The sequence below is a fragment of the Apium graveolens genome, chromosome 3 (assembly GCF_009905375.1).
Source record: "Apium graveolens cultivar Ventura chromosome 3, ASM990537v1, whole genome shotgun sequence".
NCBI lineage: Eukaryota > Viridiplantae > Streptophyta > Magnoliopsida > Apiales > Apiaceae > Apium > Apium graveolens.
The window spans coordinates 151,528,699-151,600,787 of NC_133649.1; the positions used below are offsets into that span (position 1 = coordinate 151,528,699).

At 37.5% G+C, this 72,089-nt stretch overlaps 3 protein-coding genes across 3 annotated transcripts; all 3 read right to left on the bottom strand.

Moving 5' to 3' along the window:
* Positions 1–20,336: 20,336 nt before the first annotated feature.
* On the bottom strand, positions 20,337–20,876 carry LOC141714640 (uncharacterized). Its single transcript, XM_074518148.1, has one exon. The coding sequence runs from the start codon at positions 20,874–20,876 to the stop codon at positions 20,337–20,339; it is 540 nt and encodes a 179-aa protein (XP_074374249.1).
* Positions 20,877–22,662: 1,786 nt separating this feature from the next.
* Positions 22,663–23,073, bottom strand: LOC141714641 (uncharacterized). The gene has a single exon (XM_074518149.1). The coding sequence runs from the start codon at positions 23,071–23,073 to the stop codon at positions 22,663–22,665; it is 411 nt and encodes a 136-aa protein (XP_074374250.1).
* Positions 23,074–23,146: 73 nt separating this feature from the next.
* Positions 23,147–24,124, bottom strand: LOC141714642 (uncharacterized). Its single transcript, XM_074518150.1, has 2 exons — positions 23,747–24,124; positions 23,147–23,659 (listed from the first exon to the last, which is right to left on the bottom strand). Exons 1-2 carry the CDS (start codon positions 24,122–24,124, stop codon positions 23,147–23,149), a joined length of 891 nt encoding a protein of 296 aa, XP_074374251.1.
* Positions 24,125–72,089: the final 47,965 nt, after the last annotated feature.

Genomic DNA, 72,089 nt, shown 5'->3' on the forward strand with positions numbered 1-72,089 from the left:
AAATCATCCTTTATGTGTGTAACCTTTCCTTGTGCATTAAGAATTGTTTATGTTTGAGGTGGTGACACTACATCGGATACCCTGGCCGACAGGCAAATTTCAATAGACGCACCCTGTTGAGAGAATGAATCTAGTAACTGTTTTTGTGCCTTTTCAGCCATTACATCTTTTTGAGAAGATGTATGGGAGCTAGCAGTTGTCTCGGTTTAAACACTACTCAACTATGTAGGAGACAGAGCTACTGGGTTGACTTCAGAACCTTCCTTATGTGGTGCACTAAGGCACTATCTCCCTCACGCTCACTCATACTTCATTTTAGTGGTAAGAGAGTGTTGGTTGGTTCTGTTTCTGTGTTTGTCTTTACAGTCTGGGATAGATGTTGTGGGTTTTCAACCTCATGACTGTCAATGAAAGAAAGCCATTGGAGACTGAACCTGTATCACAGAACATATGGCAATATAGAGATAAAATGTACTTAAGATCTTTAAGGAATGAAAATTATACATTTAATCTTTTGAGAGAAATGATGTACACTAGTGATTTCAAAAGATTTTAATGAAATAAGAAATCACTAATGTAGAAAGAAGTTTGATTTTCTCCTAAAACTCACTGCACATATAAAACAATATGTTTGTGCCTAGTAATAAGAGAGTTATTAATATGACGACTCTACTAGTTCATATTAAACTGTAACTTCAGTTAGAGTGTGATACCATGTTCTTGACGATTGCTAGAGTAGTACACTAGTTCATACCAACCTGAAGTGAGATTGTGAAGAAGAGATTGCATAGTCCAATAGATCTGCAGCTGCAAAATCCATGAACTGTGGTGCACTGACTTCCTCTTTTGACTCACCAACCAGGAGTACACTTGTACACATCTTACTAGAGTCCAATTCCAAGTGTAATGTGCATCAGGTGCGTGATATGTCGTAATATTCTCAAGTCTCGTCACTGATGCTATATGTTAGATACTACTTCCTGATAATAACCTAGCACAATATACAAATTTTCAATGATAACATTACCAGCTTACAAACAACCATATCCCTCAGATAAACCTTTGCTGTTATCTCCAAAGGTAACCAGTGGGCCAGCTTTCTCAACCACATTTGATAGCAGGGCTCTATCTCCGGTCATATGTCTTGATGATCCACTGTCAAGAATCCACACTACCGGTTCCACCTGTTTAATGCCCTGCACTACAAATGGATTAGACCTTCTTCGGAACCCAAACTTGGTTGGGCCCGTCATACTTGTAGAATTGACCTTTGTCAGGCAAAACAACATTCTTAATTTTCATGGTCTCAACTTTCTCAATGACTGAACATTTGACCTTGTAAACAACCTTAACAAATTTTTGTTTAGGCTTAGGCACAAATGTCTCCTTTCTAGCCTTAGAAGGACTAGCAGTCTTAGACCTATCATGCTTCCTATTATTCACATGCTGACGAGGAGTAGTCTTATCACTAGAAACATGCTTACCATTAAAATAAGCATACATCAAATTAAAAGCACAAGACATACAATTAGCAACACCACATGCTTTATGAGAGGGATTAAAAACAGGCAAATTATGCATGGTAGACATGGCATTTTTGTTATCCAACTCATGTGTGTCTGAGTTAGTCTTAGTTGCTTTCACAACTTTGACTGGAACTTTTGACACACTTGACTTGGAAACAACCTTCTCATTAGCAAGATCTTCAGCAACTGATCTTTTATAGAGGGGTTCATCAACACCCTTAAGCACATGTGGTACTTCCCTACCTTTAGCACAGACATGAGGAGGGGAGGTTATGCCTAATTCTCCAATAGCAGCATTGTAATCATAACCTATTCCAGATGTTTGATTAACAGCTTGCTTATTGTAGAACTCTTTTGCCTTCGAACAAGAATTGAAGTAGGCTTTAACCTTCGTCTCAAGACCGGTGATCTTGTCTTTGAGAATAGTTTTGAGTTGTCTATAACAGTTAACTCTATTCTCTAGAAAAGATACTTGTTCTTTTAACTTGTCTTGATTAATGTGCACAAGTCTTAATTCATTGACCTCTTTCTCAAGGTCTTTGATCTGTTGACTTAACAGTTCATTATCGCGATGAGCACAATCTAAGGAGCCTCCTAGATGATAAACTAATTCAGCATCAGTGAATTTTACCTCTTTTCTTGACGATGAAGCTTTTCCATCAATAGCCATAAGAGCAAGATTTTCATCTTCTTCATCTTCACTATCAGTATCATCCCAGCTTCTTCCCTTTTCCAGATAAGCCCTTTCAGAGTTACTCTTCTGATTTGAATCATAAGAGTTCTTCCTTACTTGCTTTGACTTCCTACATTCTGTGGCAAAGTGTCCCAACTCATTGTAGTTATAGCATCTAATGGTGTTCCGATCAACCATCCCTATTTTGTATCCACCACCATTGGTGTTGGAGGATGAAGATCCACCTTTCTGGAATCTGTTATAGTTGGACTTGTACTTGAACTTGGGATTTCTCTTGAATCTGACATTGGAGAATCTCTTGACAATTTGGGCCATTGACTCATCTTCCAATTGCTCCAGCTCTTCCAAGGAATAAAAATCATCACTGGATTGATTTGTAGTAGGAGGATCATATTCTGCTACTAACACATTTTCCTCAGCCTTGGAAAACTGTACCATTCTCTCAGACTGTTGAGATTGTTGTTGTTGTTGACCTTCAGCTACAAGAGCAGTAGATGTGCTAACCATTCTATCTTTCCCGTAGACTTCCTTCTGCTGAATCTGCTCCAACTCATAGGTTTTTAACACACCATAGAGTCTTTCCAAAGAAATCTCACTCAGATCTCTAGCTTCTCTTATGGCAGTGATTCTATGTTCAAGATGAGTTGGCAGTGTTAAAAGGAACTTTTTGTTGACCTCCCTGATTGAATAATATTTTCCATTTATGTTCAGGTTGTTGATCAATGCATTGTACCTCTCAAATACTTCAGTAATTCCTTCTCCTGGATTGGATTTAAAATGTTCATACTCAGAGGTTAGGATCTCTAACTTGTTCTCCCTAACTTCCTCTGTACCTTCATTAATCACCTCAATAGTTTCCAAGATGTGTTTGGAATTTTTACAGTTCATCACATGTCTGTTCATCAAGGGATCGAGGGAATCAACTAAAATTAACTGAAGGCTGGCATCCAAGGAGGCTTCTTCTTTTTCAGCAGGAGAAAAATCCTCAGGCTCTTTTGGATAGGTTCTAGCTTTGGTAATCACAACATCATCTACTATCACCTCTGGTTCAATAACCATCGGAGTTTTTGGACCCTTCTTTAACAAGTTCAGATATTTGGGATTTGCAACTTGTAAAAACAAGAGCATCTTCTTCTTCCACATGATATAATTTTCTTTATCAAATATTGGAATTTTAACGGTTCCAACTTTTTGTGAAGTCATTATGAATTTTTGAATAAATAAAAATTCAAGGAGTTGAAAAATCACAAAAGTCTAGGATCTTGATTTGTTCATTAATCAGAAGGCTTTGATACCAATTGTTGGGTCCCAATGTGTTTGTAGAAGGGGGGTTTAAATACAAACAATATCGAATAATCGAATTTAGTGCGGAATAAAAAAATTGAAATAAAATTCAAGTTAAATAAAAATATTATTAAACTTGAAAGGTGTTACAACAACGGTATCGATTACAAGGGATTAATCTCAAATTAATTATCACAAATCTAGAATAAATTCGACATGAACTTTTTCTATTTTTGCAATAAAAAGATTCAAATGCTAAACGCAATTTGAGATTAAGTTCTAGGGATTTTGATCCGCTAGATAGTTACACAAGAACAAGAGAATGATTTCTAGTTGTTTGGATTTAACTTTAATAACTAGAAATGTGATCTTGAATTTAGCAGATGAAAAATAAAATGTTTTCTGCGGCTGCTTTTCTTTTGTTCTTGAGTTGTTGGATGATAAAGAATGACTTATGCTGCTCCTCTCTTTATAATTCAATTAACAAACCTACTTGAACTGGCAAGACAATCCATTAAGCTAGCAAGACAATCCATTGAGCTAGCAAGACAATCCATTGAGCTAGCAAGACAATCCATTGAGCTAACAAGACTTTCGGTGAGACTATTGAATGAACTAGCAAGACTATCAGAATGAACTGGCAAGACAATCCTCCTCCCAGTGTAACTTTCGGTGAGACTATTGAAAATGGCCTGGCATGACAATCGGTATGACAATCCATACTGTCATGCTAGTTCATTTTCAATTATCTTGCTGATTTAAAACAGATTTTAATCCAATTAAAATTCTGAAAATTCTTAATATTAATTCAGAATTAATTAATCAATTAATTCAATTAATCAATAAATTAATCTTTGCAGATATAATTTATTTTCTTAATTAAATTATATGACTTAATTAATTAATAGAGAATTAATACTAATCTTGAGCAGCAACCATTCTTCTGAAAATCTTCTGAAAATCACTGAGAATTATGAATCAATTCCAGCACTTCAATGTTGACACTCGATGTACTGTCTGGTTCATGAGTGACTAACTTCCGTGACGTTTCTTCATGTCTTGACTTTGACACCTTGATTTTCTTCAGATTAAATCCTTGTAATTCTCTGATACCCTGACGAGATCTCTGTCACTTGATTAAATCCACAATCTTAATTTGTATCACTGAGGCTTGATCAATTTCTTGAGCTTCTTCCAGTGAATTAATTCCTCAAGTCTGTAGATGAACATTGTTTCTGAATCCTTTGACAGATGTTACTTTGTGAGATCTCTTTGACGGTAGATCCACTATTTACTTGTTACATTCTTATTTGAGTTGAGTTAAATTCTCGAATAAACAAATAGGCTATGACATATGCCTTTCAGAATGTCATGGAAATATTAGACATCAGCACTGGGTTGAAATTGTGAATAAAATGGTTGGAGTTGATTAAGGACTATGATTGTTCGATTAATTATCACCCAGGTAAGGCCAATGTAGTGGCTGATGCTCTAAGTAGAAATGAGAAATTAAATATGGCCAGTATCACGGATGAATTAGCCCGGGATTTAGAAAAGATGGAAATTGAAATTCGAGTATCAGGTGAAGATCGGGAAAAACTATACGAGATTACTTTCCAGCCAGCGTTAATGGAAAAGATTAAAAGGTGTCAAGAAGGAGTTATGGAACGAGAATTAGAAGATTTGATAGGAGAAGAATTATGTACTCAAAAGGACAACCACGGTTTATATAAGTTTTCCTCTCGCATTTGGATTCCTAATGTAGCAGAACTGAAGAATGAAATATTGCACGAAGCGCACAATTTTAGGTTTTCTATTCACCCTGGTAGCACGAAGATGTACCAAAATTTAAAGAAGCACTTCTGGTGGCCAGGAATGAAGAAGGAGATTGCGGATTGGGTTAGTAAGTGTCACGTGTGTCAGAGGGTAAAAGCAGAGCACCAAATACCCAGTGGATTGTTGCAGCCTCTGGAAATTCCACAGTGGAAATTGGAAGAAATTGTAATGGATTTCGTGGTGGGCTTGCCGAGGACAAGATCGAATCATGATGCCATTTGGGTGATCATTGATAGATTGACCAAATCAGCGCATTTCCTTCCGATTAATGAAAAGTATTCTCTGGAAAAGCTAGTTAAAATATATTTAGATGAGATAGTTGCCAAGCATGGGGTACTTGTGTCTATAGTATCAGATCGAGATCCAAGATTTAATTCGAGGTTTTGGACAAAGTTTCAAGAGTGTTTAGGAACTAAGTTAAATATGAGCACCGCTTATCATCCTCAAACTGATGGCCAAAGTGAAAGAACGATTGAAACGATCAAAGATATGTTAAGGGTATGTGCTCTGGATTTCAAGGGAAGTTGGGATGATCATTTACCGTTAATAGAATTTTCTTATAATAACAGCTACCATGCCAGCATTGGAATGCCACCCTATGAAGCTTTATATGGACGAAAGTGTAGATCACCTCTATATTGGGATGAAGTAGGAGAAAAGAAAGTGTTAGGGCCTGAATTAGTATAGCAGACCAAGGAAGCAGTGGGGTTAATTCGAAAAAGATTGGAAGCCGCTCAGAATAGACAGAAAAAGAATGCATATTTGCATCGAAAGGATATATGTTTTGAAATAGGATCATTGGTATTACTAAAAGTTTCGCCATGGAAGGGATTGGTTCGATTCGGTCAGAAAGGTAAACTGAGTCCGAGATAATAGGACCATTCGAAGTTTTGAAGCAAATAGGAAAAGTTGCATACGAGATAGCTCTACCCCCGCAGTGGCAGCATATCCATAATGTATTTCATGTGTCCATGCTGAAGCGGTACATTCCTGCCTTGAATCAAGTAATTGAATATGAACCGATCGAGCTTCAATCAGATTTATCCTATGTGGAGCAGCCAATCCAGATATTAGACCGTAAGGAGCGTGTACTTAGGAATAAATCTATCCCTATAGTTAAAGTACTTTGGAGAAACCCTAGGGTAGAAGAGTCTACCTGGGAACTAGAATCAGATATGCTTGAGAAATATCCTCACTTATTTAATTAGTAGAGATTCTGAGGACATAATCTTTTTAAGGGGGGAAGGATATAACGACTCGTATATTTCTGTAATATTTAAATATGTAATTATTGCGTAGATAATTAACAAAAAAGTTTATATTAATTATGGTCCCTGTGTTTATTTATTATTGTTTATGTGTGATTGCTGGATTGCGTGGTGTATTTTTATGATTAACTGGTGCACAATGTTATTTTTGTTTCACTTTTAAAAAGTGATTTTATGACGATTCTATTTTCAAAATTATTTGGGTTGTCTCCAAAATTGTTTTTATAATTTTATAATCTTGCTAATTATTTTTGGGATTTTACAAAATTTACAAATCAATATTCTGCTAATTATTTATTCTTAAATGATTTTCTGAATCCATTTAAACTGTAAAATCCATATTTAATTCTTGGATTCTTCAAAAATTATGAAACTCATATTTTATTATGTTTACAATATTCTGAGAATTTTAGAATTATTTTGGTAATTTTCGATATTAATTTTACACGCGTGTTGTTTCGTTTTTTCATTTAATGCGGGTATAAGTTGTGTGTGTAAAGTGCTTTAAAAATTATGAAAATTTTACTTTTATTTTTATTAACTTCCGAATATTTCGAGAATTCTAGTATAAATTTTGTAATTTTTTCGAGATATTTTAGCACGTAGTTGGTACGTTATTCTAGTCAGGAACGAACCAAAATTTTTGCAAAAGCTGGGCTAGGGACACGTGTCAAGTTATTGTTTCTCCTGTTGATACGTGGCTACAGTTGGGGTAATCAAAAAAAAGAAACCCCCCCTTTTCCCCTGTTCTTGACCCCGTTCGTCTCTCTCTCGGAATCTCTCCGACTCTCTCTCAAATCTCTTCCTCCCTCTCTCTGTACTACTTTCTTTCCATCTCTCTTTCTTCTCTCTTTCCTCCCCTTCTTCGTTTTCTTTTTCTTCCGCCGTTGTTCTGCGGATTCCGGCCGCCGCCTTCGGTTTCCAGTGGGTTCCGTTTGTGTTCGTCCTTATATATATATACACAGCTTTATTTGTATGTGCATGTGTATTTTTATGTGTGTGTGAGTGTGTGTGTGCATAATATATGTGTGTGTGTGTATGTGGCGCGTGCGGTGGCGCGTGCGGTGGTGTGTGCGCGTGTTGGGCAGTGTTGTGCTGTGTTGGTTTGGTTGTATATCTGGCTCCTGTTGATCGATTACTGATTTGCAAATTTTGATTGTCTGCAGAATTTTCGTTGAGTGATTTCGTGATATTAAATTCAATTGGTGCGGAAAATTATTTTTAAAGAATTGGTGAAATTTATTCGGACACCCGTATATTTTTGGGCATCAATAAATTTTGCCGCCGCGCGCGATGAATTTTTACGAGCGCGTGGTGGACGGTGATGACCCTGTTCTAAGTCCTAAATATTTTAATAAATAAAATTTGTATAAATTATTTTCGGGACTAAAAATTTAGTTATGTGACGATTTGAATTGATTTTTGTTGGGATTTGTCGTCGATTGATGTTTCGACGGGTAGGCCTATAAACAGAGGAGTCGCTGTCCAATTTTTTCTAAAAATTACCTTAAATTACGAATCGAGTATATATATCTCGTTTAATACAAATTGGCCCTGATTGTTATGTGCACTATTATTGCGTATATATTATTATTATTATTAATATGCTTACGGGTCGAGAATTATATCGTTGGGTAATTAGTTAGTGAGGAAAAGTCAAGCATAATTTGTCGTTTAACTTAGGTTGTTTCGATTTCGTAGGTTCGAGTCGAAGGACCCAGTAGTTGAAGTCAATTAGAGTTAAGCCAGAGTTAGTGCAAAGCTTCGCAAGGCAAGTACCCCTGAACTAATCTTTTACAGTTCAGTATATATGAATAGTTGTTGATTTAAATTATATACTGGAATAGAACGTTTTAAGTTACGTATTCCCCGTATTTAAATATGTTTTACTGAACGAGGTTTTGAGGAAAAAGTAACTTCTGAAAATGCCTATTTCTAGATTGTGATTAAAATTATAAAGGGATTTTTTTAGAATATGTGCTGTAATCGTTTAAAAAGAGGTAGGTGTAAATGATTTTGGAAACTGGATAAAAATAAATCAGATATTGGATGGTCAGTGGCGTAAGAGGTTCGTTATTAGGTAACGGCCCAGCATGGTTGCGTAAGAGGCTAAGTCAGATGCGCGCACTGGTAGGTCGCTTAGTCCAGCATGATAGAGACCTAGCTAGTCTCTAAGTTTCGGAATGAAATTTGTGGTGGGATAGACTGATCAGCTCTCCCTAGAATTCATCCACTTTTATATCTGATAATGGTTTAATGGTTCCCGTAACGGTACAAATGGTTTACGGTCCCCGTAACGGGGCAGGTGATTTATGGGTCCAACAATTGACAGTGGTTTTGGAAAGAAAATAGCATGCTAAAAATTTGACTCTGGTATTTTTACACAGCACACTACAGATGATGTTATTTTGCAAAGCATGCTAGTTCGGATATCCAGTTTATACCTGTTTTACGGATTTTCATATACTAATTCGATATCTGTTCCTATACTGTTTTATACATCCTGTTTACTGGTTATTCATATAGAGGTACTATTGAGCAATGGATTGCTCACCCTTGCAGCTTGTTTTGTATTTATTTATTACAGATGTCTAGAAGACCAGGTCAGCGTAGAGTGTTAGCCTCCGGTCCCGGCTCCTCTGAGGTAGTTTGTATCAGACCCTGAGGTCTGATGAGTTGCTGTAATAAGTGAGGATGTCTGGTTTTGAATAAGTTAGTGTTATGTTGTAACCTAAATAATACTTGAACCTGTCTCGGCTCCTGGTTTGGGGTCGTGTGTTCTAATAAAATATATTTAGTAGTTTTTGTTATAGTTTATCATAATTTTTGGTGACATCAGCCCCTGACCCCGGGGTTGAGGCCGTTACAGTTGTGATGTGATGCTTTATCGAAATAATGAAGAGTCTGGTGAGATGCCACCTAATCATGTGTTGTGTTCCATTTAGTATGAAAGACTGGCCATCTTGAGTACGAATATGGTTGTCTCATTCTTCTCTCATTATTCTTCCTTCAATTTACCGATTTACAAATTCTCCCAATCGTTTGTTGCATTATTATTCCTTATCCAGTTTTTCAATTAAAATCATATTCACAAACTCTCCTTTTATGCAAAGTCTACTCCTCGACGACTGCAAAAGAAATGGAATAGTTCCGTGTAGCAGGTAAAACTCACATGTCGAATGTAGGTATGATTGCAAGCCGATAAATGGTGGACATCTGCGAACAAGGAAAAATGGATACATCGATAATGTGGTCGTGGAAAAGACATCAAGTCAGATAGTTGTTCTTGTTATGAGAATCTCATCAGTACGGTAGATTGCGTTAACGCGATGCACTGTAAAGTAGAAGATTGCGACGAGAAATGAATCGTTAGTGAACCGTAATAAATAAATTAATTACAAAATAAGGAAGTAAAGCTGTGTGCATCAGACAAAGCAAGTGAGTGTCAGGACGACAATCGAAGATCAAGGGAATTCAGAACAATGATTCAGACATGAAATTAATACATGAAGCATCCCTTCGTCACGGGAAGATATTTGTCGTGAAGATTCAAGATAGAAGAAATCTTGATTGCAACCAAATTTCGAACGTGTTCTTCAAGAAATTGTGAGGTTCTCTAACTTGAGTAAATAAGTTATAGTGAATTTAATACCCATAATCGGACCAATGACGAAATTTCGATATGGGAACATAAGTGGAGATAAAGGAATGGTGACTCGACTGTGAAACCTTTTAAGAAATAATGATCTAATGATTGAGTTTCTACCAGATTGTGATGATAATAATGGAAACCATGTGTGGTTATTAAAATATGAATAGATTAATTAATGAAATTGAGTGTGTATCGTCAAAGATAGAGGATTGGTGTGATTAGTTGAAGGATGTGGAATCATTCTTAAAAGTAACTATATACACTTAGTAATGGAAAGAAATAAGTTGAAGAGAATCGCGAAATAAAGTCTTTGATAAACAACATGATAATTTTAAGTTCATTAATAATATTCTGTAATATTCTAAAAGAACTGAGAAAGGTATGGTTATATTAATCATTGTTGGTTTAAGACCCTATTCCAATTAAAAAGACATATGCTATATCAGAAGTACATATGATTATCAGCATGGTGTATTCTGATATGTTGAATTGATGAATTTGGTTGATGGAAGTGGATGGATATGATTGTGGATGCTTTGATTATTGATGGTGTCGGATTGAGCCCGACCGGTAGTTGATGGTATAGGGGAAGTGCTACCCAAATTTTCAGAAATTACTCTACTTTTAATAATCAAGAGGTATACTTTCATATGTTATTTAGATTCTCAATGATACTCCAAATGATTGCGATCTCGGTTTTTGGAAAAGGTTGTTATGACCAAACCGACTTTATGTAATTGGTCTTTGATTTCATTTAACTAGCCCTCACTTGGTTTAATTGCTCAGTTAAAAGAGTTAATTGATTAATTTTACCAACTAATGGTTAGTTAAATGGAGATCGATTCCTATTAGATTGAGTCAAGCTCTTACATGATTTTCAGATCCGGAATCACAATAATTAGGAATTTGGAGGAAGTAATGGCATTAACATAAATTGGAAGTTTAGTAGAATTAGCGAGATGTTACTGCAAGTTGGTGCGAGGTTGTATCTAGAAGAATATGACCTTTGCAATAAATATGAAAAATAGGAAGTTATGGGTATATGCTAGTGGAAAGAATGTTTGCAAGAACTGAAGATCCAAGATAGAGCAAAGGAATGTCACCATCTGTAATAATATTCCATGACGGACGTGAATATATATCCATATCGAATGACGATTAATGGAAGATACTGTGAAATACTGGGAAACTCACAAATCCAAGTATCCGATGTAAGGCAGAGGTTAAGAAAATAGCTACCAATGAATTTTGATAATTCTGTTAATAAGAATTTCAGTATTATAAATAAAAGCCTTCATTCCAGTGCTAACTTCAGAGATGGCTTATTAAATAATGTACATATTAGTATTATCAAGAAAAAGAAATTCCTTATGGTTTAAAGAGATAATGAATAATGAGAATAAAGAAACTAATTAAGAAAAGAAGTGGAATCAAAAGGATGATAAAGAAATTTTATAAAATAGTTCAGGATATAAGCAAGTTATGAACGTCAGTTGTGCCAGAACTGATAGGAGAATGAAGTGAAATGCCGATAATTGAAGATAGGAATTTCATTCAAAGAATGCGTGTAAACAGGGAAGATTAAATAAAGGTATTAGTGGTGAATTGTTAAAGAAGAATGTTACAATGAATCTCATATCGGAATTCTCCATAATTAAAATGTGGCCCGAAGGTTTTAACAAATGATTTACCAATGTTACCTCGAAACATACGGTGAAAATTCTCATTGGTTACTACACAGAGTCGATCTGGTGTCAATAGCCGATAAGTGGATTTTATATCTACTTGGAATGCTTCATTTGAGGCTTAAGTTGGTGTTTTGGACTCAGGTTGTTCGTATTTTGATGTGTTTTTGTGTTTTTGCATCTCAGACACTAGTTGAAGGAAGAATGGAGCTTTTATTGAATATATGCTGAAAAGAGATCATAATTGGAAGCCTAGGCCATTCTCAAGTTGTAGAGAATCTCGTTAGCTTTGCGTGGACTGCTTATTCATCAAATTTAGACGAGTGGAGCAAAAGTTAAAGCAAAAAGAAGAAAATTAAGAATTCCAGATACAGAAGCACGGCACGCCCTCGCTGGGAAGCGGGGCGGCCACGCTGAAACAACAGAAGCACGGCGTGCCCGCGCTGGGAAGCGGGGCGGCCGTGCTAGAACCACGAAAACAGAGCGCGCCCGCGCTCGAAAAGCGCGCGGCCGCGCCAAGTCATTTTCACAGAATCCTGATTCTAGTCTGATTTTGAGTGTTTGAAGGCCCATGTCATCCAAAAGCCTATATATACTCCAAATAAGATGTTTCCAATAAGAAGGAGGCATGGGAGAGCAATAAGAAGACCTAGAGAGCACGAGAAGGCTATGGAGAAGAATACTTTTATTTTCTTTAATATAGTTGATACTTGGATGCTCGTTTTCGATTTGTTCTTGAAACCTAGCACTCATATTGTTTATTATCATGCTTTCATTGGAACCCATGGTGACGATGAGTTCGATTATGAACTAATCATTATCGTGGGATTCTAACGGATTTATTTATGGATTTCAATAGTTAATTTGTTTCAATATCTTGGTGTGTGGTGATTGATTGATAACCTAGTATTGGTTGTGCTTATTCATCTTATGTGCGTAGCTAACATATAAGATAGCGTGTTAATCTCTATTAAAGCGAAAGTGAATATAGAGATTTAGAACTTGCCATGCTAGCATAGGTTCATGTGTTATTGTTATGCATGATTCGTAGGTAATTTTAACCATCTTACTTGCCCTATGTAATCACGATAGATAACTTGCGTATTAAACCGTTATGTTTTCAATACTTATAGACATATAAGGACTAAGCATAATTGGTGTCTATTCAACTAATATCTCTATTGTGGATGCTTGATAGTAGGGTATTCGTACAACGAAAGTTGGCGTTTACTAGTTTCGTGTTATCTGATTAGTGTCATCACCATTGCATGCTAAGGTTAAGAATAAAAAGGCTGTTGAATGAAGTATTTAATGAAGTTAGGATCCCATGTTTGTCATATATAGTAATTCAACCTCAATTCTCTTAGCTAATGTTATTTAGTATAATCTCTTAGTTTAATCAAAACCCAGTTTGTTATTTGTCTTAGCATTGAGCGATAACCATACATTGTTGCATAGGTGCATAAAATGAACTTAACCTAAACCAGTCTCTGTGGGAACGAATCTGATTTATATATTATACTACTTGTGAACGCGTATACTTGCGTGAATTTTAGCTCATTTTTTCGCCCTAACAATAGCCCAGTATCGTATGGTCCAGTAGAGATGAAGTAATGAGTTAAGGAAACTTCAGGAAAACTAGAATGAAGGAATAATGAGATAAGGAGTGTTTCACGTTATGCACAAATGTGGTCATAGAAAAGAAGAATGGAGGATTAAATGAACATAATGTATAAGGAGTATTTGGATAGTGTAATTGCATTTATTGATAACATCCTCGCCCATTCAAGGACTAAGGAAGACCAAGTTGAACGCCTGAAGATATGCCTACGAAGGGTTGAAAGTAGCCACTGCATTCTCAACTTCAAAGGTATGAATTCTGGTTATAATTGATTATGAGCTACGATTGTTTGGTTAACTACCAAAAAAGAAATGTCCATTTAAGGACAGATGTCTTGAGTAGAAAAGAAAGAGTGAATATCATTAGAATTACTGGGGAATGAGTAAAGGAATTTGTAAAGTTAGAAATTGAAGATCAGGTTTGACTCAGTTTCTGGTTTATACTTACTTTGTTGTTAGATATCAAAGGTGGTATTAATATAGATGATTGATGTTGACTTCAGTATGGAATGTTGTGAGCATCAAAGTTCATATTATGTCTAATTTGATATGACAACAAAATGAGTATTATTACCAAGAGTTCGGTTTTGAATAAAGTTATGATTCATCCCATTCCAACTTAATATATTTTTTTTCATATAGTAAAAGATTCTCACGGTGAATAAATCTGATAGTGATTTAAAAGAAATTGGGATATACTATTAAGTGGTAAGTTAAATGCAATTGTTGAAATTTTACCTTTAAGTTTAAACTTTTGAATAGATGTAGGACATTTCGAAGCATAAGACGCCATGAACTCAGTATATCGGGCGCAGATTAGTGAAAAGTATAAGAGATCGATTAAAGATTCTCAAATATGATTGGAAAACGATCATAGGTCAGGCTAATCGAACAGAAAGAGACATGGAAAGTAGAATAGAACAGCCAGTGAAAATGGGAGGCATTCATGACCACAAATTATTAGAATTAGAAAGAAAAGAAGGTTAGTATAAATTAAGTTAGTCCTTTGAGACAATGAGATAGATAGAACGCTTGTGAATGAGTTGGTCTTGTTGTCACATGTATAACGAGTTCATAAGACGTTCGTGTGTGTATGACCAGGAAGAGTAATTTAGCTCCATATGTACGGAATGGAGATTTGAATTAGGTTGCATAAGCAACTGATAGATGTTGATATTGGCAAAAGACTGTTGAGTAGTGGTGAAAATGATGAGTTCTGAGAAATTTTAAGTAAGATACTCGAAAATATCATGATCAGTTCCTTAGCATGATTCTGAGGACATAATCCTTTTAAGGGGAAAATGATGTAACGTCCGGGAAATATTATGTAATTATTTTTATCAATAAATAATTATTATATGATTTTTATATGAATTTTGGTGAATTATTTGATGATTGATATTAATATTTGGGTGTTGATATCTGATAAAATTAGGATATTTTAATTTTTAATTATCCAAAATAAGATATAGATAATTTTGGTATTTTCTAGGAATTTTTGGAGTGTTATGTTATTTTATAAGAATTTAAAGAATTAATAATGATTATTTTTACGAAATTATAAAATTACTTTTTAGAAGCAGAAATTGTTCCAATTCAACCGTTTTTGCGTTTTTACAACTCGAAACTCTTCCGAAAACTCCTTCCTAACCTAATCTGATAATTCTAAACACTTTTCATGTTTTGACTTTTTTGATCCAGGATACGGTTTGACCTGTACGAGTCCCGACTAGATATGCACAAAAACTCGGGCCCGAAAATCTGGCCCGACCCGATCCGGTCAAAGCCCGGTCAAGCCCGCCCCGATCAAAGCGCGACCCGATCCCGGCCCGGGCTTCGGGCCTCGACGGGCCTTATATTTTAGGCAAAGCCCGGCTCGACCCGGTTAAAAGCCCGAGCTTCGGCCGACCCGATTAAAAACCCGAAAAAGCCCGGTTATAATCTGATTATTCTAGTATATTTTCTTATATATTTATAAATTTATATTTACTATAAATATAACTAATACTTTAAACACATATATATTTACATATTTGTGATTAATAATATTATTTATATACTTTGTTGCATAAATAATGAAAGAAGATATAATAAGTACACTATATATATTTGGATATCATTATTATCATAACAATGATAAAACATATTATTCTATAAACATGTTTATTTTTTGCCAAACTTAAATGTTTTCAACGAAGTAATGTTTTCATAAAATATTCCATGTAAACTAATACATTTTTACGATGATCTAGTTGCTAACACATGTATTCTTCGGAATCTCTAATAATACTCTATCCGATTTAAATTAGAAAAAAGCCCGGCCCGATTTGATCCGGCCCGAAAAAAGCCCGGTTAGTCCCGCCTCGAGGGCCCAAACGGGCTCTGACATTTTTGGAAAGCCCGGCCCGGTCAAAGTCAAAGCCCGAAAAGCCCGGCCCGGTCAAAGCCCGGGATTTTTAAGGCCCGGTCAAAGCCCGGCCCAGTGGGCCTTTTGTGCTTCTCTAGTCCCGGCGTGAAATTTTCGATATGCTAATCATTTTTATAGACCGATAAAACCCGTATTCTCGAAAGACGGGATAATATTACTTTATTTATGTATAAAGTGTTTTATAAGAGGCCCCGTTTTGATAATTATCCAACTCTGGTATTAGAATTGTATCGTTATATATTACTTAGCGGCTAAGTAACCTATTTTCGGATCCGATATATAAATGTAATTATCGAAATATTATATAAATAAAATATGTGATGAGTCTGTTAGCTGTGTGTTATCTTATTGTTAATTTTGGGTAATTGTTGGATACGAACCTTATTTATGTAATTAATTAGTGAACTGTATGGTATTATTTTGTTTTTAAAATGATTTTATTGAATATTTATTCTTATAAATGCTAAAATCATCTCAAAAATTATTTTGGTTGCTTTATAATTTTATTTATTATTTTTAGGAGTTTATAAAATTTAGAAAGTAATATTTTATTGATTATTTATCTTTAAATGATTTTCTGATTTCATTTAATTGTAAAATCAGTATTTAATTCTAGAATGCTTCAAAAATCATGAAAACTTTATTTTATTAAATTTTAAATATTTCGAGAATTTCAAAATTATTCCTGCAATTTTCTAGCTTTTATTAACCTGCACGTTTATTCGTTAAATCGTAAAAATGCGGGTATGATACCCGATTCAAAAATGATTTAGAAATTATGAAAATTTTATTTTATTAGATTTTAATTATTCTAAAATTTTAAAGAGTTGTTTGGAAATGTATTTGACTTATATTTAAACGCATGTTTTGAACTTTCGAGTAGGATCGAGCCTTTGAAAATCGTAAAACACGGGTAAAACCCTCGTTAATTTTCAGAATAAGCTTAACAGATAAATAAACCTCATCCTTATCTCTCCAACTCGTCTCTCTCACGCTCCTCCCCCTCTCTCCTGCTCGATCTCCCCTTTCTCTCTTTTTACTTCTTCCTCCTCCATTCCCCATCCCGTTGTTTTTCTTTCTTTCCCGACTTCCATTTCGGTGTTCTGCCATCGCTGTTCTCTGGTTTCCAGCCGCCGCCTTACTTTTCCAGTGAGTTGCCGCCTCTTTGGGCTGGTAGCTCCGGTCCTTGTATATATATACACCTATATCTATATGTGTGTATGTGTTTACAGTGTTCGTGTGTGTGCGTTTTGTGTGTGAGTGTTCGTGTGTGTGCATTTTGTGTGTGTGTGATTCGTGTGTGTGCGCGTGCTGCGCGTGGTGGTGTGTGTTGTGCGGACTGATGTTCTGTGGTTTGTGTGCTTCCGTGCTCCTGCAGTTTCAATTGCTGTCTGTTGTTTTTATAATTCAAAATTCTTGAATTGTTCAGGGAATATTTGATTGATTTAATGAAATAAATATTGTGCAAAAAAAAAAAAAAATATATTAAAGATAATCGATGGAGTTCGAGTCGGAAACCTGAATTAATCGGGTACCCGCGAATTTTACCGCCGTCGGCAATGAGTCTCGGCGAGCCGACGGTGGACTGTGATGACATGGTTCTGAGTCCTAATATTTTTAAAATAAATAATTTAGTTGTAAAGTTATTTCCAAAACGAAAATATTTAATTAAAATGTAAAAGTTGTATCGAGAATCGAGATGCATAATTGAATTTGTATTGGGAAGTGTGAAATTGCGATTGTTGTTGTTGTGATTGGATGATTGTTATAATTTGATGTCGAATTGTTTCGATGGGTAGGCCGAGAAACAAAGGAAACGCTGCCCGATTTTCGGGAAAATAATTCTAAAAATACGAGAAGGTAACCCACAATTATCGGAGACATCGAACGATAATATATATAATTATAATATACGAAACCTAATTATGGGACGTGACAAGATATATTTTATAAATACTCGATCACCCTATTTTCCAAAATGACGAATGTACATATTTTCCCAAAAAAAACAAATACCGAACCGAGTTCGAAGATATGAACCATAATTTCTATGTGTATTTCAATAACATATATATATATATATATACGAGTTGAGTTATGAAATCGCATGGGTATAATTGATAATGATATTAGGTCAAGCTAGGCGAATATCTGAACTGAGGTATTTCAACCCTGTAGGTCCTAGTCGAAAGACCCGAGGATTGACATCGGACTAAGAATGATCTAGTGGTTAGTCGTCAGCGAAGTTCCAATCGAAGGGCCTGAGTGTTGGAATCGTATCCAAAATGGGATAGTAGTTTGATGATAAAGCCGAACGTTCAAGTCGAACAAAAGTCAACCAGTAATAGCGATTAAAGCTTATTAAGGCAAGTATTCCTTACTTTTCTCGCAAAATATCGCAAATATTTCTTCATTCCTATTCTAAGTTCAGAATAGTTAACTGTTTTATATTTCGCTGCAATTACTCTCAATTATGCAAGGTCCTTTCATTATTATTCCTATAATTCGACTACTCTCTGGAGCAAATACCCATTCTTTCGGGTTATTTGCGAACCCTGAATTGGGATATTTTGAAATCAAAATGATTTGATATCAAAATACTCTACGGGATGGATGGTTATTGTGAGGGCCAGTGATGAGCTGGATCCTGTGGGCCGGGGATGGACCGGACCCTTGGGCGATAGTGCCTAGGTACCTGAATGGATCTATATGGTTGGGTATAGATCTACACTATATTCTGACTGATCAGCAGGGTATATGTGTGAACTAGTGTCCATTCTAATTTATTGTTGATCGCCATTAATGGCATTCTCTCTCGAAAAGTTTTATGATTCCAAAACCGGAAAAAACCCTGATTCTGGAGAAGAATCTGGGAATCACTTGTCATATTTGGATTTATAATTACAGGTTGGTAACAGTCAAGGTCTATTCGCTCAACTCCCTCAAATAAATAGAATCATTTAAAATTGTTTAATGCTTTTATCCAGAAATTTTCCTTTAATATTAATGCTTGAAACTCAAATTATATACTTCCTGGGCATTTTTGGCTCACTGCTGCTTTGTAAATTCTTATTTCTTTCAGAAATAGATAAGGATAAAAGTGAATAGCTTTTGATAGACAGCAGAAGTTAGAGAGATCTCCGCTGCGAGAGGATGAAGATGTTAGAAAAATAAGACAAGGGCATTAGTACAAAGGTATTTAAACTTGTATTCTAGTTGTTGTGATTTGTAGAAGGTTAGATTTTTCTTTCATACCATAACCTGCAAACGATCCAGATTTTTTAGGGGTTATTTGTATATTATTTCAAATTATGTAAAAATTGTTGAGTGATACCAAATCTTGACCCCGGATTTGGGTTATTACACTCATCCCAATATTTTCCTGACCTTATAAGGCCCTTCACAGTTATTGGCTAGCTTTCCTCTATCCCCGACTCCTGACGCCTCAATCTTCCTTAAGACCAAGTCTCCTTGCTGAAAGAACCTTTCCTTTACCCTTCTATTATAATAGAGGGAGGTTCTTCATTGATGTTGTGCATTGCAGGCGTTGGCCTTATCTCTGACCTCGTCAATAAGGTCGAGAGCGAGCCTCATGCTTTCTTCATTAGTTTCTGGTTCATAAGCTTCAACCCAAGGCGATCCATGGGTGATTTTTAGGGGCACCAGAGCTTTGGCTCTGTAAGCCATTATGAATGGGGTAGCTTCAGTTGTCACTTTGCAGGTGGTATAATACACTCATAGTATCGACAACAACTCATCCAGCCAAGTATTCCTCAAGCGTTCGACCCGTTTTCTGATGTCCATAAAGGATGATTCTGTTAACAACTTCCACCTTCCCGTTTGATTATGGGTGTGCAATCGAGGTGAATCGAAGCTCTATGCTGTTATCGGCACAATATTCTCTGAAATTTGTATTATCAAATTGTGGCCCATTATCCGTGACAAGGATACATGGGATACCAAATTGGCATATCACATTTTCCCAGAAGAATTGGGTAATTTTCTTGGTGGTTATCTTGGCTAGTGCCTTAGCCTCAATCCACTTTGGGAAGTAGTCTATGGCTACCACAATGAACTTCCTATATCCCAATACCACATTGCAAACGAGATAGGTGTGATGATGGATGAAAGCCTCTCTAGGGGTTGTCGTACTATCGGAGTATGCCTCTGACACCTATCGCATATTATTTACATAGGCTTTTCCTCGACTAATATAGTGAGCTAGTAAAACCCCAATCGAGTTATCGTGTGAGTGAAGGCCCTGCCCACAAGTGTTGTCCAAAAATTCCCTCATGGGCTTTCTTAAGTGCCTCTTCTGCTTCAAGAGGTCTCAAGCACTTCAATTATGGAATAACAAAGGACCTTTTATACAGAAGGCCTTCAATCAATAAGTATCTCAATGCTCTTACCGACAACTTGCGTGCCTCCTGAGCATCATCGGGGAGCCATCCAGTCTCAAGGTGAATTTTGCTCAGATCTATCCAACAACTTTCCGCACCAATTAGTGCTATAAAATTTATGACATGTATAGTAGGGGTCTTTAGGACCTGGAAGTAGATACTCATTGGGTATTTCTCGATTTCAGACAAGGCGAACTTAGATAGGGCATCGACCATAATGTTCTCCTTTCTCAAAACATATTCAGCGTACCATTCATCAAACTGAGTCAGTATTCCCTTCAAGACTCTTAGGTAGTTTTCCATAATATTATCTTTGGCCTCAAACTCTCCATTGACTTGAGCAACTACAAGTCTTGAATCTCCACAGATCTTAAGGTTTTTGGCCCTCACGACTCTAGCCAAGCCTAAACCGGCTATCAACGCTTCATATTCAGCTTCATTATTAGTAGTTGGGAATTTCAATTTCAAAGCATACTCAATCATGAACCCTTCGGGGCTTTGCAAGACTAGGCCTACACCACTAGAATTTGTTTTGGACGCTCCGTCAAAATGGAAACCCAATACTCTTTTAGATTTGCACCTTCATCTTTCTCTCCTCCTTCTGGGGTTACTATCTGTTGCCCCCCGACTTCTTGGTTGCTAATGGTGCATTCGACCATGAAGTCTGCTAAGGCCTGAGCCTTGATGGCTGTACGAGGTTTGTACTTGATATCAAATTCTCCTAACTCAATCGCCCACTTGATGAGCCTTCCACTGGCCTTCGGGCTATGAAGAATGTTCCTTAAAGGTTGATCTTCGATCTTGTGAGCCTGGAAATATGGTCTCAACTTCCTCGAGGTTGTGATCAGGGAAAGCGCAAACTTCTCAATAATGGAATAGTTCAACTTCGCTCTGTGGGGCACTTTACTCATATAGTAAACGGGCTACGGGAGTTTTTGTTCTTTCTTTATCAATACAGCACTCACGGCTTGTTCAGAGACCGCGAGGTATAAGTAAAGGATGTCCTCTGGACTAGGTTTGGACAATAGCGGGGCCTCAATCATGTACTTCTTCAGCTGTTCAAAGGCCTCTTGGCTCTCAGCTGTCCACTCAAAATTCTTCACCTTCTTCATGGTTTTGAAAAAGGGCAAAAATTTGTCTCCAGACTTAGAGATGTACCTCCCTAGAGCTGCGATTCTTCCGGTCAGCTTTTGAACATCCTTGAAGGAGCGTGGTAGCTCCATGTCTAAGATGGCTTTGATCTTATCGGGGTTGGCCTCGATTCATTTCTTTGAGACTATGTGACCTAAAAATTTCCCAGACCCTACACCAAAAGCACACTTGGCGGGGTTCAACATCATCTTGTGGTGCCTTAACACTTCGAATGCCTCTCTGAGGTGATTAATATGATCGGCCTTGGCTCGGATTTTGACTAACATGTCATTAACATAGACCTCCATGGTCTTCCCAATTAGATGGGCAAATTTCTTCTTTACCAATATCCGGTACGTAGCTCCTGCATTCTTAAGTCCAAAGGTCATAACAATCAAACAAAAGACACCAAAGTCAATTATAAAAGATATCTTAGGGGTTGTCATCTTTGTGCATTTTGGTCTGATTATAACCACTGAAGCCATCCATGAAACTCAGCATCTCCTGTCCAGCGGTGGCATCGATCAGAGTATCAATCCTTAGTAGGGGTAGCAGTCTTTAGGACAAGCATCATTCAAGTCAGTGAAGTTGATGCACATTCTCCACTTTCCATTAGCTTTTTTTACCATTACGGGGTTGGCCAACCACTCAGGGATTGCACTTCCTCAATGAATTCAGCTTTTAGAAGCTTCTCGACCTCTTGTTTAATGGCTTCCAACCTATTAGAGACATAAATTCTCTTTTTCTGTTTCACGACCTTCCGAGTTGGATCAACGTTCAACTTATGAGTTATGAGGTTGGGGTCAATCCCAGGCATATCAGCTACCATCCAAGAAAACACATCACTGTTCTTTTGTAAGAAAGTTATCAATTGGCCCTTCAGGGGCTTGTCCAAAGTTGCTCCAATATACCTGACCTTCTTCGGGTCTAAGGAGTCTATGGGAATTGGGATTAAGTTCTCTGCTGGCTTTCCTCGAAGTTCTTCATTCTCATGGACATTCATGTCTTCTATGGGGGGACCTGCCCCCAGTTCCATCGGGCCTAAGTGCTGCAATATAGCCACTACGGACCATTTTCTGATCCTCTCTTGCTTTACCGACACCGTTTTTAGTTGGGAACTTTAGTACTATATGGTAGGTTAAAGGAACAGCCTTAACGTGTAGAGTCCTATTCTACCCATGATAGCGTTATAAGTAAATGCTGCCTTAACAACCTGAAAGTTTAACATCTGCGTGGCCTCCCCCGGCTCTTCCTTAATTGTCACGGGAAGTTGTATTGCTCCTTCGACTTGACATTCCACTTGATTAAACCCGTAGATGGTTGCGTTGGGTGGAGTCAATTGGTAATTATTGTAGACTATCTTTAGGAATGTGTCATGGAAAAGAATATCCACTAAATCTCCATTATCCACTAGGACCCTCATGACAGGATAATTTCTAATAATTGGTGTAATGACTAAAGAATCTTCCTCAGGAACAAGGTTTGGGTCACCGAACTCAAGCATCATCTCCGACTTAGAACGTTTAGATGGTTCTCTAACTATACTCATTACCTCCTTCGCATAAGCTTTTCGGAGTTCCTTGTAGTCCCAGCTGATGTAGGACCTCCTGAGATCATGTTGATTACTGGCCCCTAAGGGGCTGTGGGTTATGATCCTTGTCGTTACCTCTTCGATTGTCATCTCTTCGATCATTATCTTCTTTTTGGCCTCTAGCCTTTTCACCCTTGGTGAAGTGTCCGAAATTTCCTCTTCGGATTAAATACACAATCTCATCCTTGAGTTGCCTACAATCATCAATATCATGACCAATATCTTTATGGTACCTACAATATCGACCCTTGTCTCTTTTCTTGGGGTCTCCCCTTAGTGGATTCGGCCATTTGAACTCTTTGTCCTTCTCAATTTCCATAAGGATTTGGCTCCTTGGAGCGTTCAACCTTGCATATTCAGTGAACCTCGGTGTTTGATTCTTCTTAGAAGAGGAGTCAAAGCCTTTTCCAGTTCGAGGATACTTATCACTAGCATCATACTCCTGATCCGTCTTCCGCTTCTTGTTGCTAGCAGGCTCATTATTCACCACCGTCTTCTTCACACTCTCCTCCACCTTGATATACTTTCCGGCTCTATCCTGGAGCTACAACATGCGTTTAGGAGGGCGTTTGGCCAGGGACATCTTGAAGAACTTATCTCTAGTCCCTTGCTATAGGGCTATCATTGCAACCTTGTCGTCAAGATCTGGGATCTTCAGGGCCTCCTTTGTGAATCGGTTCTGGTAGTATCTAAGGGACTCCTTAGCTCCTTGGACTAAGCCCATGAGAGAAGCTGAGCTTTTCTCGTGTACCCTGCCACTAATAAATTGCTTGATAAAATCTTGGCTCAAATCCTTGAAGGATCCAACCGAGTTTGGGGGTAGACAACTGTACCACCTTTGAGCCATACCCGACAGGGTTTGAGGAAAAGCCCAACACTTGATAGCGTCGTTCACGGGATGTAACAATAGGTAGTTAGGGAATGTCCTGGAATGGTTATCTGGGTTTCCAATACCATCATATGCTTTGATGGTGGGCATCTTGAACTTCCTCGAAATGTGGGAATTCATTATCTCTTCAGTGAACGGGGGTTTGGATCATCAGGATCTCGTAGAGGCATCTAAATCACTTGGATCAGCCCTTGGGTCAGCAGCCCTTCTTAGTGTGGTCTTTATCAACAATAGTTGTAACTTGTGAAGTTTTTTGCATTATTGTAGTCACAGTCAAATCTTCAACTCTTCTTTCATTTTCTCCTTTTTTTAACCTTCTGTCCCCCCTTATTACCTCCATCAGTATTTTCATCATCAGTACTTGTCAATGACAGCTATTTGCATTTAGATTTAATAATTTCTCCCCCTTTTTGGCATCATCATCAACCAATAGAGAAAGAATCAGCTCCATTAAATTATGTACTTTTGTAAGTTGAGTAGACATTTAATCTTGTATAGCTTCCAATCTAGGTTGACTGGATTCAATTGCAGTTTGTCTCACAACTATTGGTAAAATTTGTTTATTAATTTCCTGATGAGTAGTCAATTTTAAAGCAATCAAAGATTCTTTAATTTGATTGATTTGAATAGGAGTTGCTTCATAACCTGTGTGTAAGGATCTGACAACTAAATTTGATGCTTTCAGATGATTCAGCATATCAGGATTTGTAATCTTATGTTCAGCTGTTTCCAGATGTGCAATAACTTGTGTTCTAGAAATATGATATGTATTATCTTTCCGATGAGCATTCCATAGATTATCAGAATAATCATTTTCTTTCGTAGCATCTAACTCTTTTAGTTTCTGTTGTCTCGCATGCATATGAATATCTTCAGGGAAGAAAAGATCATCCTCAGGATCTATAATATTATTAGAAACATTAGCTTCTTCACCATCATTAGATTCTTCAACAGCAACTGGATTTTGCACTAATTGCTGAACTTTATCACCAGCTTCAGCATGTAGAATAGAATTAGAAACTTGTGCAGTATATGATCCAGTAGCTTCAGAAGCTTCCACACCTTCAGCAGTTAACTCCACATCTTCAAGTATTGTAGATAAATGAATTAGAGCTTCGAGATTTACTTCCAGAACCTCAGTTCCTGTAACATGATGTGGTGATTCAGAAATGGATGAACCTTTATAAATGGACTGTTATGCTACTACATCTTCAGCAACAACAGGGATTTCCTCAGGTGATGGTAAAGTAGAGTAAATTGACTGTTTTCAACAAAAACAGGGATTGTACTATGTGGTGGAATAGAAGAATGAATGGACTGCAAGAAAGTATCAGTACTTAGACTTGCAGGAAGATTAATAGCCCTTGGTGTATCAGAGTGTTCTTCATGTTTTACAGACTGTTGTTCAACATCTGTTTCTTTAGCACTCTGAGTACCTGCAATCATATAGCAAATAAACCTTAATCTCTTTATTCTTTTAAAGTAGTATCACTACTCCTCACACCATACATCTCATGACTTTTAATAGTCAGAGCTTCCTCACAAGGATTACTAAGTCCTATCTCTCATCTACCTCTCCTTTTTCCACGAAGGATCCGACCTCTCTTAAATTCTGTTTTTCTCTCAATCTTTTCACACATCTCACAGAAAAAGGCTCAGAAAGATTATCCTACAGAAATAAGAGGTGGTTAAAGAAGGGTGATCTGTGGTCATACAACTAGAGGTAGTCCTTGAATAAGGTCTATGAGTAATCATGCCGACATGATTTATATCATGAAAAATATAATAAATGCTGAAAGAACTAGACCAATATTTAGAATAAATGTTGATAAAGTAATAACAGTATTTATACCTTGTGAATACACAATTTACCTCATAATTGATACTGTGGTTATGACTATTGTTGTTCATCAATAACCATTTGAATTGGAGAGGATTTGATCAGCTTACTGTCATGTACCATGATCTCAAACCTTGTTCTTCTTGCAAAGAACTAACACCTGAATATGTTTATTGAAAGCTATCACAGATTCTTCAGTAAAAACTGATGAAACCTCTGTGTCACTGTTAGTATCATTAAGATCTACCTCAACAAGTAGTCTCTAACCAACTAAATATTATCTCTGAGTGGTGAGCACAATTCAAGAATTATGTCACTTGATTTTTGGTAACATTTGAGAAAAGAATATAAGTGTTTCAGTTGTGAGAAGAAATTTAAGATTTTAAGATATTCAGTGTTAAGAAATGAGTGTGAACAACTTTCTTGATGAGAAAAAGAAAGTTTCAAAGATTTTGAATAGAATGTAACACTCAAAGATAATAATCCTTACTGACTAAGAATTAAGTCTTCCATAAATTTCTTCTTTAACAACAGTTACCTCCTACAATTATGCTTAATCTGTACTGAAATGATCATATGAACTTATACAGAGATTTGTTTATTCACATGCATTATTAAAAACATTTGAAGTTTAGCATGTAGTACTGATTTGGATATAACATGTAAACGCATTCAAGCACACACAAGAAAGTAAACAAGTAATCACTTAAGATAGCAAAGAAGATAGAATATTTCATTAATCATCAAGAAAAAAGAGTACTAGACTTTTATAGAAATTTATAAATAAAACCCTAAACAATCTAACTATTTTGACTTATTCTTCTTTTCTTCTTCCAACTTCTTCATCGTCCTCCGATGAAAGATCCGGGACATAGAACCTGCAAGAGAAATGATATTCTCTTGTAATGCCAGCCATACGAGGCATTGTTGTTCTTCCTCGAGACGCCATTGTGCAGCCACATCAGCTCGTCTCATTTCTTCAAAGCGGACGTCTAGTCTAAAGAGATGAAGAGACTGAGTGTCATCTGAGTTCAGTCGATCAAGAATCGATTGTGGGATCTCAGAGAGAGGATAATCTTGGCCATGGAAAACTACCCTAAGTCGACCAATATCAAAATACAATCTTCCATATTCAGGAATTGCTACTGGACAGTAAACTCCATGTGAAAGAGAATAGACAGTGGCCATAGATTCTGAATGAAGAAATCGAATATGTTTGGAATTTTGTGAGTGAAGGGTCAGTGAGAAGTTTTGAGAGTGGAGGGTTATATTTATAGAAAAAAGTTAGAAATTGAAGAGACTCTTTGATTAATCATGTAATAATTAACCATAATGCAAAGACACGATTACGCATATCTAGGTAAGCAAAAAGTAATCTCTCTCTTCAGATTCCTATTCCCAATGTAAACACTCAAGTATTACAAGATACTTGCATCAGTAACTAACCCATTTAAGAAATTAAAAGATATTCCAATATCTCACTGTATAATTAAAAATACTGCTTAATAATTTATTTCGAACAAGTTCAAAATAATCAATGAAGTATAACAATCAATCAAGTTTTGATCATTATCAGTATTTTAATTATAACTATCAGGACATATCAACTACTGACATAAACTATTAGTCAAAGCAAGTTTAACTAATAACAGAATATGTAAGTAAAATTAGTAGTTCAACATGCAGTCATTTCGCATAATTTGCATGTTATTATGGCATCAACATTTAGCATAAGAATCAGTATCTAATAAGTACTGACAAAAAATAAGATACCATGCTTCAATAATATCAGCATACTTAATTATCAGAGTTTGTGAATTGTCATGAAATCATTCCCAATTTATTTGCCAATCTTGTGAAAGTAGCTTCACAGAGAGGCTTGGTGAATATATCTGCTACTTGCTGATCTGTTGGAACAAAGACCAGTTCCACTGTACCAGCTTCCACATGTTCCCTTATGAAATGGTATCTGATACTGATGTGCTTAGTCATTGAATAATGCACTGGATTTCCTGTCATTGCAATAGCACTTTAATTATCACAATATATAGGAATAGAAAATAGTCTAACCCATAATCCAATAATTGATTCTTCATCTGTAGAATCTGAGCACAATAACCTCCTGTAGCAATGTATTCTGCTTCTGCAGTTGATGTGGAAATTGACTTTTGTTTCTTACTATACCAAGAAACCAATCTGCCACCAAGGAATTGGCAGCTTGCAGAAGTAGGTTTCCTGTCTATTTTGCATCCTGCAAAATCAGCATCTGAATATCCAATTAGCTTAAAGTCTGGATCTCTAGGATACCATAATCCCAGATTCATGGTGCTTTTGAGATACTTAAAAATTCTTTTTACAGTTTATAGATGAGGTTCTCTAGGGTCATCTTGGAACCTTGCACAGAGACATGTAGCATACATGATATCAGGTCTACTAGCAGTCAGATATAGGAGTGAGCCAATCATACCTCTATAGTTAGTTATATCTACTGAAGAACCAGTATTTAAATCTAACTTGGTTGCAGTGGCCATAGGATTTGATGTAATTGAGCAGTCTTGCATTCCAAATCTTTTGTGTAGATTCCTGGTGTATTTGGATTGATTTATGAAGATTCCTTCATCCGTCTGTTTAAATTGTAACCCAAGAAAGTAACTCAATTCTCCCATCATACTCATTCGATACCTGGACTACATTAGCTTTGAAAATCTCTCACAAAGTTTATCATTAGTAGATCCGAAAATGATATCATCAATATATATCTGTACTAATAACAAGTCCTTACCATGGTATTTATAAAAGAGAGTTTTATCAATTGTACCTCTTATAAAACCACACTCTAGCAGAAATAGAGCAAGTGTTTCATACCAGGCCCTTGGAGCTTGCTTCAGTCCATAGAATGCTTTATCCAGTAAGTAGACATGATCTGGATACCTTAGATCAATGAACTCTGGAGGTTGTTCAACATAAACTTCCTCTTAGAGTTCTTCATTTAAGAATGCACTCTTCACATCCATTTGGAACACCTTAAACTTCTTGTAAGCAGCATAGACAAGAAAGATTCTTATTGTCTCTAGCCTTGCAACGGGAGCGAATGTCTCATCATAATCAATGCCTTCTTGTTGTGAGTAACCCTTTGCAACCAGTATTGCTTTATTCCTTATAACAATTCCCCCACTGTCATTTTTGTTTCTGAACACCCACTTTGTACCAATTACAGATCTATTCTTTGGTCTTTGGCACAAGAGTTCAGAATTTGTTTCTTTCAAATTCATTGAGCTCTTCTTGCATTGCTGTGACCCAGTCAGCATCTTGTAGAGCTTCTTAACCTTCTTAGGTTCAGTTTGAGATAGAAAAGAATGGTAGAGAGATTCATTCTTAGTGGCTTTTCTTATTCTTACACCACTGTCAGGATTTCCAATGATTAAGTCAGGTGTGTGTGTGTCTTAGACCATTTTCTTGCAAATGGAAGTTGACTCCTTCAAGACGAACCTCCCCTTGATCCATGAACTCTCTGTTATTTCTTTTATTAGTACCACTATTTTTTCTTGATGCTCCCCCTGAATTAGTGTTCCCATTGTTATCAATATTTGACTAATTAGAATTTAAGAAGGATGAGTCTAATGATCTTTCTACTGATGTCTCTTGAGATGAATCACTTGTTGTAGTCTCTGGATTTTAGTTATGTTATTCCCCCTCAACATATGCTTCAATGTCAGAAGTATTTCCACTATTCTGTGGAACCTCAGAGCTTTAAGTGATATCAAGACTTACTATATCAGAGTCAGGATTTAAAAGTTTAGCATAAGGTACTTCATTTTCAAATCTCAATTTGTCATGGTCATCTGCATCTTCTAGACCTGTTATCTTCTTGTCATCAAAAGATACATATATAGATTCCATGACTGTTCTTGTTCTCAGATTGTAAACTCTAAAGGCTTTTGTAGTTAATGGATAACCCACAAATATTCTTTCATCAGCTTTTAGATCAAACTTGGTCAGCTGCTCCAGATGAGTTTTGAGAGAAAAACACTTCCAACCAAAAATATGAAAGAACTTCAAATTTGGCTTCTTTCCCTTCACTATCTCAAATATTGTTTTTCCATGCTTGTTGATCAATGTTGCATTTTGTGTAAATCAAGCCAGTTTGCATAGCCTCAGCCCAGAAGTAGTTAGGAAATCTTGCTTTCTCTAGCATGGTTCTTGCAGCTTCTATCGGAGTTCTATTCTTTCTTTCAACAACTCCATTTTGTTGTGGAGTTCCAGGAGCAGAAAAATCTTGTTTTATCCTCTTGAGTTTGCAGAACTCTTTCATAGAGCTGTTCTTTAATTCAGTTCCATTATCACTTCTGATGATCTTCACTTTGTATGTTGATCCTTTTTCCAGCTCCCTCACATGATCAAGAAGAATGGATGGAGATTCATCCTTGGTGTACAGAAAATACACTCATGTGTATCTTGTATATTCATCAACAATTACGAGTGCATACCTCTTCTTGGCAATTAATATAACATTAAGTGGACCAAAGAGATTAACATGAAGTAGATGATATGGTTCAAGAATTGAGGATTCAGTTTTACTCTTGAAAGAAGTTTTCCTTTGCTTGGCTTTCTAGCATGAGTCACATAAGCCATCAGGAGTAAAAACTGTATCGGGCAATCCTCTAACAAGATCTTTCCTCACAAGTTCATTGATATTGTTGAAGTTGAGGTTAGAAAGTCTTTTATGCCAGTTCCAGTTATCTTCCACAGATGCTTTACTCAGTAGACAAACTTTTGAATTATCAATACTTGTGGAGACCCTGGCTTCATATAAACTACTATGTCTCACACCAGTCAATGTGATCTTGCCATCAGACTTACTGACAATTTCACAGTGCTCCTCATAGAAGTTGATATGGTAACCTCTATCACAGATTTGACTCACACTAATCAGATTATGCTTGAGTCCTGCAACTAGAGCTACATTTTCAATGTTGACATTTCCAACTTTTATTTTTCCATATCCCAAGATTTTTCCTAAGTTGCCATCTCCATAAGGAACGCTTGGGCCAGCCATCTCCTCAAAATCTGATAGCAGGGATTTATAATCAGTCATATGTCCTGAGCATCCACTGTCCAAGACTAGAGCATTCCTCCTGTCACCCCGCAATTAGTAATTTGAATCAGTTAGTGTTTTTAAGGACCCAGACTTCTTGGATCCTTTGACCTTTTTAAGTTTGTTAACATATGCAGCAGAAGACTTTTTATCAGAGTTTATGTTAACATCCTTACTATCAATATTTATACATGCAGAAACAAATTTTGCTTTAATTAAAGAGGGTTCCAGTTTATAATAATCATAATACAAACTGTGATACTCTTTACATGTATAAATAGAATGCCAAACACTTCCATAATGAAAACAAGGACTCTTTGGTTTATATCTGACTGTTTTATTTCTAAACTCTGATATGGAAGAAACAATATTTATCTTTTTATTCTTCTTGCAAGAGTTAGCAAGATGATTAGTGCTACCACAATTTAAACAGGTCTTTCTAGGTGCATTAGGTGGGGTTACATAATTTTTATTCTTATTAACACCTACCTTGCCCTTCCTTTTTTCCTAGACCTTTTCCTCTTGTATTTCATGTGTAGATCCTTCAGCTTTTGCTTAAGCTATTTCTGAGTTATTGAACCAATATTTACTGAATTTATGTGAACTTGTTCACTCTTTTCAGTAATTAAGTTTGATCTAGGTGCTGAGGTAGTACCTTCCTCATAAATTGACTTAACAGTATTATCCCTAGGATTAAACTTAATGGTCTTTATTTGAACCTTGTTCATTTTGACCTTGCTATCAGTTTTGGTTTTGTTATCTCAGTTTCTTTTCCACTTTTCTTATCAGAATTAGATCTTGCTGAATATCCTAATCCTAATCTCCAATAACCATTCTCTAGAATTTACTGAGTTGATTTTCCTGAGTTAGTCCAAAGTTTAATGATTTTTCTTTCTTTTTCTAGCTCCTTTTCTAGATAAGCATGTTTTTCTAGAAGTTTTTCCTTAACATAAACAACATTATCTCCTTCTTTTTGAATTTCTAGTATGGAAAGCAACTCAGTTTCTAGGTGATCATTCATTTTCTTTAACACATGTTTTCACTCTTGATTCTATTATTCTCTAAGGTTTGTTCCCTAAAACTAACATGCAGAGACTTAAGAAATAATCTTAACTCATATATATCATCATTATCAAAAGCAAGAGTAGTCTAATGTACCTTTAATTCTGCATTGTCAGTCTCAACATCAGCTTTTGCCATGAGAGCATAATTGACTCCATCATTTGAATCTGATGAATCATCCCTGTTTCTCTTCCTTGAGATCAAGGCTTGTTTCTTCTCAGCTCTGGGTTTTCTACAGTCAGCTGCAAAGTGTCCAATTTGTAACATCTATCTTTTAACTTGTCAAGTTTTCCAGATCTTGATTCCTTCCCATCAGTATTTCTCCTGTTGTTCCTCTTATCAAAGTTTAAGGAACTGGAGCCTTTTTTGGAAAATCTTCTCCCTTTCCTGAAGTTCTTGTAGACCATCTTCTTGAAGCTTTTAACCAGTAGGGCAACCATTTGTTCTATATCTTCATTGTTGTTTTGATCACTGTCAGTATCTGATTCAGTATCAGTATTTGAGTCCTCATCAAAATTTGATGATTCAGTATCTGACTTTGCAATCATGGCTTTCCCTTTTGAGTAGCTTTTCATTCTAGCTTTTCTCCTTTGGCTTCTCTTCAACCTTGAGTGCAACTGGTCTAGCTTTTGATCCTTTCCTCTTGCTTCTTTGCTCCATCTCTAGTTCATGAGTTTTTAGAACTCCATAGATCTCATCTAGAGGTGTGATGTCAAGTTGATAGTTATCCCTATTCATGTGACTTTATAGTCCCACTTTTTAGGGAGAGCAAGTAGGAACTTCAGGTTTGAGTCATCCAAATCATATTCTTTGTTGACAAGGGATAAGCCATTTAGCAACTTCTGAAATCTGTCATAGATCTCAATTAAGGACTCATTGTCCCTTGAGTCAAAGTGTTCATATTCCTAAGTAAGTACTTTCCTCCTATTCTTCTTGATAACAGTTGTATCTTGACACTTTGACACTTTACTTCTAAAGCATCCCATATCTCTTTTATTGTCTTACATCCAATTACTATATTGGACATAACACTATCAAGACTGCTGTACAAGATGTGTCTGACCTTAACATCCTTCATGATAGATGAGATATCTTCAGGAGAGTAGTCCTTCATGTCTTTGTCTATCATCCTCTCTGGTTCTCCTGCAAACGAAACAACTACCTTCATTAGTCTATGAGAACCATCATAGATCCTGCTTACGTATTCAGGATCCGTGGCTTCCAAGCACATGACCATCCTGACTTTCCAGATTGGATATTCATGTATCTTCAGGATAGGCACCTTGATTACTTCATATCTACTCATATTTCTGCTTATCTGTGATGTGGCTGGGGGTGGTGGCTTCGGATTCAGATCCTCTGTTTCTTCTTCTTTGTCTGACATGATTGATTAATTCTCAGATCTTAAACTGTTTATACGTTAACAGCAAGCTCTGACACCAATTGTTAGGCCATTAATCAACTGTAGAAGGGGGGGGGGGTGAATACAGTTAATACAATCAATTCAACAAAGCTTCAACAGAATCGACGGTTTTTATATTAACTAATAAAAACTTATTACAAATGTATTCTCTCGAAAGGATAAACAAATATCCTCGAGAGCTGCTAGGTTATGCGAAAGATATAACAATGTCGCAATGCTTATAACATGAACCTAATCTGTGCTTTATACAGAGTACATCTACCAATGTATATAAAAATCATATTCTATTAACAACAAGGAAACCTATACAATCGCTTCTGAGATAAAGTCCTTCACCGGCTTGAGTTCATGTTTCCTTTTCCTTCTCAAAGATCAACTGATGTGATAAATACTGATTTCCTCATCCGTTCACATCATCATCCGTTCATATCTTTATCCGTTGATTATCAACATCCGTCGATCTCATCATCATCCGTCAATGTAATCATCATCATCCGTCGATGTAATCATCATCATCCGTCGATGTAAGTTCTGATAAAAACTTCTGATAGTTTCTGCTTGATATTATCGATTGCTCCTAACAATATTTAATCCTATTGTCAAAGTTTATTCATGTAAAGTACAGTAGAATGTAAAATTGTCAGAATTTAACACTCCATTCAAATATAATTAAGGCATGTAGAACCGATATCAATGTTTAATACACATATTAGTATTTAAGTAATACTAATTCTATTAAATAAATACCAAACTATGATCAATTATGCCTGTCACAGAGAGTAACTTATTCATCAGCATTTGAGAAAAATCTTGAGATCATTCCCAACTCATTCACCAGTCTTGTAAAAGTGGCTTCATAAAGTGATTTGGTAAATATATCTGCTAATTGCTGATCTGTAGGCACAAAGTGCAATTCCACTGTGCCCTCCATCACACGTTCACTTATGTATGATACCTTATACAGATGTGCTTGGTCATTGAGGGTTGTACTGGATATACTGTTATTGCAAAGCACTTTGATTATCATAATATATTGGAATCTTTAAATATTACCCATAATCCAGTAATTGATTCTTCATCGAAAATATCTGTGCACAACAGCTTCCTATAACAATGTACTCAGCTTCTATAGTAGAAGTGGAAATTGACTTTTGTTTCTTGCTAAACCAAGAAACTAATACGCCTCCAAGAAATTGGCAGCTTCCATAAGTGCTTTTCCTGTCTATTTTACATTCTGAAAAATCAGCATATGAGTGTCCTAACACCTTAAAGTCTGAATCTCTTGGATACCACAAACAAAGATTCATGGTGCCCTTAAGATATTTAAAAATCCTTTTCACAACTATAAGATGTGGTTTCCTTGGATCAACTTGGAACCTTGCACACATACAGGTAGCATACATGATATATGACCTACTAACAGTCAAATATAGGATTGAGCCATTGATACCTCTGTAGTTAGTTATATCTGAAGGGTTTTGAGGTATAAAACACAACGGAAACTGTAATTAAAAATATGGAAAACCAGAATTTTTGAAACCCACCGCATGATTCATGTCAAAAATAGAAATTCAATTTGTAGATTCGATTATTTACCTTAAGAAGCTTTACAAATTGGTTGACTAATGGAGATCCAAAGCTTGTTCAATCACCATGCATCCCGCTCTCGCGATCTGCGCTCTATCGGTATCCATACGATTGCTTGAACGCAAGGATTGAATGTGTACTAGCACAAAAATCGTTTCTTCTTACTCTCTCTCCATCTTCTCTCTTGGTGGCTAGGGTTTTAGAAAAAATCTTGCAACCAAAACCAGCCACACAAGAGATATTATATAGAGGGTATAAAAATGAATTATAACTCTTAACTAATTAGGAGTTATTATTAATTCAGAATTCCTATTTGTTTTATAATTAAGTCTCACTTAATTATTTAACAAATAAATTTCAAAATTAATATTAGTAAATTTGAATATCATCATTTATCTAATTAATTATGTCAAACTTAATTAGTATTATAAATCATCTGAACTACTTTAATTTAATTTAAATCCAGTTTAAATTAAAATAATCCTTAAAGCATTCTTTGTGTGTGACCCTATAGGTTATTACTATGTTGGCAACGAATTTTAAATCTAATTTAAAATTGTAAACAATGAGCGGCATGTAATAATACATCATTGCTACCTATGTAATAATAATTAAATCGACGATCGATTAAACCTTTCGTGAATAATATATAATGTAATACAATCCCTTTAATACATATTATAGATTAAACTAGAGTCATGTTATGTGTCATCCTCATCATAGTTTAATCCATGTTTTCTTGATCAGTGAGTAGACTATCACAACAAATCAATATTTGAGTGCGACCACGCATTTCATAGTCTAGCTCACACAAGAGGCCAATAATATCACTCCTAAAATTAGGAGTGTTAACTCATTTCTAGATTATTTATATTTCTGATACGATTCATAATATACCCAAAATACAATTTTGTCATTACTTGACAAATGTAACTTTTAATGTAGTCAAAGTACATTAATTCTCATATAAAAATATTATGATTTCAAGTCTAAGGACCATTACATCATTATCATAGTGAGAATTACTTATGATATAACAGACATGTAAAATCTCACATTGGGTCTGTCCAGCACCATGTACATTTACATCTGCCTGTGTTTTTGACTTTAGTATCACTACACCTATGATCAATGAGATGTGATCATCAGTCAACAAACACACTAGTCTTAATGCATTATTATTGTTCCTTAATAATAATACTCGACTAGGGACCTTTAGGACTATTAATACTATTCTCAAAATCTCATTTCTAAGTCACGTACTTAGAGATATAGAATTCATATCATATTCCAAGGACATTTATTAATCTAACATTTATATCGCAGTAAATTAAGACATAATAAATTATAAAGGGAATAATCGAGAGAACATAAATATTAATAACCAAATATTTTAAAACTAAACATTATAGTGTTGTCTTTAGGGCACAAACACTAACAATATCTATTGATGAACCAGTATTTAAATCTAAATTAGTTGCAGTAGCCATGGGAGTTGTTGTAGTTGAGCTATCTTGCATTCCAAACCTTTTTTGCAAATTTATGGTATATTTAGCTTGATTAATAAAGATACCTTCTCCAGTCTGCTTTTCTTGTAATCCCAAAAAATAACTCAATTATCTCATCATACTCATCTGATATCTGGACTGCATTAGCTTAGCAAAACTCTCACAGAGTTTATCATTAGTGGAGCTAAAAGTGATATCATCGACATATTTCTGAACTAATAACAAGTCCTTATCATGATTCTTATAAAATAAGAATATATCAATAGTACCTCTTGAAACCACTATCCAGTACAAACTGTGCAAGTATTTTATACCAGGCTCTTGGAGCTTGCTTTAGTCCATTAAGTGCTTTATCCAACTTGTAGACATGATTTGGATACTTTAAATCAATGAACCCTGGAGGCTGTTCAATATAAACTTCCTCATTAAAATCACCATTAAGAAATTCACTATTTACATCCATCTGGAATACTTTGAACTTCATTTGAGCAGTATAGGCCATAAATATTCTGATGGCCTCAAGTCTTGCAACATGAGTAAAAGTCTCATCATAGTCAACACTTTTTTGATGAGAGTATTCCTTTGCAACCATTATTGCTTTATTTCTTGTAATTATGCACTCACTATCAGTCTTGTTTCGGAAAACCTTTTTAGTACCAACCACTGATCTATCTTTTGGCCTTGGTACTAAAGTCCAGACTTTGTTCTTTATAATTTTATGAGCTCCTCTTGCATTATTGTGACCCAATAAACATCTTGAAAAGATTCATCCACTTTCTTAGGTTCGGTCTGAGATAGAAGTGAATGGTAGAGACATTTATTTTGAGTGACTTTTCTGGTCTTTACACCACTATCAGGATTTTTAATGATTAAGTTAGGAGTAATTCACTTAGTCCATTTTTTTATAGAAGAAAGTTGACTCCTTGAAGAAGATCCCCCCATGATCCATAAAGTCTATTTCCATCTTGATGTGTACCTTTTTTATTTCCTGAAGCTCCCCCTGAATCAATGCTTTCAGCATTATCAGGATTTGACTTATCAGTATTTGAGAAATTAGAGTCTAATGAAGTATTTCCTGATATATCTTGACTTGAATCACTTGAACTTGACTTTTGACGTGAATCATGTTTCTCTTCGTCAATATGAGCTTTAGTATTTGTGTTGTTACCACTAACAAGTGGTTCATCAGAGTTTAGTGTGATATCACGATTTGTGGTATCCGTATTTGGAAGTATATCAGGATTTAACTATTCAGCATATTGTACATTATTTTCAAGTCTCGATTTTTCATGATTATCCACATCTTCTAGACTTTTAATCTTCTTATCATCAAAAGATTCGTGAATAGATTCCATGATCACTCCTGTTCTTAGATTATAAACTTTGAAAGCTTTTGTTGTTAGTGGATATCCAACAAAAATACCTTCATCAGCTTTTAAGTCAAACTTTGTAAGTTGTTCAGGATGAGTTTTGAGAACAAAACATTTGCAGCCAAAATTGTGAAAGTATTTCAAATTTGGCTTCTTTCCTTCCACCATCTAAAATGGTGTCTTTCCATGCTTGTATATCAGAGTTGCATTTTGTATGAAGCATGCAGTTTAAACAGCCTCAACCCATAAATAGGTTGGCAATTTTGCTTCCTCAAGCATGGTCTTTGTAGCTTCTATAAGAGTTCTGTTCTTTCTTTCAGCAACTCCATTTTGCTGTGGAGTTCCAGGAGCTGAAAACTTGTGTTTGATTCCTTTGAATTTGCAGAATTCTTCCATAGTGTTGTTCTTTAATTCAGTTCCATTATCACTTCTAATTATCTTTACTTTGTCTATAGATCCTATTTACAGTTGTCTCACATGATCAAGAAGAATGAATGGTGTCTCATCTTTTGTATGTAGAAAGTATACCCAAGTATACCTGGTGTACTCATCAATAATAAGCAGTGTATATCTTTTCTTGGCTATTGACATTACATTTACTGGACCAAAAATATCAATATGTAACAAGTGAAATGGTTCAAGAATTGAGGATTTGGTCTTACTCTTGAAAGATGATTTTCTTAGTTTGACCTTCTAGCATGAATCACAAAGGCCATCAGGAATAAAAACTGTATTGGGCAATCCTCTTATAAGATCTTTCTTCACAAGTTCATTGATTTTGTTGAATTTTAAGTGAGAAAGTCTTTTATGCCAGTTCTAGCTATCTTCCACGGTTGCTCTACTTAGCAGAAAGATCGTAGAGCCATCAATATTTGTGGAAACCCTGGCTTCATATAAATTACCATGTACGTAACCAGTCATTACAGCCTTGCCACTTTTACTGACAATTTCACAATGTTCATCATAAAAGTCCACATGGTAACCTCTGGCGCAAATCACACTCATCAAATTATGTTTGAGTCCTACAACAAGGGCTACATTTTCAATGATGACATTCCCAAGTTTGATGTTGGCATATCCCAAAGTTTTTCCTGTGTTACCATCTCCATAAAAAACACTTGGGCCATCCTGCTCCTTAAACTCTTATAGTAGGGCTTTATTTCCAGTCATATGTTATGAGCATCCATTTTCCAGGACTAGAGTGTTTTTCCTGTTGCCCTATAATTAGATAAGCCATTAGTTAGGGTTTTTAAGGATCCAGACTTGCTTGGATTCTTTGGCCTTATTAAGTTTGTTAACATTTACATTAAAAGTCTTTATATCAGAGTTTATGTCAACACTCTTAATATCGGGAGATACACATGCATAAATAACCTTAGTTTTATTAAAAGAGGGTTTCAGTTCATAATAATCATAATATAAACTGTGATACTCTTTATATGTGTAAATTGAATGCCATATATTGCCACAATGAAAACAAGGATGGTGTGGTCTATATTTAACTATTTTGTTCCTATACTCTGATTTATGAGGAACAATATATATTCTTTTATTCTTCCTGCAAGCAATAGCAAGATGGTTAGTTCTTCCACGATTTAAAAAAGCCTTTCTAGGTACATTAGGAAAAGGTTTATAATTGTCCTCCTTATTGATATCTGTTTTTCCATTTCTATTTTTTCTAGGCTATTTTTCTTTGTGTTTCATTTTAATCTCTTTCATCCTGTGCTTAAGCTGCTTCTGAGTCATTAAACCAATTTTTACTGAATTACTCTTAACCTGTTCATAATTATCAGTATTTAAGTTTGACTTAGATGCTGAGGTAGATACTTTCTCATTAACTGACTTGGGTTCATCCGTATTTAAGCTAAACTTAACATGTGTTAACTTAGACTTATTCTTTTTAGCTATTCTATCAGCATTTATTGATTTGATATGCTCAATTTCATTTTCCTTAACCTTTTCAGTTCTAGATTTATCTATATAACCTAGTCCTGATCCCCCCCAACAACCACTTTCAATTATTCCCTGGGTTGATTTTCCTGAACTAGTCCAAAGTTTAATTATCTATCTTTCTTTAGCTAATTCCTTTTCAAGATAAGAATATTTTCTAACAATTTATCTTTAACATAAACAACATAATCTTTTTCTTTTTTAATCTATTTTTCTTGAAAATCAACTCAGCTTCTAGGTGATCATTTCTTTTCTTTAAGTCATAATTTTCAATTCCGATCCTAGTATTTTCAAGAGTTTGATCCCTATAGCTAACATGTAATATTTAAAAAAATACTCTTAACTCAAAGATATCATCAGTATCAAAAGCTAGAGTTGTTTGAGGTACCTTAGTCTCAGGAGCCTCAAGTTCACTATTAGTATTTTCCATGAGAGCATAGTTGACACCCTCATCAGATTCTGATGTATCATTCCAGTTCTTCTTCTTCTGAGTAATTAAGGTTTGCTTTCTTTCAGCTTTTGGCTTCCTACAGTCAGCTGCAAAAATGTCCAACTCTATTACAGTTGAAACACTTGATCTTGGACTTGTCAATCTTATCAGATTTGGACTCATTTTCATCATATTTCCTATAGTTCTTCTTATTAGAGTTTGAAGAACTGGAGCCTCTCATAGAAAATCTTCTTCCTTTCATAAAATTCTTGTAAGCCATCTTCCTGAAGGTTTTTACCACCACGGAAACCATCTGCAAGATCTTCTCATTATCATCATAATCACTTTTAGAGTCTGAAGAGATATCAGAGTTTGAGTCATCATCAGTATTTGATGACTCAGTATCAAACTTTACAATCATAGTATTTCTTTTTGAATAACCTTTTTTCATAGCTCTTTCTCTTCGTTTCTCTTCAACCCTGAGTGCAACCTGTCTTGTCCTCGACCATTTCCTCTTGCTTCTTTGTTCCATCTACAGTTCATGTGTCTTGAGCATTCCATAGATCTCATCCAAAGAAGTATCATCAAGATCATAATTGTCTTTTATGGATGTCACCTTCAAATCCCACTTTTTCAGGAAGTGCAAGAAGAAACTTCAGGTTTGAATCTTCCGGATCATATTATTTGTCAACAAGTGACAAATCATTCAATAATTTCTGAAACCTGCCATAGATCTTAGTCAGTGACTCATCAGCTTTTGATTCAAAGTGCTAATACTCTTGTATGCGTATGGTTTTCCTGTTCTTTTTGATATGAAGCAAATGTCTCACTGTAGCATCTTCCAGAATTGATGCTAAATCTTAAGAGTATAATCCTTTTTATCTTTGTCAACCATCTTTTCAGTCTCACCAGAAACAACAATATCAAGTTTCTTGGGCCTGTGTGGACCATCATAAATCCTGTTCAGATATTCAAGATACGTGGCTTCCGGGAACATAGCCATTTTAACTTTCCAGATTGGGTACTCATTGAGTTTCAGAATTGGAACTCTGATGGCTTCATATATGTTCATGTTTTTATTGATTTAGATTATAGTCGGTGGTGGTTGTTGTTGAGTTTCTTTGTCTACCATTATTGATTATTTTCTGGATCTTAAATTGTTATGTATCAACAGCAAACTCTGATACCAATTGTTAGGCCTTTAAGTATATTGTATAGGGGGGTGAATACAGTATAAACAATCAAATTGAATTGAAACTCAAGATTCAGAAATAGTTTTTATATTAATGAATAAAATTTGATTACTAAACTCTCTCAAAGGATGAACAAATATCTTTGAGAGCTTCTAGGTTACACGGAATGATAAAACAATAATTAACACTTTAAGTTTTTCCCTAATATGTGCTTATATACTGCACAGTTACACAATCAATCTAGTTGATATGATATACATGAATAAGGAATCATAATATGTATCCAACTGTTGATTGCTGCAAATAATTAAAGTCCTACACTGACATATCTCTGCAAATCATAGTAGTTATCATAGAATCAATCACTTCCCGAGATACAACTTCTAACAGATACTGATATAAACTTTGTTGACAAATACCGATGATGTCATCCTCTGTCAAACGCTGATATGATAAACTCTGATATCTTGTGTGACATACTCTGATGGCAAACTCTGATGGTTGATTTTCTGATATCATCAAATTAAATCTAACACGATTTAATAAATTTAAAGAGATATTATCACATTTACTAATTGTCATATGAACATTTATCATCAGTGATCATATATTTCCTTTCTATTTAATATAATCATATTTATTTTTTAAAAATTAGTGATATAATTTATATTTGAGTTATAAAAGACCATTGATTTACCATTAGACTACAAGTACCAATTATGATTTATATACTCAATATAAACATATTAAAATTTATGATTTTATATTGTTAAGTTAAATAAAACTTAACTAATTTTCCAGTGAAAATTTGTAACAAATATTTACCAAATAAACCAATTGATTTTTCTTCATCTCCCTATATTTCTAATAATTTTGACCTGTATTGATAAATTATGATATGTTGCTCATGAACCAGAACCTAAAGGGGTCATTTATGAGTGGAATGTCTTTTTCGACTTTCAACAGCAGATTTCAGATAAATTTATGAAAGTTGTTTTTTCGAGATAGTTATTTGTTATGGATTAAAAACTAAGGTATATGATTGCTGTATTTATTACTAAGGAAAGTGAGCTTCGAGGCTCGCTTTGACTGCTCTTGTGTTTCGTGACTCGATCTGCCTTAACAAGATGCCTACGTACCTTGCTGATTGCCAAGGATCAAGTTAAAAAACGTAGTTCTGATTTATGGGGTGAGGGCCCTTATATAGATGTTGGGAGTCCATGAAGTTCCTTGGAGGCCAATCTACAAGGATTTATATTCCCACCAGGACTCATCTTAATAACTGTTTTTCTCCCTTATTAATTAATTACGAAATTAATTAATATTCAGGGTTTCGGGCCTTCTTTTTTCCATCAGGCCTGATCTGGTCCATCATCCCTGATCAATGTGTTAACCTTTTTGGTCTGAATATCATACATCTTCTTATTGGGCCTTACAGCCCAAATCATGGGTATTTAATACATTATTAACTATATAATCAGGATTTATTTATTCCATATCATTTGTCCCCCAACTTCTGGGAAACAGTGATTAGGTTTCGCAGAAGTTAAGTTCATTCGTTCCCTTGCGGGGTATCGTTTTGTGTAAAGTGTGGAGCGACCTACACATTTACAACGATTTAATTTAATCCCTTTTATTTAGGAATGAACTTAATTTCCAGGAATTTTCCCTTAATTTTCAGGAATTTTTCCCTAATTATGGGATTTTTCCTTAATTTTCTGGATTTTTCCATTAATTATGGGATTTTTCCTTAATTTTCATGAATTTTTCCCTAAATTCTGGGATTTTTTCTTAATTTTTTGAAAAATATTAATATTTTCAGAAAATATTTTAAGGAGTTTCCTTATTTTTGAAAATATTCAGAATATAATTCTTTTTCAGAAAACATTTTTTCTCCCTTTTTTTCTTCTTCTTTTTTTTCACCTGGTTCGACCAGGATCCTGGTCGAATTATCCTTCATTGTGCCTTGGTCGACAGCATTTTGAGGAGGATCCTTTCGAGCAGGAATCCTGGTCGAATTTTGGCCAGGATTATCATATATATATATATATTGAGCAGGAAATTTCCTTTTAGGTCAGGGTTTTTGGTCAGAATTCCTAGTTTTGACCCAATTAACTTCCCTTTCCTGCCTTGATCGAAGCTATATCGACCTCAAGAGTTTCGACCAAGATTTCTGTACAGTTTCTGGTCGAATAAGTTTAAATTTTGGTCGAAATAAGCCTTTTATTCAGCCATGGTCGCAGCCATTTCGACCTCAACTCATTCGACTAGGAACATAATATAAGTCCTGATCGAATTGGGTCAGGAATTTGGCATATATATTTTTGTAACTCCACATATTTGATTTGGGCCCTTAAATCTAGGCTGGATTTCTTCCAACTCAAATTTGGGCCTGGATTCTTTTATGGGTACTTAGTACTGACCCTGGGCCTTTTTCTGAACTGGGCCTTTATCTTGGGCCATCCCCTTTTTTGACTGGATTTTCCTTTAAAATATTTGGGGCCCAATTCCTGGGCTGTTTGTATTTGGGCCTTGACACTGGGCCTCTTGAGCCCTATAAACCTTTTGAGCCCTAAACCTCTTGGGTTTTCTAGATTTTTCTAGAATTGGGCCTTATCCCTGAGCCCAAATTCTAGGTTTTTCTATAAGGTTTTTCTGGATTCTTCCAGAAATTTCAAAAGATTTACTTTTTTTCTAGAATTCTTCCAAAGTCTTCTGGAACTTTCCAGAATTCTCTATTTTTTGGGCTGAAATGGGCTTTCTGAGGCCCAATTTGGCTTTCAGGTGCCTATATAAGAGTTGGGGGGAGTGTGTTTCTTCACACTTCTCATTTCAATCCTCAAACTCTCAAACACTCTCCTTTTCTCCCTCTTTCCTCATTTTTAGAAAATTTCCGGCCAAGTCCCTTCCAAGGTTTCAAGGTTTTCCCAAGCTTCATTAATGGCTGATAAGAATTCCGAGAGAGCGGCCAAGATAGCCTCGGCTTCAAAACGAGGTAAGGATATCGAGATCCGTTCTTCCTACGTGTCTTTGATTGATATGATTAACACTAGGGGGACAAGTATCCCTCCACTGTACATCTCGACTCTTTTAATCATTGTAACATTTGGCACAACATAGATTATAATAAATTAAATGCATGTTATAATTTTCTTCCTCCCCTTAGATTAGTTCCAGTTTCTGGTGGCGACTGTACTTGCCACTGGAAACCCGACACTCTTTTTATCTACACAGATGCCCTCGATGTTGGGCTTAGGTTCCCTTTTCATCCCTTCATTCCTCATCTTCTAGCTGATTTACAAATTAACCCATGTCAGCTTCCTTCAAACGCTTGAAGGAACATTTTATGTTTTATGGTTTGCTGCTTTAGGGAAGGTTTTCCCCTATCTGTAGCTATTTTTAGGAAAGTTTTTCAATGTTACAACAGTTCTTCTGGTAACTGTGGTTGGGTCTATGTTAAACAAAGGCCCAAGTGTAAGCATATCTTTAACAGTGCCTCTATTCCCGATAATAACCAAAATTCGAGGAATAGTTTTGTCGAGTTAAGGTGGGAGAATGGCGACTGGAGCACACTCTTCAGATCTTCCTTCGGGAAGGTTAGTGATGGTAGCCTCAAATCCATTCACTTAACCCCCGAGGAAACTATCATTTATAATGAGCTTACTCGGGATGACGGTACTACTACCAGCTGGACTCTCTTAGAGGAGTTTTCCCTCATCCATGTGGGGCTATCCTCTATTTCTCAACAGGGTATTTTTCTTCCCTTCTTAATTTTATTTCATTTCATGCATTATTGACACCACTTATTTTGTTTTTTATCTTGTCTTGCAGCTGCCAAGGAGATCAACAAGGATAACGTGCCCCTCGTTGAGGAAACTGCTAAAATGAAGAAGGCTCGTCTTGCGGGCCTAGATACTAGAGGAAAGGCTACGGAGCCTAGCTTCCTACGGAAGCACAAGGAACCCATGGTGGAGGTTCCAGCTGAGGGAGTTGAGGGCCATAGTGCCCCTATCACTACTGCTGCTCATGTCCCTGCTGCCACGGGCGCCTTTCAACCTCTCTGGGGATTCCGCCGAGGGGATACCGTGGTTGGATCCAAGAAACACGTCTGGGATTGGTCTTACCATGGCGTAACTCCCAAAGACTTCATGGATGTGGTGGCTACTCCTGACTTGGAGAGGATCAAGCTCATGGGAGCCCAGTCCTTAGCCTCGGTATGACTATTTCTTGGAATTTATCTTTCTTATTTGTAGCATTTACTTGCCTTACACATTTGTCTATTGTTTCATTTTAGTCTAACGCCTATTTTCAACGCGCTGTGAGGCAAGCCGAATCATGGAAGAGGGCTTCTGACAAAGCAGACAATGCCCTCAGGAGGTAGCAGAAGAAGTATGTTGCTCTAGAGAAGAAGTTCAAGCGTAAGGAGGAAGAGCTCGGGGAGTCCTACGCTGAGCTGGTGGTGCTGCGGGCTGAGAAAGATAAAGTGATTGATAACTATCTGGACTCAAATGAGTTTACTCAGTCCATGAGAGTGAGGGACGACTCAGTCTTCCCTGGGTTTTTAGGACTGGCTGGGACATGGCCCTTGGGACCGTGAATGAGGCCTGCCCTGATATTAACCCGGCGGACTATGTCTGTCCTGATGACGAGACTTTGCTGCAGAGGTTTCGTACCCGAGTAGTTGTCTCGGATCATATACCTCAGGACCCGCTTCTTCCTCCTCCCGAGTCTTCTTCCAGGCTTGTTGCGGATGATAGCTCTTCCTCCTCCTCCTCCGAGACGACATAGACTTCTAGCGAGAGCGGAGGGGATGACGATATGGATGCCGAGGGCACCTCAGCTCTTTAGAGCTTTTCCAGCCCTGCGTGGCTTATTTTATCTTATTTTCGAGACTTTATTTATGAAACTTTGTAATATTTACTTGATCCATTTCTATTTATCTGATTTTATGCATGCACTTAGTTTACTTGTCTTGCCATAGAGATTCAAACATATTTCGAAAACTTTCTGAACTTCATAAATTATTGGGATTCATCCCTTACACAAGTCTTAATAAACCTCAAAATAAATCTAAAACATGCAAATCCTAAGAAAGCAAAGCTTCAAGGTGCTTTTCAACCTACTTGTCACCTTGACAAGTGAGAATCATGTTCAATTGCTTCACACATAGTAAACCTTCAAGTTTTGTGCATGCCAAGTTCTCGAGACTTCAAAACCATCCATAGTCTCCATCTTGTAGGTTCCTCTACCTTGAACACTCTTGACCTTATATGGCCCTTCCCAATTTGGGGCAAGCTTCCCTTTCTTCCCTACACCAGAAGCTTCCACCTTTCTCAAGACTAAGTCACCTTGTTTGAAGAACCTTTCTTTAACCCTTAGGTTGTAGTAGAACGAAGCCTTTTTCTGATACTCCACTATCTTCGCATGTGCCTCATCTCGTACTTCATCAATCAGATCCAGGGCTAACCTTTGCCCTTCCTCATTCTCCTCAGCATTGAAAGCTTGAATCCTGGGAGAGGAATGTGATATCTCCACAGGAACAACTGCTTCTGCCTCATATTCTAACATGAAGGGAGTTGCTCCAGTCGTGACTCTACAGGTAGTCCTATAGGCCCATAGTATTGGGAGTATTTTATCCATCCAGTTATTCCTCGACTTCTTGATCCTCTTCTTTAGTCCATCCAGGATTATTCGATTCACCACTTCCGCTTGACCATTGGCTTGTGGGTGAGCCACAGAGGTGAATCGTAATTCAATTTCATTCTCCTCACAATACTTCTTGAATTCCTCATTGTTGAACTGTGTTCCATTGTCAGTGACCAGGATGCGAGGAATTCCATACCGGCACATGATATTTTCCCACAGGAATTGTGCAACCTGCTTAGTTGTGATTTTGGCCAAAGACTTGGCTTCAATCCACTTAGTAAAATAATCAATGGCTACAATCAGGAACTTCCTTTGTGTCGGGCCATGGGGAAAGGCCCAAGTATATCCATTCCCCACATAGCAAAGGGGATGGGTGAGTTGATGGAGGTCAGCATCTCGGGGGGCTGTCTAACGACAGGTGCATGCTTCTGACAGCGGTCACACTTTTTCACATATTCTTTAGCATCAGCCATCATTTCTGGCCAATGGAAGCCTAAATGGGTTATCTTATGAGCTAAGGCCCTGCCCCCCAAGTGTTGCCCACAAATACCTTCATGTACTTCTTCAAGAGCCAAGCGTGCCTCATCGGGCCTGATACATCTTAAGTAAGGAACCACGAAAGATCTTTTATACAGAATCCCATCTATCAAAGAGTACCTTAGTGCTCGAACAACTAACTTCCGTGCTTCAGTAACATCGTTTGGCAACCAACCGGTTTGAATATGGGCCTTAATGGGATCTATCCATGACGCCCCCAGGCCTATAGGAGCTACAAGCTTAACATCGATGCCCCGTGTCTTCAAAACGCGAAAATATACACTTCCTGAACTTTCTTCTATCTCAAATGAAGCAAACTTTGATAATGCATCTGCCTTAGAATTTTCCTCCCTTGGAATGTGCTCAACATGGCATTCATCGAATTGGGTCATCACAACCCTTACTAGGCGGACATACTTAGCCATCGTATCATCCCTTGCCTCAAACTCTCCCTTTACTTGGGATATGACCAGCTTCGAGTCTCCACGGACTTTTAAGTTCTTGACTCTAAGTGTCCCTGCTAGGCCGAGGCCAGCAATCAGAGCTTCATATACTGCCTCATTGTTTGTGGTCGGGAAGTCTAACTTCATGGCATACTCAATCAAGAACCCATCAGGGCTTTGTAAAACCAAACCTGCTCCACTTGAATTTATTTTTGATGCTCCATCAAAATAGAGAACCCAATATTCTTTCTCCTTATCATCCCTTTCTTTTTCCCCCTTATCAACTTCCTTGTCTTGAGGTATGGTATCTTCCTGCCCCCCGACTTCTTGGTTGGGTATGGTACATTCCACCACGAAGTCAGCTAATGCCTGGGCTTTTATTGCCATTCGTGGCTTATACTTGATGTCGAATTCTCCCAGCTCTATTGCCCACTTGATCAACCTCCCACTAGACTTGGGACTATGAATGATATTTCTCAGGGGCTGATTTGCTAGCACCTCAATTTGATGAGCCTGAAAGTAAGGACGTAACTTTCTTAAAGCCATCACCAAGGCTAAAACAAACTTCTCAATAGTTGAATAATTCAACTCAGCTCCATGCAAAATTTTGCTGACATAATATACGGGTTTCTGGATTTTCAGTTCCTCCTTAACCAATACAGCGCTCAATGCACTCTCTGAAATGGCCAAGTACAAGTATAAAACTTCATTCAAAGCTGGCTTGGCCAACAACGGGGCCTGGGCCATATATTTCTTTAATTCCTCGAATGCCTTCTAGCTTTCCTCACTTCATACAAAATCCTTAACCTTTTTTAAGGACTTGAAGAACGACAAACACTTGTCCCCAGACTTTGAGATGAATCGTCCCAATGCAGCAACCCTTCCGGTGAGCTTTTGAACATCTTTGATAGTTTTTGGGGGTTCCATGTCCAGGATTGCTTTTATATTATCGGGATTGGCCTTGATTCCTCTCTTGGAGACCATCAATTCCAAAAACTTTCCAGACCCTACTTCGAAAGCACACTTAGTAGGATTTAACATCATCTTATGATATCTCAGGACCTCAAAAGCTTCCCTCAAATGGGTTATATGGTCAGTCTTCACTAGACTCTTGACTAACATGTCATCAACATAAACTTCCATGGTCTTGTCAATAAGATCCTTAAAATTTTTATTTACCAACCTTTGATAGGTGGCTCCTGCATGCTTGAGACCAAATGCCATAACAAGATAACAATAAACACCAAAGTCAGTGATAAATGATACCTTTGGAATATCGCCCTTGTGCATCTTGATCTGATTGTATCCACTAAATCCATCCATGAAGCTCAGCATCTCATGCCCATCAGTGGCATCTATCAAAGTATCTATCCTTGGAAACGGGAAACAGTCCTTAGGGCATGCGTCAATCAGATCAGTGAAGTCTACACACATCCTCCATTTTCCATTGGCCTTCTTCACCATTATAGGGTTTGCTAACCATTCTGGAAATTATATCTCCTCAATGAATCCAGCCTCTAAGAGCTTCTCTACTTCCTGTTTTATAGCTTCTTGCCTCTCTGGGGCAAAACTTCTTTTCTTTTGCTTCACCGTCTTCCGACTCGGATCCACATTCAGCTTGTGAGTAATTATTTTTGGGTCTATGCCTGGCATATCAGCTGCCGACCATGCAAACACATCACTATTTTCTTGCAAAAATTTCACTAACTTCCCTCTAAGGGGCTCCTCTAGTGTGGCTCCAACGAAAGTAACTTTCTCAGGATCCTCAGGAGCTAAAGGAATCGAAACCAAGTCTTCAGCTGGCTTCCCTCTTTTCTCATCATTCTCTCGAATATCCAGATCTTCAATAGGCAGAACTTGCCCTCAACTCCATCTGCCCTCAAAGAGACTACATAACAACTTCTAGCCATTTTTTGATCTCCTCTCTCTTCTCCAATCCCATTCCGGGTGGGAAACTTCATAACTGAATGGTAGGAAGAAGGGACTGCGTTAAAGGCATGTATCCCTGTTCTCCCCCTGATAGCATTATAAGTTGAACTAGCCTTTACCACCACAAAGTCCAACATCTGTGTTGCTTACCTTGGTTCCTGACCTATGGTGGTTGGCAACTTGATTATCCCTTCAACGGGGCACTCTACTCCTGCAAATCCATATATCAGCATATCGGTCGGGGTTAGTTGAGAATCATTATAACCCATCCTTTAAAAGGTGTCATGGAGCAAGATATCCACCGAAGCACCATTATCCACTAGGACTCTCTTGACCGGGCTATTGCCTATTATCGGTGTTATGACCAGCGGGTCATCATGAGGAAATTTCACACCCTCTAGGTCAGAATCATCAAAAGCCAATGTTACTTCTTTCCTGACCCACTTTGGGGCTTCTCCAACAATATGCATAACCTCTCTAGTATATGCTTTCCTGGAGTTCCTGGATAATCCAGCAGCAGTTGGTCCTCCAAAGATTGTGTTTATCACAGGCCCTCGAGGTCGAGGCCCTCCAAAAATTGCATTTATAACCGGTCCTCTGGGCTGGGGATTTCTCCCCTGATCGTCTTGGTCCCTCCTACGATCTTCAAAGTTCTTCCTTCCATTGTTATTCCTATCCCCTCCTTCTTCAGTGTATTTGTTCAATCTTCCTTTTCAAATATGGAACTCAATTTCATCTTTCAGTTGTCTACATTCATCGGTGTCATCACCAACATCTATGTGAAATCTGCAATACTTACTCTTATCTAGCTTGGCAGGATCAGCCTTCAAGTGTTTAGGCCAACGAATATCTCGATCTTTCTCGATTTCCATCAAGATCTGGCTTCTAGGAGCATTCAGCTTAGCGTATTCAGTGAACTTTTGCACAGGTCCTCCCTTCTTGGGGATTGAATTAGGGTTTTACTCGGTTCTAGGATACTTGTCCTTAGCGATATATTCCAGGTTAGTTTTCCGCTTCTTGCCTCCAGTGGGCTCATTACTCACTACGATCTACCTCATGCTCTCTTCCACCTTGATGTACTTCCCGGCCCTATCTTGGAGCTGCAACATGCTTTTAGGGGGGCGCTTGGCCAGGGACATCTTGAAGAACTCATCCCTAGTTCCTTGTTGCAGTGCTATCATGACTACCTTGTCATCAAGGTCCGAGACTTTTAAAGCCTCCTTTGTGAAACGATTCAGGTAGTCTCTCAAGGACTCCTTTGTTCCCTGTACAATGCTCATGAGGGATGCTGAACTTTTCTCATGCACTCTCCCGCTGATGAACTGTTTAATAAAAGCCTGACTTAATTCTCTGAACAACCCAATAGAGTTTAGGGGCAAACGACTATACCATCTTTGAGCCATACTCGACAGGGTTTGAGAAAAGGCCCGACACTTAATAACATCATTCACGGGCTGTAACAGCAGTGCATTAGAGAATGTCCTAACATGATTAGCGGGATCTCCCGTGCCATCATAAGCTTTGATAGTTGGCATCTTGAACTTCCTTGAGATATGGCATTCATTATTTCTTCAGTGAAGGGCGGAGTAGGATCATCAGGATCTCCAAGAGGAAGAAGATTGCTTGGATCATCCCTTGGGACAACAGCCCTTCTCTGTATTGGACCATCCACGTCTATGATAGGAGGAGGATATCTCCCCCTAGGAGGTAGTGGGGGTCTGGTGGTCTGGTGCGCCTCTAAGTCATGCCTCAGCCTTTGAATCTCTGTCTCGTGAGCCCTGATCCTTTCTTGCACTTCTTGGGGATTCGTCCCTTGGGTGCTTCTAAGACGTTGGCTACCATCAGCCATCGGCTCTTTGCCAGCACGTCTCCTTCTTGGGGCTACTTCATCATCCGAAGATTTGGATTCTCTCTCAGTGTAAGGACCAGAAAATTCATGATCCTCAGGGATAGGAGCCAAACCTCGTATGTAGGGGGCGATCGCCCTCATGCTTCACTCCGTCCAGCATGTCCACTTCCTCCAACCTCGGGGTAAAGGGGCATCCCATAAGGAGGGTTAGTAGTCACAACAGTTGAATACTCGTACCCAAGGGGTCGAGAATTCACAGGTGCATGTAGTTGTTGAACTTGGGGATTTGTACCTTGAATAGCCGAGGGAATCGTCCCTTGTGGCTGAGGTTCAGTTACCCCTATCTGGGCTTCTCCTTGGGTGACTGCATAAGTTGAATGAGGAGGTACCTCCACGGTTGACGAAATCATTTGGGTTGTCCCCGATGGTGTTCCTTCCTCAAGAGCTCTAATTGTTCTCCGCGTTCTCGCCATGGTTGTTGTTGTGCTTTCCCACAGACGGCGCCAAATGTTATGGATTAAAAACTAAGGTATATGATTGCTGTATTTGTTACTAAGGAACGTGAGCTTCGAGGCTCGATTTGACTGCTCTTGTGTTTCGTGACTCGATCTGCCTTAACAAGATGCCTACGTACCTTGCTGATTGCAAAGGATCAAGTCAAAAAACGTAGTTCTGATTTGTGGGGTGAGGCCCCTTAGATGTTGGGAGTCCTTGAATTGGACTTGGTATAGGAGACTTGGCAATCAAGTCTCTAAATTTAGAATAGACTTTGGGGTCCTAGGAAGTAGGAAGTTGATTCCTTATCCCATGAGGTTCCTTGGAGGCCAATCTACAAGGATTATATTCCCACCAGGACTCATCTTAATAGCTGTTTTTCTCCCTTATTATTAATTACGAAATTAATTAATATTCAGGGTTTTGGGCCTTCTTTGTTCCATAAGGCCTGATCTGGTCCACCAGGCCTGATCAATGTGTTAACCTTTTTGGTCTGAATATCATACATCTTCTTATTGGGCCTTACAGCCCAAATCATGTGTATTTAATACATTATTAACTATGTAATCAGGATTTATTTATTCCCTATCATTATTATAGTTTTCAAATGGTATCTTTGTAAATTTCTTACGATTTTATTGTTATGGTAACATTATTTTTTTTATACAAGGGTGTTTTTTATGAATATATGCATATAGTTTTGGACAATTTACATTTTAACATAATACTATCTCACTTATTTCGAACGAATTATCTAATTTTGTATTTATAGTAACCATGAAGATGCTAGACTGAAGTATGCAAATTTAAAACTAAAAAATATTGGGATTTTCATATTTTTGCTTCCAAGGAGATGGCGAAAAGATTTGTTGATATATGTATTTATTTTAATTCTGTGTCACAAAATATTATCAGATTACTGTATTAGCTGCTTGAGTTTGGGAAATAATTTAAGTATCACAAGATAGTTGTTGTGGGTTGATAGAGTTATCATCAATAAATTTAACTTAATATCGAATGCCCTCAATTTTCGCGAATTAATCACGTGACCACATACAACTTACCATATCACATATTTTCCGTATTATCATAATTTCATCATTCATTATTTTTTCTTTTATTACCAGTGTATTTTTTCTGAATAAAACAGTATTCTCGAGACACGTATCTATTAACGTGTTTGTCACATAACCTGACATCATATCATATTTTTTTTATGACTCGTCAAACTGGAATATCTCATATATAATTATTTACTCTCGAATTCACATATATAGCACAAAATTCAAATAATTCACATAATATTATTCGCGAAACTCCTGAATATTGCATGTCCATTCATAATTACAATACAAAAAATTACAAAAATTATCTAATAGAGAGAGAGAGAGAGAGAGTTGGGGTTAATAATTTTTTGCTCGATCGATCATGAATCTCAACGAAGCCGTCACCGCTATTCTAGCTACTACGAGGGAAAGGTTATGTATCTCTTACCAGGGTTTTGAGGTTATATTTGGATAATAATGCAACATTAATATAAAAAATATTGTGGTTTCATATCCTAGTGTGGCGCCCCAAAACCCGGGGTCAGAAATCTCGGAGGCCACACCATTTAAACTACTAAAACCGCATAACTCACACTACAATATATAAATACTCACGCTATACGACCCCACACTTAACACACACACACACACACACTTACAGGTTATTGTCTTGGAAATGAACCATTCATAGCTAGAGTAATTCAATCATAGAGTGATAATTATTACAACCCAAAAGTAATTAAGTCTTACCGGGGAGTAACCTTTAAGTAAGGCTAGTCCGTCGGTCAAATATACGTTTCTTGTTTATTACCTTACATAAGTCATACTTATAAATAAGTCGAACTAAAAATAACTGAAAACCAACCCAGCTTATTCGGACTACCTGTGGTACAGCACCAAACAATCTACGGAACAACTGGCCATTTCCGACCTGTTACCTGGCTGTGGTTCTCATGGTAGGCATCTTGATTCACTGTTATGTTGTATCAATTTAAGAAAATAAGGGTAAGCTATAATGCCCAGCATAATAATGTACAGTATGAAAATGACTGTATGATAACTTACGTAAAACATCATATATGATAGTTATGTTTTATTCGAAATTAGTTTTCCTTGGTGATACACACCTTCTTATGAAAACAGTTCTTTAGGGGATTTTATTATCCTGCGAATACCTTAATAGTAAACCCAGCACCTAGGCTTGGGTTACGGTATTGCATAACAATTCCAATTGGAAGAATTAGGACACCCGTTGGAGCCACCGTATACGATGATCAGTCGTAATACGATAATAGTAACTTTTTCTACTAGTAGAAGGACGACACCTTCATATCCTGGTTATCACCCTTACCGCATTCGGGCTACGTGTCCCATTTTTGGGTATACACATACTTCAGAAGTTCCTGAGTACACAGAGTACCTTCGCCTGCGGTACCTTTGGTAGTCCATCTAGCACACATAGTACCAGAGTCTATCCCTCCCTTGTCCTTTAAAATGAATTCTATCAATCTCGAGAACTCGAACCACATCGAAGTTCCCCAAGCGTTTTGCTTGTTGATAGAAACAGTTTATCTTACTAAGATATAAATGTGTATATGTATATACGTACTTTCGAGATTTTAGAGGAAATACTAAGGATGTGAGTTGACGGTTGTCAACAGATAATTTAATAAGGGGGAAAAGTTTCTCCTTGAAACTATATTAAATAAGTCGGGATAATAATCTCTGACGATCTGAAATTATTCGAATATTTTCCGAAATCAGAAAGTATATTTTTAAATCATGATCTATGATTTTTAAATCAATAATAAACCCTTTAATGAATAATAATTAATTAAAAAATAATCGATAAATAATTAAACCTCGAATGAGTTTACTCTCTAAAAGAATATTTAAAATAATATTCCTCAACTAGTTTATATCTACGTAATTAATAATCTTTAATGTTTAATCAGGTTTGAAATAAATAGTCGTTGGAGTATACTTCTCCCGTAATAAAGGAATAGGTATATAGTATTTATTATTCGAACAATAAAATATAGTTGAGGAAATATGATCTTTGGGAAATCGTTTTAATAAAAGTTCGAGGTATTTTAATGTTTCGTAAGTGGACGTTAAGTCCCTTTAAAACGTACTATAATGGACTTATAATCGTCCTATAATATCACCGGAATGATTTCCGGGTTTTCATCTTAATCCCGACCGACTCTTGGTCTTGTAATCATACGTCACGCTTAAAGCGGAATTAAAAATTTTACGATACATATTTACCATACAACATCGCTACCTTTTGCGAAAAGTTCAATTACTACGTATCATGGAAAGCATGGTATTTATGCAATGATAATAAAACAATCCTTTCACAATACAACAGTAAAATGGAGTTGGGTTCGTAAACTTGCCTGAGTATCTCGAGGTGGAGGATGCTCTAGGTTCCGCTCGGAAATCTATAATCATAAACATAATTTATTTTGTTAGGTCCCGTTCTAAATTACGGCGACTCGCACTCATGCGTTACTTATTATGCACCCTCTTAACTTATACTACCCTTATTATTCCTTTAAGTCCTTATTCACATCATGGTCGCTTCATTTTTCGAAGTACCTTAGGTTCATTTTCATTTTCGCCATCGGCTCCGCTTATGGATTCTACGGTTTCTAATCGCGCGGTCTCGGCTCCGATATTTTTATAAAATTGAAAATTCATTATTTTCACTTGAAATTTTTATGGCAGTTAGGAAACTCAAATTACTACTCGCTGTAAATTTCATGATTTATGAACATACTTAAGTTGATCCTTTATATTTTCCAAGTTCGTAATTCGTAGCAGTTTTTGTCGCGTAAATCACTTTTAGTAAAACGGCCATAACTTTTGATCCGTAAATCGGAATCAAGCGATTCAAGCGCCTAAACGATCCTTATAACATTTTCTATCATAATAAAGGGTTATTTTTCAAGAAAATACAGTTTACATCTTCGGGACTTTCTGCAGAAACTTTAAGTTACGATTTGTTCGTTTTAACGGAATTACGTTTACGATCAGAGTTTCGTTTACGTCCTAAATCTTTATACAACCACCAACAATCATCATATCATCATCAAGACACAAACTCCTCTCAAGAACATCATGTTCTTGAGGCAACAACAATCACCCTTAAATCTACTTAGCTAAACATCAAGATTTCAACAACATCACCTCTAAAACTAGGTTTATAACTACATACTAAATGGATCTTGAAAATGAATCTTAAATAAAGTTGGGTCAAAGATTTATACCTTTCTTGAAATCTTGAGATGTTTTCTTGAGGATGGTGGAGTCTTGAAAGTGCTTGGTATGATTTTTGGAAACTAAAACCACTATTGAAATCAAGAAACCAAAGAAGAGTTACTATTCATACTATTCTCTAGTAACTTTCTTACCTTAGTTTGGTTGTTAGGAAGCTTGAGAATTAATGGGAGGATTTTACCATGGCTAGATTTTGAGATTTGATTTTGAATTCCTCATTTGGAGATGAAATTGCCGAATGGAAGAATGAAGAAAGGGGGGGTTTATGCTTGCTTCCTTTGGTTGCTTCTAGAAAATGGGATGGGTGATATCTTTCTATTGATTGATATTCTTCCTAGTATAGAATACTAGGTTTATTCCTTGTTGCCAAATCCATGGACATATCTTAAGTAGCTTCCTAGTTTACAAGCTAAACTACATGTTCTAGCTTCCTTAGCACACTATTTGGTTACCATGGTTACTTTCTTACCATGGTTAGTTAGTGCATTACATTTATTTAATCGTTTACATGTTCGCTCGATCGTTTAAACATTTTCGTAATACTTCCTCGTAAGTGGTTCGCAATGTGATTCCTTTCGTATTTATTCCTTATATTTTTAATTATAGTACTTGGATATAAATCCTTAGAGTTTTAATCTTGTAATTATATTGTGATTCCTGTAATCCTCGATGAGTTGTAAATACGATCGTTTTTCAAAGTTCATTTTCTTCAAAAACTAATAGCATTTACATACACTCATTTGGTACGTATAATCATAATATCAACTCCGAAACTCATTTTCTCGTGCACTACATAGTGTGGGCTCAAAAGTTTTTCCCGTTCGTCAGGGTTACTATTCATTAAACGTTTTACAAGGTCTCAAAAATTTGAGTTATTACAGTCTTCCCCTCTAACAAGGATTCCGTCCCAGAATCAATTAGTGAATAAGTGGGGATATCTATTCCTCATTGCGTCTTCAAGTTCCCAAGTCGACTCCTCGACATTTTGATTCCTCCATAAGATTCTAACCAGCTTCACAGTCTTGCTTCTCAGCACTTGTTCTTTTTGGTCCATTATCCTTACTGGCTTCTCGATGTAGGTCAGGTCTGGTTGTAAATCTACCTGCTCGTATTCTATTACATGTCGTGCATCTGCATGGTACTTCCTTAACATGGACACGTGGAACACGTTATGCACTTATTGCAGATTAGGAGGCAAGGTGAGCTCGTAAGCTAGAGGTCCTATTCTCCTCAAAATTTCAAAGGGTCCTATGAATCTGGGACTCAGCTTCCCTTTCTTCCCAAACCTCATCACTCCTTTCCACGGAGATACCTTCAATAACACAGAATCTCCTACTTCATATTCCCTATCCTTCCTGGTCTGGTCAGCGTACTTCTTTTATCTGTCCTGAGCTGCTACCAGTCTTTTCCTGATGAGTCTCACCACTTCCCTGGTCTGTTGGACTAACTCTGGACCTAATATCTTGCGTTCTCCAACTTCATCCCAACATAGGGGAGAGCGACATCTCCTTCCGTAAAGAGCTTCATACAGAGGCATTCCTATGCTAGCGTGATAGCTATTGTTATAAGCAAATTCGATCAGGGGTAGGTGGTCATCCCAATTTCCTTTGAAATCAATGGCACACACTCGTAGCATATCTTCTAGGGTCTGAATAGTCCTTTTGCTTTGTCCATCAGTCTGGGGGTGGTAAGCGGTACTCATCTTTAGTCTGGTGCCTACGCATTCCTGGAAGCTTCTCCAAAATCGAGAATTAAACCTTGGGTCTCTATCTGACACTATGGCAACAGGAACGCCGTGTCTTGCTACAGTTTCCTTCAAGTAAATATCCACCAACTTGTCTACGGTGTATCTTTCGTTGATTGGTAGGAAGTGTGCAGACTTGGTCAATCTATCTATGATAACCCATATGGTGTCGTGATTGGTCTTTTTCCTTGGTAGGCCTGTCACAAAATCCATGGCTATATGCTCCTATTTCCATTCCGGAATTTCCAGGGGCCGTAATAGTCCACCAGGTCGCTGATGTTCCGCCTTCACTCTCTGGCATGCCAAGCACTTGCTGACCCACTCTGCTACTTCTCCCTTCATGTTAGGCCACCAATAATATTCCTTAAGGTCACGGTACATTTTCGTACTTCCTGGGTGGATTGAATATCTAGAGCTGTGCCCTTCGTGCAGCAGCTATTCTTTTAACTCTTGCACATTTGGAATCCAAATTCAGGACGCATATCTCATGATCCCTTTCTCGTCCTTCTCGCATCTCACTTCTTCACTGGTCAATGTTTCTCTTTCCTCACTCATCTTCTTTTCCTGACATACTCGTATCTTTTCAGGCAGCTCTGGCACTAGCTTAATCTCAAATAATCCTTCCGTTCCCCTACCGGTCATCCTCACGTCAATTTCCATCTTCTCAAATTCTTTAATGAACTCCTCCGATGTCATTATCATCTTGAGTCTTTCCTTCCTACTAAGGGCGTCAGCCACCACATTGGCTTTACCCGGGTGGTACAAAATTTCACAGCCGTAGTCCTTAATCAACTCTAACCATCTCCTTTGTCTCATGTTCAGTTCCTTCTGAGTAAAAATATATTTGAGGCTCTTATGGTCTGAGTAAATCTCGCATTTCTCACCGTATAGTTAGTGTCTCCAAATTTTTAGGGCAAACACTATGGCTGCTAATTCTAGATCATACGTCGGGTATCTGCTCTCATACTCCTTCAATTGCCGAGAGGCATACGCTATAGCTTTGCTGTGCTGCATCAGTACACATCCTAATCCTTTAAGCGATGCGTCGCTGTATATCACAAACTCTCCCTTTCCATCAGGAAGAGCGAGCACTGGTGCTGACACCGGCCTCCTTTTCAGTTCTTGAAAACTCTCCTCACATTTTTCTGTCCATACAAACTTTTCTGTCTTCCGGGTAAGTCTAGTCAGTGGTCCGGCTATCTTAGCAAAATCTTGCACGAACCTTCGGTAATATCCTGCTAAACCCACAAAACTCCTAACCTCCGTTGGGGTAGTTGGTCTTTCCCAATTGGATACCGCCTCTATCTTGGCAGGGTCAACTAAAACTCCTTTGATACTCACCACATGTCCTAAAAACTGAACTTCTCTCAACCAAAACTCGCACTTCGAGAACTTGGCATACAATTTCTCATTCCTCAATATTTCTAAGACTATCCTCAAATGTTCTGCATGTTCTTGCTCTGTCTTTGAGTAGATCAGAATATCGTCTATAAAACTATCACACATATATCCAGGTACTTTTTGAACACTCTGTTCATCAAATCCATAAAGGCTACGGGTGCATTGGTTAACCCAAATGACATAACTAAGAACTCATAGTGTCCATACCTAGTGCGAAAAGCAGTCTTTGGTATATCTTCTGGTTTAATTTTCAGCTGGTGATATCCTGTTCTCAAATCTATTTTGGAAAAATGAACAGCTCCCTTGAGTTGGTCGAATAGTTCATCAATTCTGGGGAGAGGGTACCTATTCATAATAGTCAGCTTATTCAGCTCTCGATAGTCTATGCATAATCTCATACTACCGTCCTTTTTCTTTACGAACAGTACTGGCGCTCCCCATGGCGACACACTGGGCCTTATCATTCCATTATCTTGTAACTCTTGCATTTAAGAAGCTAGTTCCTTCATCTCGACTAGGGCTAGCCTATATGGGGCCTTGATTACTGGTGTCATTCCTGGCGCTAACTCTATAGCGAACTCTATTTCTCGGTCAGGTGGCAATCCTGGTAAGTTCTCTGGAAATACATCTTCAAATTCGTTTACTACGGGTATACCCTGTATATTAGGGACTTCCTTCTTGGTATCTATCACATAAGCCAAATAGGCCTCGTTACCTTTCCTTATCAATTTTTTGCCTATAGCATGGTTAGAAATTTCTGGTTCTGTCGTTGACCTTTAAACACTACTTCTTTTTCATTCTGCACTCTTATCTTTACTTTCTTCCATTCACAATCTATTTGCGCTCCATTACTGGATAACCAATCCATTCTTAAGATTACATCAAATTCTCCTAAAGCGAATGGGATTAGGTCAACCTCGAAGATCTTCCCTTCCAATTTCAACTTGCACTTAGGGTGTACTTGATTTACAGGATTTATTTCTTTGTTTGCTATTTCCACTCGTAATATCTCACATAAGGGTATGGCATTAAGTTTTAACTTTTTAGCAAAATCTTGAGATATAAAAGACTTGGTTGCTCCAGAATCAAATAGGACATTCGCATGTTCGGAATTTAACAAAAGGGTACCTGCTATCACGTCGGTGTTTCAGACAGCATCTTGAACAGTCATGTTGAAGGTCCTAGACGCTGGGGGTCGGTTGGAGGCAGCTTTGCTCATCCCTGAGGCTGGGGGATTCAATGTTGGGCAATCCTTTCTCATGTGCCCTACCTTCCCATATTGGAAACACATTACATTGGGTCAGGTACAGTTGTTGGCAAGGTGTCCGATTTGGTCACACCGGTAACATCTCAGAGGGGTTCTTGTCTGGGTACACACTCCAAGGTATCTCTTCTTACAGGTTTGACACTCTGGTATTGGGGCACGGGGTTGGCTATAAAATATGGCCATAGATTGTCCGCCGCCCTGGCCAACACTCTCACTCGAGGCCTTTCTAAATCCGGGGCCTCGTGCAGGTTGGGACACTGCTCCCCTGATGAACCTGCTCAGAAGGCTCCTGTTCCCAGTTCCTATTCCTTGGCTTCCTATCTTCCTCTTCCTATTTTCCTTTTCCTTCACACTCTGTTCACTGCCAGCTTCAACAATCGAAGCTTCTTTACACTAAGATGGCATAGTCTGTCAGCTCTAACATCGCTACTCGGTTTTGTATCCACTGTTTCAGACCAAGCTGAAACCTTCGCGCTTTCTTCTCTTCGGTATTCACAAACTCAGGCACAAATCTCAACAACTCAGTAACCTTGGCCTCATATTCTGCCACAGTCATCTTATCCCGTTTCAACTCCAGAAACTTAATCTCCATCTGGGTTTCCATAAACCTAGGGAAATACTTGTCTAAGAACAGCCGGGTAAATCTATCCCATGGGATCACAGCATCAGTCTCTAGGTTTCATTTGGACTCCCACCAGTAATTAGCTTCTCCTTTCAGCATGTAAGAAGCGAAAAGAGTCTTGTGTCATTCCTCAACACCTAGTATCTCGAAGGACTTTTCAATTTCTTTGAGCCAGGCCCGTACTTCAACGGGGTCGGCCGGTCCTAGAAACTCTAGGGGTTTGAGAGATTTGAAGGCCCTAAAGGCAGTAGCTGCAGTCTGTTGGGCAGCATGTGGCTGTGGTAGAATAGACTGTTGGTTCAGATTTGCTCTTAACAGTTCCATAAATTTATTCATGGGGTTTCCTCACTGATGGGTATCCTCAACCTCTTCTTCTACATATTCTTCCTCATCATATTCATTATAGTCTAGGTCTTCTTCACTTTCCTCATTCACTACAGGGTCAGGTTCACCTTGTTGTTGGTTAATAGATTCTGCGGGCTGTGCCCTGGTTCCTCTTCTATGGGGTGCCATTGTTCTGATATTGAAAATTGGTCAACATAGTTGTAATTATAACAGTTGGATTATTTTATTCGTATATAAGCATGTCATTTATTCTAGCAGGTTTTTATAAAGTGCAATAATATAGACATCATTTCTTAATAACTGCTTAGATATATACTAATAAGATCTCCCACTTATATCTTGGGGATGAAACAACTAGCCGAGTTCATACATGCCTGATTACAATCTATCGCTACTAGTTCTGAATACTGAAATGAAAATACATAAGCCGTGTACCCTGTAGGGCTAGGAACGCTATCTACTACTAGCTATCCTATCAAAATTGGTGACAAGTAACCCAGCCTTCTTCAAGGTCTATATCTAGTCACTAGTCACTCAGTCACTATCACTGCGAGTGAGGTCACGCACCCTTCTCATCGCTCTTGTAATCATCAGCTCTGTATCAACTACCGGGATGTATCCTCCAACCGCTGTCATCCTCATCTGAACCCTAGTATGGAGCTCGATCCCATCAATCTCTCTGCGGGCTATGGCTAGATAAGCAGCTCTGAAATCCCCTGGGTATCCTAGTCGGGTGGCTCTCTCAGTTGTCAGTGTCTGGCGTAACTCCACAATGCGAGCAGATGCCGCAGTGATCTCAGCGTTAAGCTGACCCACTATCCAGTCGTGTACGGCTACATGCATGGTCGCCGGTGGTGGTAGAGTTGAATCTGGGTCGCTAGAGGATATGTCATGAACCTCATGGAACTGTGCACGTATCGCCTCCTCCTCATCATCATCAGTATAGGGCATAGGGCTCTGGATCCCTGGGGGTGGTATAGGAGAGCGAATAGCCTGGTGAGGGTACATCTCTACATCTCTCCAGAGTACGCCATTAGCTATGGGGATAGGAAGCTCAGTCCCCTCCTCTAGGACATCCTCAGTAGGGTCATCATCTGAATCATTAATGGGTGGGCTCTCTGGCTCGGGAATAGGGTCACACTCAGGAATCATGACATCATCAACAAGATCAATCTCCCTCCTAGGCTCCACTGGTACCTAACACAATAGGCAAGGTATTACTAACTTAGAGTCGGAATTCCCTTGAGGGTAAAACAGTCAAGACTACCCGTGTAGCCCGACGACGAACTCGACTTAAGCTCTATTTGATTATTTTATTATTCTTATGTCTACGTATTTTATGTCCTATCATTTCCAAGATTTGATAACCTAAGGATCTGATACCATTTCTGTGGTGCCCCAAAACCCGGGGTCATTAAGGAGGTATAATTGTGGTAGCAAATGAGAAGAACGAGCTCATTCCCACTCGAACAGTCACAGGATGGAGGGTATGCATGGATTATAGAAAGTTGAACAAAGCCACGAGAAAGAACCACTTCCCTCTTCCATTTATTGATCAGATGCTTGACAGGTTGGCTAGTCATGAGTATTATTGTCTTCTGGATGGCTATTCGGGGTATAATCAGATTTGCATTACACCAGAAGATCAAGAAAAGACTACCTTCACTTGTCCATTTGGCATATTTGCTTTTCGCAGAGTATCGTTTGGCTTATGTGGTGCACCTGCCACTTTTCAGAGATGTATAATGGCTATATTCTCTGATATGATTGGAAACAATATCGAAGTGTTCATGGACGACTTCTCTGTCTTTGGACATTTGTATGATGAATGTTTGAATAATCTTCGTTCGGTGCTCAAAAGGTGTGTGGAAACTAATTTGGTGCTCAATTGGGAAAAATGTCACTTTATGGTGCGTGAAGGCATTATTCTTGGGCATAAAGTCTCTAGCAAGGGTCTTGAGGTGGATGTGGCGCCCCAAAACCCGGGGTCAGGAGTCTCGGTAGCCACGCCATCTAAACTCTTACAACCACACAACTCACACTACAATATATAAATACTCACGCTTCACGACCCCTCACTTATCACACACACACACTTACAGGTTATTATCTTGGAAATGAACCATCATAACTAGAGTAATTGTCAACCATCAAGTGATATTTATTACAACCCAAAAGTAATTAATCTTACCGGGGAGTGACCTTTAAGTAAGGCTAGTCCGCTGGCCAAATATACGTTTCTTGTTTCTTACCTTACATAAGTCATACTTATAAATAAGCCGAACTATAAACAACTGAAAACTAATCCAGCTTATTCTGACTACCTGTGGTATAGCACCAAATAATCTACGGAACAGCTGGCCATTTCCTACCCGTTTTCTGGTTGTGGTTCTCATGGCAGGCATCTTGATTCACTGTTGTGTTGTGTCAATTTAAAAAACAAGTGTGTGCTATAATGCTCAGCATAATAATGTACAGTATGAAAATGACTGTATGATAACATCATATATGATAATTATGTTTTATTCGAAAATAGTTTTCCTTGGTGATACACACCTTCTTATGAAAACAATTCTTTAAGGGATTTTAATATGCTGTGAATACCTTAATAGTAATCCCAGCACCTAGGCTTGGGTTATGGTATTGCATCTCAATTACAATTGGAAGAATTAGGACACTCGTTGGAGCCACCGTATACGATGATCAGTCGTAATACGATAATAGTAACCTTTTCTACTAGTAGAAGGACGACACCTTTGTATCTCGGTTATCACCCTTGCCGAATTCGGGCTACGTGTCCCAATTTCGGGTATACACATACTTCACAAGTTCCTGAGTACACTGAGTACCTTCTCCTGCGGTACCTTTGGTAGTCCATCTAGCACACATAGTACCAGAGTCTACCCCTCCCTTGTCTTTTAAAAGAATTCTATCAATCTCGAGAACTCGAACCACATCGAAGTTCCTCAAGCATTTTGCTTGTTGATAGAAACAGCTTATCTCTCTAAGATATAAGTGTATATATATGTATATACGTACTTCCGAGAATTTCGGAGGAAGTACTAAGGATGTGAGTTGACCGTTGTCAATAGATAATTTATAAGGGGAAAAAGTTTCTCCTTGAAACTATATTCAAAATATTAAATAAGTCGGGATAATATTCTCCGACGATCTAAAATTACGTGAATGATTTTCCGAAATCAGAAATTATGTTTTAAATCAGGATCTATGATTTTTAAATCAATAATAAACCCTTTAATAAATAATAAATAATTAAATGATAATCGATAAATAATTAAACCTCGAATGGGTTTACTCTCTAAAAGAATATTTAAAATAATATTCCTCAACTAGTTTGTGTCCCCATAATTAATAATTTATAGTGATTATTCGGGTTTGAAGTAAAAATCGTTGGAGTATACTACTCCCATAATAAGGAATAAGTATATAGTATTTATTATTCGAACAATAAAATATTGTTGAGGGAATATGATCGTTGGGAAATCGTTTTAATAAAAGTTTGAGGTGTTTTAATGTTTCGTAAGTGGACGTTGAGTCCTTTTTAAAACGTACTACTATGGACTTATAACCGTCCTATAATATCACCAGAATGATTCCCAGGTTTTATCTTAAATCCTGACCGACTCTCGGTCGTATATAATACGTCACGCTTAAAGCGAAATACCATTTCACGATATATACTTTCTCATCCAACATTGCTACATTATGCGAAATTTCAACAACTACGTATCATGGCAAGCATGGTATTTATGCAATGATAGTAAGACAATCCTTTCACAACAAAATAGTAAAATGGAGTTGGGTTCGTAAACTTGCCTGGGTATCTCGAGGTGGCGGATGCTCTAGGTTCCGCTCGGAAATCTATAATCATAAACATAATTCGTTTTGTTAGGTCCCATTCTAATTTACGGCGACTCGCACTCATGCGTTACTTATTATGCACCCTCTCAACTTATACTACCTTTATTATTCCTTTAAGTCCTTATTCACATCATGGTCGCTTCATTTTTCTAAGTATCTTAGGTTCATTTTCATTTTCGCCGTCGGCTCCGCTTATGCATTCTACGGTTTCCAATCGCGCGGTCTCATCTCCGATATTTTTATAAAATTGAAAAATCATTTATTTCACTTGAAATTTTTATGGAATTTAGGAAACTCAAATTAATACTCTCTGCAAAAATTTCATGATTTATTAACATTCTTAAGTTGATCCTTTATATTTTCCAAGTTCGTAATTCGAAGCAGTTTTTGTCGCGTAAATCACTTTTTGTAAAACGGCCATAACCTTTGATCCGTAAATCGGAATCAAGCAATTCAAGCGCCTAAACGATCCTTATAACATTGTCTATCATAATCAAGGGTTATGTTTCAAGAAACTATAGTTTAGAACTTCGGGACTTTCTGCAGAAATGTAAAGTTACGATTTGTTGGTTTTAACGAAGTTACGTTTACAATCGGGCTTTCGTTTACGCCCTAACTCTTAACACAACCACCAACAATCATCATTCCATCATCAACACACAAACTCCTCTCAATAACATCATGTTCTTGAGGCAACAACAACTAACCTTAAATCTACTTAACTTAATCATCAAGATTTCATCAATAACATTCATTACACTAGGTTTACTACCACATACTAAATGGATCTTAAAAATGAATCTAAAATAAAGTTGAGCCAAATATTTTTACCTTTCTTGAAATCTTGAGATGTGTTATTGAGGATGGTGGAGGCTTGGAAGTGCTTGGTATGATTTTTAGAACCTAAAACCACCATTGAAATCAAGAAACCAAAGAGAGGTTACTATTCATACTATTCACTAGTGAGTTTCTTGATTTTATTTCACCCTTCAAACCTTGATAAAAAGAGATGAAAGAATTTTCTTAACTTATTTTAATTTCTAGGAGGCTTGAGAATTAATTGGATGATTTTACAAGAGCTAGAACTTGGAGTTTTGAATTTGAATTCTTCCCCTTTTTCTTTAGGGGCGAATGGAAGCATCAAGGGGGTATTTATACTCCTCTTAGTTGCTTAGTTTGGTTGATTTTCTAGGTTGCTTCTAGGAAGATGGGTTGATATCTTGAAATTGATTTTTATTCTCCTATTATAGCATTCAAGGTTGATTCTTGGTTGCAAATCTTAGGGATAAATCTTTGTAGCTTGCTAGCTTACAAGCTAACTACAAGGTTTAGCTTCCTTAGCACACTATTTTGCTAGCTAGCTTGGTCATCCTATGGTTAGCTCAATATTTGATGAAGTAACCATGGTTACTTCCTTACCATGGTTTAGTTAGTGCGTTACGTTTATTTAATCATTTACGCTTTCGCTCAGTTGCTTAAACGTTTTCGTACTACTTACTCGTAAATGGTTCACGACGTGATTCCTTTCGTATTCATTCCTCATATTTTTAATTATCCTACTTGAATATAAATTCATAGGGTTTTAATCTCGTAATTATATTGTGATTCCCGTAATCCTCGATGAGTTGTAAATACGGTCGTTTTTCAAAGTTCATTTTCTTCGAAAACTAATAGCGTTTACATACACTCATTTGATATGTATAATCGTAATATCCACTCCGAAACTCATTTCCTCATGCACTACATAGTGCGGGCTCAAAAGTTTTTACCATCTGTCAGGGTTACTATTCATTAAATGTTTTACAAGGTCTCAAAAATTCGAGTTATTACAGTGGACAAAGCCAAGGTGGGAGTCATTGAAAATCTCCCACCACCTATTTCTGTGAAAGGATTCCGTAGTTTTCTTGGTCATGCGGGTTTTTATCGGCGTTTCATCAAGGACTTCTCGAAGATATCTAAGCCGTTATGCAACTTTCTTGAGAAAGATGTGCCTTTCAAATTTGATAATGAATGTTTGGCGGCATTTGAGACTCTCAAGAAGAGTTTGATAACTGCACCAGTTATTACGACACCTGATTGGACCAAACCTTTTGAGATGATGTGTGATGCGAGTGATTATACGGTGGGAGCAGTTCTTGGGTAGCGCAAGAATAATCTTTTTCATGTGGTCTACTATGCTAGTAAGACTCTAAATGGAGCTCAAATGAACTACACCGCTACTGAGAAGGAGCTCTTGGCTATAGTCTTTGGTTTTGAAAAATTTCGATCTTATCTGCTTGGGACAAAGGTGACAGCATTCACTGATCATGCTGTCATTCGCTATTTGGTCTCAAAGAAGGATCCGAAGCCTAGACTTATTCGTTGGGTGCTCTTGCTACAGGAATTTGAGTTAGAGATCAAGGATCGAAAAGGTATTGAGAATCAAGTAGTTGACCATCTCTCTAGATTGGAGAATCCCGATTCTACTTCACATGATACGACATTGATCAACGAATCTTTTCCGGATAAGCAGTTGTCCGCAGTTCAGGAGGAAGAGCCATGGTTCGCAGATATTGTGAACTATCTTGTCAGCAATATAATGCCTCCTAATATGAATGCAGCTCAAAAGAAGAAGTTTCTGCATGAGGTGAAGTGGTACATGTGGGATGAACCATATTTGTTTAGACAAGGATCTGACCAGATCATCAGGAGATGTATCCCATTCTGTGGGACAGAGGGGATATAACGAGACTGCCATTCCACAGTTTATGGTGGACATTATGGTGGTGAAAAGACAGCAGCTCGTATTCTGCAAGCAGGTTTTTTCTGGCCTATTTTGTTTAAGGATGCACATCAGTTCATTTTAAGGTGTGATCGTTGCCAAAGAGTGGGGAATCTTATGAGAAAGGATGAGATACCGTTAAATGTGATGCTTGAAGTTGAGGTCTTTGATGTTTGGGGAATCGATTTCATGGGACCATTTGTTGGCAGTCGATTATGTTTCAAAATGGATAGAAGTCAAGGCTCTACCGACAAATGATGCAAAGGTAGTGTTGAGTTTTCTCCATAAGCAGATATTCACAAGGTTTGGAACGCCACGAGTAATTATAAGTGATGAAGGGTCGCATTTCTGCAATCGTAAGTTCACTTCTATGATGCAGCGCTATAATGTGAATCATCGTGTTGCTACTGCCTATCATCCGTAAACGAATGGTCAAGCTGAAATGTCTAATAGAGAGATCAACCGCATTCTAGAGAATGTGGTTTGTCCGTCAAGGAAGGATTGGTCTTTAAAGCTCGATGAAGTTGTTTGGGCTTATAGAACAGCATACAAGACTCCACTTGGGATATCCCCGTTTCAACTTGTTTATGGTAAGGGATGTCATTTACCTACGGAGCTTGAGCATAAGGCTTATTGGGCGTTGAAGAAGTTGAACCTTGATCTAGATGCAGCTGGGAAGAAGCGAATGCTTCAGTTAAATGAACTTGATGAATTTTGACTTCAAGCGTACGCGAATAACAAAATGTACAAGGAAAAAGTAAAAAGGTGGCACGACAGGAAGCTATCCCCTAAGTCATTCGTGTCGGGACAACAAGTTCTTTTATTCAACTCTCGTCTCTGACTTTTTCCTGAAAAGTTGAAATCAAGGTGGTCTGGACCTTTTATTGTCAAAACTGTGTTTCCACATGGAGCGGTGGAGATTTTTGAGAATGATCTGGGCCAAACATTCAATATTAATGGTTAGAGATTGAAGCATTACTATGGGGACACGGCAAACCGGGAAGTGGTTAGTGCCGTTTTATTGTCAAGTTGATCAAAGTACTCTGCGTCAAGCTAATGACATAAAAGAAGCGTTTCTTGGGAGGAAACCCATGATTTGTGACTATAGGAACCCTTAGAAGTTAGTAACCTATCCAAAACCAAAAAAAATCAGAAAAAATTGGGCAGGAAAAAAAAAATTCCAGAGAACCCTTGGACTGTCAAAATTTTTTGCCTTATAAAAAAAATCAGAAAAAATCAAAAAAACAAAAAAAAACAAAATACAAACCCACAACCCACGATTTTTTCCCACAATCCACGTTTTATCTCCCACAAACCCCACTCCTACTCTAATTTTAACCCTAATTCCTACCCTATATATACACACAACTCCTCCATATACACTCCCATATACTTTTAACTTTAAAACTCTCTCCTACACTCAAAACACAACTCTTAAACACTTTTTCTCAGTTTCAATGGCACCTAAGAGATCCCGAACTATTGATAGCAGCAGCACCGTTCCTACTGCTGATTCTTCGAGGGGAACTGCTGGGAGATCTCGTTTGATGGATAGGGCTGTTGAGGAGGAATATACTAGGCTTCTGGCTAAGCCTATTTTGAAGGAGAGGGGATTTTAACCATTGGGGAGGGATGGTGAGTTGTTACCAATGATTGCGGAGAAATGATGGATTTCTTTTTATGAGTCTCCAGAGGCGGTTCCAATGAGTGTGGTTCGTGAGTTTTATGTGAACGCCAAGGCTGAAAAGAATGGGTTTACGGTTGTTCATGGGCTTACTGTAGATTATCAGCCGGAGGCGATTCGCCGTGTTATTGGGCAGCGACAACGGAATCCCACGGAGGAGAATTGGAATGAGAAGACCCCGGCAGACTTTGATTTGGATTTGATTTGTGCTACTCTCTGTCAGCCGGGCACGGTGTGGAAATTCAAGACGGGAACTAACGAGTATCGTTCTTTTCTGGCGATTGTGATGAATAGGTATGCCCATGCATGGAATGCCTTTATTTGTGCTAATATTTTGCCTACTTCGCATGCACATGAGGTTACAGTTGAGCGAGCAAGGTTATTATGGGGGATCTTGAATGAGGAGTATTATGTGGACCTTGGTGAGTTCATCCTTTACCAAGGGATTTTGAAGTTTTTGAGGGGGGCGAAGCACATGAACATCCTTTATGCATCTACTGTCACGAAGCTGTGCAGAGCAGTGGGAGTTCATTGGCCTTCTCACGAGCAGCTGCAGATGTCAGCCGCTACTATTGACTCAGCGACTCTGAATGCGATGCAGGAGTGGACGGGTGGAGAGCCCGAGGAGCATGGTTTGGGATATCGTCTTCCAGGAGGACGTCTAGCAGCTGGTGCTACCATGGCTAGGCCCAGTCAGGGTCGTGATGAGGCAGGCTTTTCTAGAACTCAGGAAGGTGCTGGGATGGCTGATGCCCAGTATAGGAGGATATCGAGGAGGATGGATGTGATGTATGAGTCTTAGAGTAGGTTCGCTCAGGAGCTCACCCTTGCACTTGGGACTGCTTTCAGAGGCCTTGGAGCTGACATCCAGTGGCCTGTTTTTGGTGAGGACTCTACTTATCCGCCTCCTAATACTCCACCCTCTGAGGGTGATGATGATGATTTCTCCGAGTAGGTATACCCTGTGTTCCTTTTTACTACCTTCACTGAGGACAGTGAAGATATTAAGTTTAGGGGTGGTAATTAAGGAATATTTTTGTGTGTGTGTCATGTAGTTGCATATTCATTATAGTTTAGTTCATATAATTGCATATTTTTGCCATATATAGTTTTTTTTTGTTTTTTTATAGCTTTATTTATCATGTCATTTAGCTCATGCATATACCATGATCCCTTTTGTGTTGCTTTACCGATTGATTTGTGATATTGGTGCAAGTGTAGTGATAGCGTTAGAGTGATGATTGAGTCTTGTAGGTTGACATGCATGCTAGAAATACTTGTAATTTCACTAAATCTTAGAGTATGCTTAAGGACTAGATAGTTGTCATGGTTTGATGGTTTTTGAGGTTAATCTATTGATTATGTTTAAAATTAATGATAGGCTCTTAATGATAAAAGGCATGAAAAGAAAAAAATGGAGTAAAAATTGGAATTCATTGCTAATTGTGGCTAGGCGTCAAATGGCTAGTAGCCGGCTCGTATTTTTATGCGAGCAGTCTAGGGTTGAGCAAGATGGAGCGAAACGCACTTGCTCAGAAATTTGAAAAAAAAAAAGAACAAAATAGAAGAAGAAAAAAAAGAGGAAAAAAAAAAGAGTTAATGCATAATTAATCTCGAGTGGGATCTTTGGTATTCGAACTATTAAGTTCTTAGGGGACTTTGTGCCTAGTGACCTAAGGCTTTTATAGTCT

Bases quoted from the DNA above. Each gene is read 5' to 3' on its own strand.
- LOC141714642 (XM_074518150.1), bottom strand. From the start codon at position 24,124: ATGAATTCCCACATTTCGAGGAAGTTCAAGATGCCCACCATCAAAGCA. The intron at 23,660-23,746 runs GTTGCAATGATA...CGCATGTTGTAG, and splicing joins TCCCAGATCTTGACGACAAG to CTCCAGGATAGAGCCGGAAA.
- LOC141714641 (XM_074518149.1), bottom strand. From the start codon at position 23,073: ATGAGTATAGTTAGAGAACCATCTAAACGTTCTAAGTCGGAGATGATG.
- LOC141714640 (XM_074518148.1), bottom strand. From the start codon at position 20,876: ATGATTGAGTATGCTTTGAAATTGAAATTCCCAACTACTAATAATGAA.